Source organism: Aulonocara sp. 'chitande type north' Nkhata Bay, linkage group LG3, assembly GCF_057382095.1.
Source record: "Aulonocara sp. 'chitande type north' Nkhata Bay isolate Kocher_YH1m ecotype deep benthic linkage group LG3, A_spYH_male_GT1.1, whole genome shotgun sequence".
NCBI classification, from domain to species: Eukaryota; Metazoa; Chordata; class Actinopteri; order Cichliformes; family Cichlidae; genus Aulonocara; species Aulonocara sp. 'chitande type north' Nkhata Bay.
This window is the reverse complement of record NC_141346.1, coordinates 62,560,691-62,632,779: the sequence shown is the minus strand read 5'-3', so window position 1 is coordinate 62,632,779 and position 72,089 is coordinate 62,560,691. Positions and strand designations below refer to the sequence as shown.

The following is a 72,089-nucleotide window of genomic DNA, read 5'->3' as shown; positions in this document are numbered from 1 at the left end:
CTTCATTTAGATAACAGAGACATCTAGTGGTTCAGAGGGAGAACTGCAGGAGGTGGAGCTGTGTTTTAGCATGGAAAACTTTTTATCTTTTAGGCGCAGATACAAATATGACAAGTATCAGTGTAAGATACAAAAGGTCACATCAGTCAGCAGAGGGAACAGTGATCACACAGCAATTTAAGAATAGAAACATAACAGTGAATCTGGACATGTATACAGATGGAAGCAAACAAACAGGATGTAACACTACATTAAAGCCACAAATGGGAAGAAAACAAAGCCAAAGGAAAATATATTTGATCTCAGGAATCCAAATCAGATGCTTTAGAGCAGGGGTCGGCAACCCTGGGCACGCGTGTCACAGCTGGCAAGCGAAGGGTTAACTGATGGCACGACCATAGCTGGACTGGCCATCGGGCATACTGATGGTGATTTTTCATTTTTATGGGCCGATGATGTTTTTTTATTTTTTTGTAACGGTATAAACAATGAAAGATGGCGGATTGGCCGGATGCTGGTCGATGTGTAAAAATAAGTCAGTTGTTTGGTGGTGGCTTTGGCGGAGCTTCCACAGAGGCAGCAGGTGGATGAGGGAAAGGGGAGGCAGGAGGAGCAGAGACCCGAGGCGGCCGCCGGTCCGAGTGTCAGGTGAACTGAACTTCAGGTAAGAAGTTATGACCTGCAGTCTATCTGGGTCAGATATAAACCAAGTTTAGGTGTGGAGTTTATTTTCCTTGTGCTGACTTTTTACAGTCAGTTACAATAACTCGTACTGCTACTAGCTAGCATGACGGAGTTTCTATACAGCTGGGTGGTGCTATGATGTTACTGATAGTGAACTTTACAAACTTGCAAAAGTATTCGGCCCCTTGAACTTTCCCACATTTTGTCACATTTCAGCCACAAACATGATTCAATGTTATTGGAATTCCACGTGAAAGACCAACACAAAGTGGTGAACACGTGAGAAGTGGAACGAAAATCATACATGATTCCAAACATTTTTTACAAATAAATAACTGCAAAGTGGGGTGTGCGTAATTATTCTGTCATGGAAAACACACTGCCATCAACTTCTGCTTTGTTTTGTCAAAATCACTGTAATATAATCACTGTACCTTTATATACATGTGACTTATATTAATGCTGCTGCCCTCTTGTGGCTAAAGTGTAATTATGTTATTGTTATTAGGGAAAACATTTGAGAGTAACATGAAAAATGAGTCAGCACTTTGGCTTTAGCTTAAGAAATCCTCATTTTTATGTCATCAGTTATAGTTGCATGTATTCATTATCATAATTTAACCTTTAATATTGATGTCTTAAATTTATTTCGAGTAAATTAGCAATTTTATGGTATTTTATGGTTGTATTAAATAAAGACATCACTAATGAATTAATTATTTCAGTAATTAATTAAAAAATGTACATAATCAATTAAAGAAATATAATAATAATGAAAAATGAGCTTCCTCCGAAGGGTGGCTGGCCTCTCCCTTAGAGATAGGGTGAGAAGTTCGGCCATCCGGGAGGGGCTCAGAGTAGAGCAGCTACTGCTCCACATCGAAAGGAGCCAGCTGAGGTGGTTCGGGCATCTGACAAGGATGCCCCCTGGGCGCCTCCTGGGTGAGGTGTTCCAGGCATGTCCCACCGGGAGGAGGCCCCGGGGCAGACCCAGGACACGCTGGAGAGATTATATCTCTCGGCTGGCCTGGGAACGCCTTGGTGTTCCCCCGGATAAGCTGGAGGAGGTGGCTGGGGAGAGGGAGGTCTGGGCCTCTTTGCTTAGGCTGCTGCCCCCGCGACCCGGCTCCAGATAAAGCGGATGAAGATGGATGGATGGATGGATAATAATAATGAATTATCCATTAATTTCATTTAAAATGTCCATTATTTGTTTATATACACTTCAAATTAGTTAATTACTTATTTAATCAATTATTGGTTTGTTTTCTATTTTAATTATTTTACTGACACATTTAATGAATTATTTAATGATGTATTTATTTAATTCACGTTGCTACTCCTGGCCCTGCATCACTGTTCATAAATACATTTTATTTGTCAGCTTCACCCATCAAAGTCAGGGGGCGGGGTTAATGCTGATCAAGTCAAAACCATTGCTTTGGTCTGGTGGGCGTTCTTTTAGTGGGCTTTTCTGTCACGGCCTGCGTGGCAGACTATGATGAGGGGAAGGACGACCCAAATGCTGGACTCTTTGATGAGGTCAGTGCGTTTATTTACAGTGATGCAAAATAATCCAAACAACAATAAATCCCCAGTGCGTTCCCAACTCTGACATGTCCTCTTGCCAGTGTTAGTGTTCTTTGTCTCCACTCCTCAGTGTCTCCACACTCCTCCTGGGGAATAACAAAGAGGCAGCCGTCAGCAACACCACAATGCAGCAGACTAACCTTAACTAACTCGCCAAGAGACTAACGTGAAGTTACGCAATGATCCAGCATCGGAGACAGCTCCACCACACTCCTAAGTAGCTCCTCTGACGAGGCTTGATCAGCTGCAGGTGTGAGTAATTCTCCTCCGCAGGTGTGGCCAGGCTCCTGGCTGACACACACACACCCACACACACACCTAGATACACAAACATGGAAACAGGAGACAGCAGCACCAAAAACACACATGTCCATAACTTCTTACAGGCCCTGGGTCACCCAGACCCCGGTCCCATGACAATTCCTCAAAACTAAGTAGGCCTACACACCAGGGTTTGGACATGTGTGGACCCAAACTATACTTAAACTTTACCCTTTTTTGTGTCACCAAATACACTTTAATATCTTCTAGACAAGAATGTAGTGGCACAATCTTTAACCTCCTAAGACCCAAACTCCTCCGTGGCATTCATTTTTAGTTTCCCTTTGATATTTGGGCTGATTGGGACCTGATGAATGTAAAAACAAAGAATTACCAGATTTTTTTTTTTTTTTTTTACCAAATTTTTGTTTCTGAGAAAAATGAGAGCCACATATGAGGATATTTGTCTAAAATTTCGATAGCACAGTGGCAGTATAACGTCCTCGTAAGTGGATATCAGGCCCTTGTAGAGCAAAATGTAGTATTTTGGTCTAAACAACCCAAAATGTGATGTCCACATATGTGGACGCCAGGTCCTAGGAGGTTAAATATCTGCTCACTTTGTCAAAATGAACCTAATCATCTCTGATTAGTTCAGTGATGTCTGCCAGCTCACCTTGCAAGTGGTCGAGCTCATACCGCCGACAACGCGGCACACAACTTGTAAACCCCTGCTGACTATCACCTCTTGAGTTATTTGTTTATGTTAGTTTCAACTGTTCCTGCAAAAAGTAAGCACGTGTTACTGATAAAAAGTCCAATAGAAGCAAAGTCTAAACTTTGAAAACAAAAAACAAAAACCTGTCTGATTCAGATCTGATCTTTGGGGGTTTTCAATAAGCAGTGTGACCCGTGTATATGCATCAGGGATGGGTTTTGATTATCGATTTATCGATTAAAATCGATTCTGGCTTGGATAACGTGATATCGATTCATTAAAATCCTGAATCGATTTTTAATATAAATTCATTTTGGCCAAAACACCAGAATCTCAGGTTAAACCTCCCAAAATTTCAACAACCACCAAACAGCTAAAACAGTAAATGAGAGCAGGAACACGGATTCTGCACAAAGACGTAAACACAAAGCGCGGAGCCGCCGACGCATCAGAATCAGTGAGATGTGACTTTCTCACCTGACTGCAGGGACACGAGCTGAAAGCCGACAGCTCGCTGATTCTGATGTTTCGGCGGCTCCGCGCTTTGTGTTTACGCCCTTTTTGCGCTGATTCTGAAGCTGCAGGTTTGATCTCTCTCCAAACAATATTGAGTAAACCAGCAGCAAAAGAAGCTCCAAACTACGCTTCACATAAACATCGTCATGAATTCCCTCTGATTGTTTTGCTGCCACCAGGATAAAATCACACTTCATACACAGCTCTCTCTCTCTCTCTCTCTCTCTGTACTTCAAGAACAGTTTTCTGTCTAAAAATCTGTTTTCTGCATTATTTGCTTGCTTGTTACGCACAAGTCTACCGTTCTTGCAGCCTGTCGGCAGCTATTTTTTCTTTTACTTACTTCTGAAAACAAAGCCTCGTTTCTGCCGTTCAATACTGAACAAATTTAAACTTTTTAAAATGATGCAAAATTGCAAAACGCTCAGCTGTGTCTGTAATCAAACCTCTGTAACTTTGCTCTGCTTCACGTCAGCAGCATCAGGTAATGTTCATATGTTCATTAATGGTTTTCTTTTGTTTTTGATGTACTGCAGAATATTTGTATAAAATCCCAGGCCAGGAAAACCTTCATGTCTTTCTGTTTGATCCTCAGCTACTTTGACACAAAGGCCTCTGCTGTGATGCTCACACCTTTGATAAAGTCTCGCAAGTGTCAGATTTCTTTTTATAGATATAAAAATATAGAAATGTACTGATGCATGACCTGAATTATAATATTTCTGACTGTCTGAGGCAAAATTTCCCCGATTCAAATTGAATCAAATTGAATGGAATATGCATGTTTTAATAAAAGAGATAATGTTGGTGTTTCAGTCATGTAGTAACTGTTAGCTTTAACTGTACAAGGCTTGTTAGACATAATGAAACACATCGTACAGATTTCTGGATGTTAGACTATAATTTTTATTATGATTATTAATCTTGAGTCTAAAAAGTCAGTCAAGTATATCCAGGATATCTTTCTGTTAACTGGATTCACTGACCCTAACACTGGGACCAGGATAAGCGGTCGCATGGAGCTGGTTACCAGCTGACAATCTTATTATTTAATTAATTTAATTAAGTTATTTAATTTTTCTACTTTTTCCTCTGCATTTCCCCTGAAATGAAGGGATTGTGTTGAACATGCTTTAGTTCCTCACATTTTTCTGCATCTCTTTGTTCAACCACCTGAATTAAAGCTGAAAGTCTGCACTTCAAACACATCTGAGTTGTTTCATTTAAAATAGATTTTAGTGTATGTACAGAACCAAAATGAGAAATTAAGTTCTCTCTGTCCAGATATTTATGGACTGTTAAGGTTCAAACATTGAGGAAGGAGAGTACAAACAACCAGGTCCAGAAGATCTTGGTCAGACAATTGATTTTAATGAAATACACGCGTGGGAAGACCAGCTCCGTTCGCAGACGGTGCTGATCTACGACTTAATCAAAGCATAAACAGATATTTTATACCATCAGGGCTTAAATTTAATGATGCCCCCTCAACGTCAGATCCATTTCATACATAGGTCAGATCAAAACCACAATGACTTTTAACACAGTTTAAAAAGAACATTGTCTTCGTCTTCATGGCAGATGTTTCCTGTCAACCTTTCTGATTAGCGCTTCTTCAAAACCGCAGACAATGTTTTTGCAGTGAGTGAGCACTTCTGCAAGCCCACAATTACAAGCAAACATGATATGTCATGACCTTAAGTGGCACTCTGTGTCACCTCTCACCTACTAACGCTCACAGTCAAACAGAGGCCACTGTCAACAATTTACTAAAACTACAGATGTAATATAAATTGAATAAATGTTTTAACCAACTGATACTACTTAAAACTCAATACAAGAATATGAACATATAAAAGATAATAAAAATGACCTGATATAAGTGTTTTGTAAGCATGTATTGCAATTCCTTCTATGTTCTAGTTTCCCTCAGCATGTATCACCTGGACCGTCACGCCAGTGAAGCTTAAGACCCTTAATGAACCGAACATCAACTCAAAATAAGCACAGATATGCAATATGTATAAAATAGTTATAACTGCATCTGGAATACAAGGTTAATATAATAACAGTATGCATAAACATCTTAAAGCCATCTTAAAGCTATCTGTTACATTGTTAAAGCAATGATCATACTGCAGATTATATTGTGCTGGTAAAATGCTTCTGTTCATCCCCACAATTCCCCCTTTCGACCTCTGGCAAACCAGAGGTCGATACATACGTTGTTGTTCATTCCTCGGCCCACTCAGCTACTTCCATATCCATCAATGGCATCATGGACATTGGGGCCACCGCCCCAGGGTCCACTGCCTTTGTAATTACCTTTTCTACTCCTACAACCTTCACTAGTTTTCCCCAAAGCATATCTTTTTGTCAACGTGTCCCACAATTTCCCTCTAAGATTTATACACAGCTTTAAAAACACCGGCATTTTATCTCCTAAACAGGATTCAGTTCACTTTAATCCTTTAACCTTAACATAAAAATAGAATCTCTGCTTCAGTTTTACCATATCATACTGCAGATTATATTGTGCTGGTAAAATACTTCTGTTCATCCCCACAGGACCTAACTGTATAATCTATACAGCACGTAAAAAATGCTGTAAATAAAGAAGTCTGTGAAAATGTGGCACTTAAGGTCAATTTAAACTGAAGTGATATAATCTTCTCCCCACAGTTTGAGTTTGTATTGTCTCAGCTGCAGACAGACTATGATATTAATATTAGTAGTTATTAATATTATTAGTTATAAAGGACACCTTCCTGCCTTTAGTCTTATTCATGATGATTATTAGTCGTCTTCTAATGTCCACAAGTCTGTATGATGTGTTTCATAGTTTCTAACAAGCCTTTTAAACTTAAGTTACTGCATTGCTGAAACACCAACATCTGCTTATTGAACAAAACAAAAACAACCAAAAGTCCACACATCTGATTTCATTTTTATTTTAATAGACTTCCAAAGATTATACCAGATAACTGGCCTCAGAATATAATTGAATAAACATGTTTAAAAACAATAACCTAATCCTGTCTTGACAGGCTGAGCTCTTCAGTATCCACCAACAGCATCGTCATGCTGAGTCAGACGTTTCTGCTCCTGCTGGAAATACTCTTCCTCTTTCCACATTGTACCAAATGTTTTTAAATGTTAGTTTCAATTTAAAATTAAAAATTAAAAAAGTGTAACACATATAAACATCAGATAATTAAGACAAGCGAATGGTTCAGTTCCACATGTGCTCCGCTGACACATTAAACTTCAGTAAAATGATGCAGTTATGAAACAACTTTAATCTAAAACAAACTGATTTGCTCAGGAGCAAAAACAGTGAAGTCAGTGACTGTAAGTGAGTGAGCTGTGCTGGTGACTGGATATCAGATTTCCAGTCATTAGAGCAGATAAGTGGCAGAACTATATTACTGATTTAATTTAAATGCAAATAGCCCAAATCCTGATTAAAGCATCAGGTTCACTTATAAAGTATTCTGTAGTTATCTTAGTGTCCATCGCCCTTCCCAACATGGGAATAAAGCAGCTGTGAGAGAATTAAACATGAATGAATCAATGGTACGGAAGTGGAGGAAGCAAGAAGAATGAGCTGAGTAAAGTTTGACTTATGCGACATTTTTGTTTCGCTTAATGCGCCTTATAATCCAGTGAGCCTGATGGTCTGTAAAATATGGTGCGTTTGCAATACCAATGTGCACAATATTGGAACTAAACTATTTTATATTGACAAACAGCGGCCCGCATTAAACTGTGACTGTCACCAGGTAATGTGGGCGTGTTTCCTGAATAAGCAGCAGGTGGTAAACAGCTGACAGGTGAACAGGATGCATGCAGGTAAACTCGAGGGCCCTTCGAGCTGATCGGTGGTGTCGTGAGGAGAATTTCAGCTCATTATTCATGTTACAGAAACACAGAGGTACGAGACCAGGCAGAAGCCTTTCTGATTATTTGTTTTTAGTTAAAACAATTCCATTGTTTTCTAGTGATGGTGTGGTAAAGCTCTGTGAATGTGTCCAATTTTTCTGGCCAGTTGCTTCACCCAAAGGCAGATCACACAAAGCCTCGTTTAACTGCTTATTATGAAGAACTGACATCTGCTGGTCATTTAATGTTCAGCAGCACTGCTGTGAGAATACCTGTAGGATACATACCAGTGGATATGTAAGCACATACACAGCTGCAGGGCTAGAAGGGCCCAAATGAATTAAATAAATAGATTCTTAAATAATTAATTATATGTGTTATTAATTGATTAATTACATTTATTTAAACATCATTAAAAAATTAATTAATTTATTGGAAATTACATGGCATTAAATCAATTATGTATATATTTAATTTATTAAGTATTTTTAACTTAATTCATTATTGACGTTTAATTAATTATTTAATGATGACTAATTGATTTATTATTGATGATTAATTAACCCTCCACATGATTTAACCTCTATAGAGATGATATTTTATCTAGATCATGTTTTTTCAAAGGTTCAGACCACAAAGTTTAACATTATTATTTTTCTCTTTATTGTCTGTTCAGATTGAGTGTCTGTAATCTCTCAGAGGGAGGCTGTGAAACTCTGTCTTCACTACTCAGCTCCCAGCCCTCTAGTTTGAGACAGCTTGACCTGAGTAACAATGACCTGAAGGACTCTGGAGTGAAAGTTTTGTCTTCTGGACTGAAACGTCCATATTGTGAACTGGAAACACTCAGGTCAGCGTTCTTGAAATGTTCAGTAGATGAGGTTTAGAGGTTTACAGTCTAAGGTTTAGATTGACTAATGGCCATTTTTAACTCCTGTTTCATTTTTGGCTGCAATTTCCTGTTTGCATTTAGCTATTTTTCTCTTCTCTAAGAGTATTTGTCATGTCTGCAGGCTGCATAAACAAATGGTAAATGGCCTGCATTTGTATAGCGCTTTACTCAGTCCCTAAGGACCCCAAAGCACTTTACACTACATTCAGTCATTCACCCATTCACACACTGGTGAAAGCAAGCTACGTTGTAGCCACAGCTGCCCTGGGGCGCACTGATAGAGGTGAGGACACTGGTGCCACCGGGCCCTCTGACCACCACCAGTAGGCAAACATGGGGTTAGTATCTTGTCCAAGGATATTTGGCAGCCAGGAGGCAGCCTGGGATCGATCCACCGACCTTCTGATTAGTGGCTGACCTGCTCTGCCACCTGAGCTACAGCCACCCAAAAAACACACTTTCTGAGAGGTTTCTCTGTGCTCTGTGCTTCTTTTGGGTGCCCCTCCTCTTGGGTCCTGGATTCTCACCAACCCTTTCGTGGTTTTGCTGTGGTTCTGGAATCTTCTCCTGTAAAGGACAGAAAAGGAAAACACCTCTCTCTGCTGCGCCTCAATAATCTAATATGTTCATCAGTTCTTCTGATGATTATTCAAAGTTGGTTCAAAGTATCACATTCGGGACTCTCTAATCAAATTATTATTTCTGTGTGTAAGCGTGTTTGCATTCACCCCTAAGCACTCTAAGTCCTTTTCCTACCATATTTCAATCCAGGCAGTCACGCTGAACGAAGCTTATGACCGTCACAAGACTGAGTGGCAACTCCTATCAGTGCAATTGCAATGTGTGTATGAAAAATGATTATAAGCGCTTATTCTAGTAAAAGAAATCAAAAAGAAAACAAACATTTTCAATCAGTTAAGCTTAAGCGTAAAAGCAGTTACTTATGCCTAAGTTTTACCGCAGCTAAATGATCAAACACACAAAAAGTCACACACTGATCATATAATCCATTGTTTCAAATTAGACCTAAAACTCCCCCTTTTGACACATCTTCATGTGTCAAACAAAAGCACAACTAGAAAATTAAAAGAAAAAGGTTCATCATATCATTTCTCAGGAAACCTCAGCGATTCTCCTCTCGAGTATATTTGCTCCGGGCCTGCAAACCTGTGTTTAAATAATAAAATCAGTTTAATTATCATGTTAGATCTTTTCAACTCCTGGCTCCACCCAGAGCCTGCATCCCCAGAACGACCTAGAAACAAAACCTGTATATTAGCATCAACTTCACATTTAAAACTCAGTTTCCCCCCCTGTCCTTCCCTCACTGTGATCCACTCTGTGCTATAAGAAACTAAACTTAAAACACAACAGTTATCAGTCATGTGCTTCATACAAAATGTGCGTATGTTTTAGTTTCACGTTGATCCTCTGAGTGTCATGGTACTTCTTTTAATTTGACTTTATCAAATCGAACCAAAATAGGTTTGCTGTCTTTACTTTGCTCGTTTTCCTCCAGCACCACCTCGTATCACATGCCCTTTCCCTTGGACCAGTGTTTGTTATTCCATAACTGGATTTGGAATGTGACAAGTCCACCAATCCCCTATATAACTCCTACATTGTGCTTTGGTTCTATTTTTCTTCTATAAAATGTCATTGACTTCTACAGTGGCCTGCTTTGGTTAATGGTAACATCAGTAATATCAAACATTTTCTCCCCTTTAGCATTTGGCATTTTCCCAACAATATAATGTGATACCATCATCTAAACCCAGTCAATAAAACAACATTTTCTTAAAGCAAACATCAGCAACCCAAAATTAGCCGCCCAAGGGTGGAGTCTGCAGCTCCACCCTCATGTGAACCTTTCGGTCTCCCTCTCTCTCTTGTGCTCCTGCTCCTGCCAAAAGCAAAGCAAAGCAAAGCATCCACCCTTTTCTTACCGGCGTCGTGAATTGTTTGTCAGCATCTACTCATCCTAACGTTGGTCCAGTCTTTGTCTCTGTCAGTCAACACTTTAGTCCACATGGTCAGTCTAGTCACAGTCCAGTCACACACATCATGCACACGCATTCACACTAGATCTTGCTGATAGTGGAGCCTCACGCGCAAAGCATCAGATTCTCCACCCTCATCAATATGAGCTCATTTATTTGTTGTTTCTTTTGTTTTTAGAAAAAGAGTTCTTTATGATCTTGGACTGGATTGACTCGCTGCAATCCTTTTAGACAGGAACTCACAGGTTCCCACAGGTGACCTTTTCCTCAGCCCATTGTAATCTGGAAAAGCTCACCTTATATTTGCTCTCACAAAAAATGTTTTACAGCGCTGTTAATTCAATCTTGCAGGCCTGCTTAGAACAAAAAGGAGAAAAAGAGAGCTGATTATTAGCTCATCAGAGCACAAAACATCATCACCAAAGGGGGCGACACCTGACAGTTTTCTCTAAGTGCACTGTTACAGAAATAATGAGCCCCTCCTCGACATGTCCATGTTTAGTGAAACTCCCTCTATTGAAATAAGAAAACAAGCCAAACCTAACTGACAGAATGAACCCATCACTAAAACAACAACCCCAAAAATCTTCATCACAGAAAAGTTTTGCTTACTAATCTAACAATATCCATCCATCCATCCATCTTCATCCGCTTTATCCGGAGCCGGGTCGCGGGGGCAGCAGCCTAAGCAAAGAGGCCCAGACCTCCCTCTCCCCAGCCACCTCCTCCAGCTTATCCGGGGGAACACCAAGGCGTTCCCAGGCCAGCCGAGAGATATAATCTCTCCAGCGTGTCCTGGGTCTGCCCCGGGGCCTCCTCCCGGTGGGACATGCCTGGAACACCTCACCCAGGAGGCGCCCAGGGGGCATCCTTGTCAGATGCCCGAACCACCTCAGCTGGCTCCTTTCGATGTGGAGCAGTAGCTGCTCTACTCTGAGCCCCTCCCGGATGGCCGAACTTCTCACCCTATCTCTAAGGGAGAGGGTGTGCTGGGAACGTCTAGCAGAGGCCCCAGTCCGCGAGATCTTCAACGCACACCTCCGGCAGAGCTTCAACAGCATTCCGAGGGAGACGGGGGACATTGAGTCCGAATGGACCATGTTCAGCGTCTCCATTGCCGAAGCTGCTGCATTGAGCTGCGGCTGCAAGGTGGTTGGTGCCTGCCGCGGTGGTAATCCCCGAACCAAATGGTGGACACCAGAGGTGAAGGGAGCCACCAGGCTGAAGAAGGAGTCCTATCGGGCTTGGTTGGCCTGTGGGACTCCGGAGGCAGCCGACAGGTATCGACAGGCCAAGCGGAATGCGGCTCGGGCAGTGGCTGAAGCAAAAACTCGGGTGTGGGAGGAGTTCGGAGAGGCCATGGAAAAAGACTTTCGGACTGCCTCGAAGAGATTCTGGCAAACCGTCAGGCGTCTCAGGAGGGGAAAGCGGTGCTCTACCTGCACTGTGTATAGTGCTGGCGGAGCGCTACTGACGTCGACTGAGAAAATTGTCAGGCGGTGGAAGGAATACTTCGAGGACCTCCTTAATCCTACTGACACGTCTTCCGAGGAGGAAGCAGAGTCTGGGGATGAGGGGAATGACCCGCCAATTTCCGGGGGCGAGGTCACTGAGGCAGTTAAACAACTCCTTGGTGGCAGAGCCCCTGGTGTTGATGAGGTCCGCCCCGAGTTCCTGAAGGCTCTGGACGTTGTAGGGCTGTCCTGGTTGACACGCCTCTGCAATGTTGCGTGGAGATCAGGGGCAGTACCTGTGGACTGGCAGACCGGGGTGGTTGTCCCCATCTTTAAGAAGGGGGACCGGAGGGTGTGTTCCAACTACAGGGGGATCACACTCCTCAGCCTCCCTGGGAAAGTCTATGCCAGGGTGCTGGAAAGGAGAGTTCGTCCGCTAGTCGAACCTCGGATACAGGAGGAACAATGCGGTTTTCGTCCTGGTCGCGGAACACTGGACCAGCTCTTTATCCTCTCCAGGATACTTGAGGGTGCATGGGAGTTTGCCCAACCAGTCTACATGTGTTTTGTGGACTTGGAGAAGGCATTCGACCGTGTCCCTCGGGGTGTCCTGTGGGAGGTGTTGCGGGAGTATTGGGTGTCTGGCCCATTGCTACGGGCCATTCGATCCCTATACAACCGTTGCAAGAGCTTGGTTCGCATTGCCGGCAATAAGTCGGACTCGTTCCCGGTGGGTGATGGGCTCCGCCAGGGCTGCCCTTTGTCTCCGGTTCTGTTCATAATTTTTATGGACAGGATTTCTAGGCGCAGCCAAGTGGCGGAGGGCTTTCGCTTTGGTGGCCTCAGAATCTCATCTCTGATTTTTGCAGATGATGTGGTTCTGTTGGCTCCATCGGGTGAGGGCCTCCAGCTCGCACTGGAACGGTTCGCAGCCGAGTGTGAAGCAGCGGGAATGAGGATCAGCACCTCCAAATCTGAGGCCATGGTTCTCAGCCGGAAAAGGGTGGAGTGCCCACTCCGGGTCAGGGATGAGTTCCTGCCCCAAGTGGAGGAGTTTAAGTATCTCGGGGTCTTGTTCGCGAGTGATGGGAGAAGGGAGCCGGAGATCGACAGACGGATTGGGGCTGCGGCTGCAGTAATGCGGACGCTGCACCGGTCCGTCGTGGTGAAGAGGGAGCTGAGTGTAAAAGCGAAGCTCTCAATTTACCGGTCGATCTACGTCCCTACCCTCACCTATGGCCACGAGCTGTGGGTAGTGACCGAAAGAACGAGATCGCGGATACAAGCGGCAGAAATGAGCTTCCTCCGAAGGGTGGCTAACAATATGTTGTGGGAATTAGAACTTTCCAGGCCATAAAGCTTTTGCCGACTCTTGGCTTAACTAATACTTACATAGTCTGAAATCAGACTTAAAATCACTCCCTCTGTTCATTTTGCCCACATCATATTTCAGTGGTTGGCCTCAGGTTCTTCAGCTTCCTGACAGTCTGAAGTCACCTGACAGAGTTTCACCTGCTAAATACACAGAAAATCTTGTTAAAGCCGCACAGTTTGCCCAACAGTAATATTCCCATTAAGCCCTTTCTAAACACTTTATAACAATGTGTCATCACTAAATTATAAACTTCTTCTCCAAATCTGCACGACAGACTTTATTTAATTGTCCTGCGGCTGCTATCATATATTTTACCAAACAATTCTTCTCACACATTGAGTCACATCTCGAGAAGTTGCCCTGACAACAGAAATGCATATTCAAAACATTGCCGCATAATTCAATTATTATTATTTTATTTTTATTTCTACAGTCGTCACTTCTTTTGCTCAATCAGCTGGAAACCACTTCTAATTCACTATTTTAAACCTGCTTTAAGCTTCTAATCACTGGTTGGTCCTCCCAGTCTCTTTTTCCTCTTCACAACAGTCACTCTATTGTCCTGCAGCTTCCTGAGTTATTCCTCAGCTTCAGCCTTTAAGTGTGTTAAATCTACACCATTTAGCATTTATGTCATGTATTCACATTCATGAGTGTAAGCATGTCTTCATTCCATGTATGTTGTGTATTCATATTAATATTGAGTGTAAGCTGGTCTTCGTTGCCTCGATGTGTTTTTATAATCAGATTTAATTCCTGCATCTTTGCGCTGAACTGTGGATTCAAACTGTCTCACTTCTGATTCTCTCCAAAAATAATTTCACATGTGACAATTTCTACATGTGTGTTTTCTATTTTTCTATTCATTTATGTATTATTAGTTTATTTATTTCTTTATCTCTCTCTCTCTCTCTTTTTTTTTTTTTTGTTTATGTGAGTTTATTATATTATAATAAATTATAATAAGTATAATTAGTATTGAGAGGGAAATAAAGGCAAACCCCACCAACATTCAAATAAAACTTCTTTTTTTTTTTTTTTTTTTGCCTGTCCCGTTTGGCTCTTTTGCCATCAGAATTATTGTCTAAAGGCAAAGAAAGATGCCCAACAGATTTACTTTACCAAATTGACCATCCCAGCCTTGCCATAATGGTCCATTTGATTCACCTTTTATTGTTTATTTTATTTTCACTTGCTGTATACGGGACAGACTTGACTGGAGAAAGACGGAGAGAAAGAAAGAGGGAAAGAGAAATAGCTGAGAAGAGGGACGGGGGAGAAGGGCAAAAAACAAAAACCAACAGAATGGGCAGGAAAAAAAAATGAAAAAAAAATGCATATATCGATCACCTGGATCACCTGTTGAGAAAGAAAAAAGAAAACAAGCCGAAGAGAACAAGAGTAATAGAATAAACAACATCACAATGATATATGGGAATATGACAGTAAATACAAAATATTAAACATTATTGTGCAGCAAATAAGATCAACAGAACACAGTGTGCTTTGAGGTAGGAGCCAAAAGGGGTGTAGTTTGTGGGTGTGGTCACCCGTGTGTACACCTGTGAGCATGGACGCGCTTGTTTTTTTAAAAGGTTCCTTCATGTAATGATCTGCTAGAGGGTGTGGGGGGGCCACAGCCCCATCCTCCAGGGCATGAAGCAGGTATGGAGGAGATCAAAACTCCAGACATCCAGAGGCCCCCCGAAACACAAGAGACCAAGGAAGACTAACAGAGGGGCAGCCGCGCCACTGTCCCAGAAAGAGCTGAGGAGAGTCCCGGATGAGGGTTCACTCAGCAGCCGCAGAGCAGAAGCCAGGGGGAGTTGCAGTGACGCGCCCGTGTGCTCCGCCGGCAGCCAGCTGTGCCTGAGTGACCGAGCCCCAGGCCGAGAGGCCGGGGGCACCCCACCTCCGAAGTGGCCCGAGCGAGCCCCAGGCTCCGGGCCCCGATAAGCGGCCGCCAAGGAGTGAGCCGGCGTGTAACTGGACGCCCATCCCCAGACACAAAGAACCACCAACGCACCGATGTCTGAGGGAGTCCGCCACTGGCAGGGGAAGTGGTGGTGGGGGGAGATAGGCCTCCAAACCTTGGAGGGCCTGAGATGTCCCCAGAGAGGTGGCGTCTGATACCCAACCTGACATATAGACACAGACATACAGGCACACACAGATACAAACATCCGTTCCCACCCTCATGCTCTCATATGCACTTACTCCACACTCAACCAACGTGGAGACAGACATAAAGAGATGCTGTACACACGATCACACTCCCCAAGCGTACTCTACGAACCGGGTCTAGGTACCCTTGCCCCTGGAGGGGGGAACTGGACCCAGACCCAGGTGGTGTTACCCTTTTCCCTGCGGTGGGGAGAGGCAGACCGCCCCGACTCCGCAGCAGCAGGGAGGCCCCATACTCCAGACCGCAGTTGGACGGCCAACTCCTCCTAGCCCCCCCGCTCCAGCAGGCCGCAGAGAACGGGGGTGAGAGAAGACTCCAAACCTCCCTCCACCCGCTCATTGTAGTGTTGATGCATGTGTGTTCTAAGGTGCATTTAAAGCCAGGAGGGCATGGAGCTACCTGCCAGAGAGCAGCAGGTAAGCGCATAGTCCCTCCTGCTAGCCCTCAATGTCTACGTGTATTTAAAATTGAGAGGTGGGCAACGACGCCAGGGGTGAGGTGTACACCCTGATGGTAACCTGGATTCCGTGTATCGTGCCCACCCCCAAGATCCTATATGTATGTGTAATGAGAGTGTGAGTAATATGAATGTCTAAGTTGTGGGATAAAATTGAGGCAGAGGCAGCCAGAAGGGGACAGAGGGGGGGGTAGCCTCCTCTGCACCCTGGTGACATACCCCTACTCCAAGGCCCTGCATGTGTGGGTGGTTGTGGTGGAGCGGGAAGAGGGAGGCAGCTGGAGATGGGGAGGGAAGGAAGGGAGGGGCAAGTGACCCCTCCCTGGGGCCAGCTCCCCCGCTGACCCCAGTAGGCACCCCCATACTCCGCGACCCGCCAGGGAAAGGGGGCCCAGGCCCATCCAGACCGGGGACCAGTGCAGCAGCGCCTCCCGGCCCCACAGAGCCCGGGACAGTCCACCCAACCCCACCACAGAGAAAACTGCACCCACCCCACCATCCACTCATCTTCCAGACTACATAAGACAATAGACGCCCAGGCTGAGATCTTCCTCCACCTCTCCTATATCTCCCCTTCCTGCAGAGAGAGTTCCTGAAGAGAGGAAAGCTCCTGCAAGATGTGACAATCTCCCCCACCAGCTGAAGAGCCCCCCAGGTGGCTCGATGCACCGGCGGCACCGCGCGCCAGGGCTCGGCCCCCATGCACCCGCCTGCCCACAACCCCGGCAACACACCAACCAGGACCCAAGCCCCCGAGGCCCGGCCAGGGCCCCAGCCCAGAGACGGAGCGCCCCCAGAACCTCACGCCCATCCCGGACCCACCCAGGGGCAGCCAGACTACCAGGTCAGTAACCCACGTCCGTCAGCACAAACCCTCCCCTAGCCCCGCTGCACGCAGCCACGAGGAAACAGTCACCTGAGAGCCAACAGAGCCCCTAACCGGACATGACCGCTACCCCGGGTTGAGCCCCCCAAGGAAGATGCCTCCGGGGAACCCCCCGACGCCCTAGGCCTGTCCCTACCCCCACACCAATCACAACAGTGAAGGCGGGACCAAACTATGACCCCCCCACCCCCACTAGGTGATGGAGCTGATCAAAGGAGCCCAGAGCAATTGATCTGATGTGGTGGCAGAGGCTGTATCAAGACTAATGTAATCTAATAGATAATTTCTATATTGGTTAGAATTAAGATTGTTTTTATTTTTCCAGTTCATGAGGACTGTTTTCTTGGCTATGCATAGGGCAGTGAAAACCATATGGGCTATATTCTTTTCTGAAGTGACATTATCTAAGCTGCCCAACAAACACACTAAGGGGGAAGTTGGAATGTTACATTTCAGACACTTTGATAAGTCTTCACATATCTCGCGCCAAAACTTCTGAACTGGTGGACAGAACCAAAGAGCGTGGATATAATTGTCCGGTGTCTCTTTTTTTTCTTTACCTTTCTGTTGCGATGCTCTGGATGCTTCTAAACCCCACAAATTCAGCCTCAATGTTCAACCCAATTTTCCTATCCTGTCACTTTAACACGTCCAGCCTTCACCTCTCACCGGTCCTCGTCCCCTCTTCTCTCAACTTCCTGTGTGGCCTCCCAAATCAAACACAGGCCCAAATCAGCTGTTTCTTCTACTCTGTTCATTCTCTCTTGTTACGGTCTGCGGGGGCAGACCGTGCGGTGGTGTGTGTGGTGGACCCAGGCGCGAACACAAGCGAAGATACAGGAGTGGATTAAACAAAAGCGAGCCTTTTATTATGGCTGATAACACAAGAGAAACAAACAAGAATAAGGGCAGCACAAAAGCGATAACTAAACAGAAACCTACACTGGGAATGAACTAAGGTAAGGCTATGACTGGAAATACGGAACACAGGGGGTGGGAACACAGACGACGCGACACAGACTGTATGAAACACAGAGACTAAATACACATGAGGGATGATCAGGGGAAGTGGATGCACACGGGGAACACAGGTGACACTGATAATCATAACAAGACACGGCAGGAGTGAACGTAACACTGATGGGAGATGGGCAAAGTAAAACAGGAAGTACACAGAGGTTCAAACAGGAGGGGAGAGAGCACGGGGAGAACGCAGACATAACGGGCTGGGGAAAACATAGAATAAAACACAAAGAGAGACGAGGGCTCATAAATACACAGAGGGGCACACAGGGGGTGAGAGTCACGAAGGGAAAACACATAAGGAACAACGTAACAGATCAACCCAGGAAGCATGGCCTAAATAAAGAACAAAATACAAAAATACATGAAAACTAAGAATACTGGGCCCACATAGCCCAGGACCATGACATCACCCCCCCCCCCCTAAAGGGCTGGCTCCTGACAGCCCAAACCCGAGAAACAAAACCAAAACGGAAAACAACCCACCCAGGGCGGGAGGCGGGGGACCAGGACGGAGGGACCAGAACGGGAAACAAAACAAACAACAGAAAACACAGGAGCACATGACCGTAGTCCAAATAAGGTTCAGGGGGCCGACCCAGAGCCCACAGGCACAAGAGTTCACGGGTCACACGGTCGGGGGGGCCGACCAGGCGGGTGGCACAGGTGGCAGAGCTGGTCCGGAGGCCGGCCATGCGGAAGGCAATGGCGGCGGCGACGAAGGAGACGACGGAGCAGTTCAGGAGGCCGGCCGCGCGGGCCCTCCAGCGGAGACGGGAGGCTGAACGGGCCCCTCAGACCCTCCAGCGGAGACGGGTGGCTGGACGGGCCCCTCGGGCCCTCCAGCGGAGACGGGAGGCTGAACGGGCCCCTCGGACCCTCCAGCGGAGACGGGAGGCTGAACGGGCCCCTCGGACCCTCCAGCGGAGACGGGTGGCTGGACGGGCCCCTCGGGCCCTCCAGCGGAGACGGGTGGCTGGACGGGCCCCTCGGGCCCTCCAGCGGAGACGGGAGGCTGAACGGGCCCCTCGGACCCTCCAGCGGAGACGGGTGGCTGGACGGGCCCCTCGGGCCCTCCAGCGGAGACGGGAGGCTGAACGGGCCCCTCGGGCCTGAACGGGTTCCTCGGGCCCCCCAGCTGACGAGGTAGATGGCGGCGTGGGAGCCGCGGAGTCCTGGATGAGCTCATCCGAGCTCCCAGCAGGAGCTGATGCAGAGCCAGAGAGATTAGGGACCCCTGGCCGAATGTTAAGCTGACCAGCGGACCGTACTGCTATCGGGGACTGGGCTACTGGAGCTACTGGGGCCTGCGCTACTGGCGGCACTGGAGCTACTGGGGCCTGCGCTACTGGCGGCACTGGAGCTACTGGGGCCTGAACTGAAAGTGGCACTGGGGACACTGGAAACTGAACTGAGGGTGGCTGCGAGGGAGCTAACTGAGCTGTGAAGGGCTGCGAGGGAGCTAACTGAGCTGTGAAGGGCTGCGAGGGAGCTGACTGAGCTGTAAAGGGCTGCGAGGGAGCTGACTGAGCTGTGAAGGGCTGCAAGGGAGCTGACTGAGCTGTGAAGGGCTGCGAGGGAGCTAACTGAGCTGTGAAGGGCTGCGAGGGAGCTGACTGAGCTGTGAAGGGCTGCGAGGGAGCTGACTGAGCTGTGAAGGGCTGCGAGGGAGCTGACTGAGCTGTGAAGGGCTGCGAGGGAGCTGACTGAGCTGTGAAGGGCTGCGAGGGAGCTAACTGAGCTGTGAAGGGCTGCGAGGGAGCTAACTGAGCTGTGAAGGGCTGCGAGGGAGCTAACTGAGCTGTGAAGGGCTGCGAGGGAGCTAACTGAGCTGTGAAGGGCTGCGAGGGAGCTAACTGAGCTGTGAAGGGCTGCGAGGGAGCTAACTGAGTTGTGAGGGGCTGCGAGGGAGCTGACTGAGCTGGCCTGGGAGGAGAAACACGAGCAGGAAAAGGAGCAGGCTCAGAAAAAACAGTCCGAGAAATGGCAGGCTCAGGGTCGACAAAAATAGCTCTATCAAAAATGAACCCGCCGTCCACTTCATGTTTTGTAGTTTTAGCATTGTCCGGTTTATGGCGGCGGGCGCGCCGCCTCCTTCGAGCAGAGGAAGCTGGCGCGATGGGCGCTGATGGCGCCAACACAGAGGGTGACGTAGTGGTGAGTTCCCCGTCGTCCGCCCACATCCTTGCCAGAAAAGAGGCAGGCAAAGCAAAGTCTGAGCAGTGCGGGGAGGGCGAGCGGCTGGTCTGAGGCGGTGCAACCGGTGCGAGGTCCTCCTCCGAAGTGAGCCAGGGCTTCCACCGGAGCTCGTCCTCCCGATAAGCCCGTAGCACCTGCTGCCGCTCTTCCTCACCAAAGTCTATGGCTTCCGTCGTCTCCGTGCGCCACGCCGTGCGGCCAGACCGCGGTGAAGACGCAGAAGCCGATGGGGCGCGGGCGGATGGTGTGTCGGTGGCGAGCCTCACCGTTCCAACCGCAACTGCTTCTGGCTCGCGAAGCAGCGGGGAAACGGGACAACAGCAGGGCTCTGGCGGCACGGCCCGCTCACTAGGCAGCCGTGGCTGCGGACGGAGTTGGAGAGCGGTGATGAGAAGGTCAGCGATCAGCAGGTGTAGTGCCTCCCATAGCCAGGGAAACACAGACACGCACACTCCCACTTGGCGGGCTAACTCCTCCCGTTCCTCCTCTCCAGAGCACCGCAGCCAGTTGCCACAAAGCGACTCCACCGTCTGGAGGATCTCCCTCTCGTGTCGCTGGGTCCGACATGGTCGCGTCGTACTGTTACGGTCTGCGGGGGCAGACCGTGCGGTGGTGTGTGTGGTGGACCCAGGCGCGAACACAAGCGAAGATACAGGAGTGGATTAAACAAAAGCGAGCCTTTTATTATGGCTGATAACACAAGAGAAACAAACAAGAATAAGGGCAGCACACATGGCCCAGGACCATGACACTCTTCCTCTTTTCAGTCTTTTCTTGGCGCTTAACTCCCAGCATTGCAAATATGAGACTCAGACAGTCCCATCCAGTGGTTTCACACAGTCATGTCACTGGTACACTTTCCAGCTTGTAATTCAGAGCGCATGTTTCCATCAACATACTGCTGGACCCTTCAGTGTTTTAGGTCAGTTGCACTGTCTTTTTGCCTGCTGTTAATTCTTCAAGTCCACGGTGTTGTTCTGCCTGTCTTCTCTCTTCATCAGGAGATTAACTGGCCTTTAAGCTTCTTCTGAGGATAAGGACAGGATGAGAGGTGAAGCTGTGAAATTTTAAACCAAAGCCTGTTTTCATCCCAATTCTGTTAATCTATCATTTTTCTGCTGTATTCTTCCAGGAGGTTGAGCAAGTCCATGGGCACCTGTATTAACACACTAAGACATTTATTTAATATCATTTTCATTACTATTACTTAGCACTTTCATTGTCTAATTCCTCTGTTTTCAATTTGAAACGTCTCTCACAAGCTCACAAGCTATATTCAGACTTCCTGCTTCACTTCCTGCCAGACACACACACACACACACACATTCTTCACTTTACTGGATTTTCATCCGTTTCTGCAGCCTAATCGAGCTCTTATTTTATGTTCACACTCTATATACCCTCTGTAACTCTACTAATTTTAATATAAAAAGAATGCACCCTCAGCACACACACACACATGTACTAAGCTCTTTCCATTTGCAAACATTAACCAAACAACATCCATCAAAATCCTCAGCGTGGTTAGCAGAATTCTTGCACACTTGTACAATACACAATAATCAGACAACCCAAGTTCATACAGACACAAACACCATGATCCCTACGGGGGTTTTCTGGCGCCCAACGCCTGGGTCCAACCCTTATGCCCCCTTCGACTGATACCAGACCTTTCTTACATAATTTCGACAAATTTAAAAGCCTCTAAGCCCAGGTCCAACCTTGCTGGTCAATCAACCCGCTTCGGGAACGCCGTCACCGATAACGGTCAAATTTCTAGGCCCTATATTAATTTAAAAGTGCTCCCCGCAGCTTGACCGGAAACTCCACTTAACCAGCGTCTCAGTATTTAACTGGTGTCTGAAGCTTTACTTAAAGCTTTACCTGTCACCCGCATTGAAATGCTCACGCCTGAGCCAAGCTCTTCACTCAAACAGCGCAGAAAAGAAGTGTTCCTCGACCACTTGGTTATTAACGGGAGTTCGAATCCCCGCGGGAACCACCCGGGCTAACTGGATGTTGCCAGGCCTGACTGTGCGTCCACGATCAGGAGTCGTTGCCACACGCTGAACACTGCGCTCCTAGGAGTCCAACCCCAGTCCTAGATCAATTTAAATACATTTAGAAGCACCACTGTGGACTGTAATCGCCAGTTTATTTATCTGCTGCTCGGGTACAACCCTATAATCAATTTGGGAATTAAATCCCTTAACCGAATGTCCTAATCTAATCTCTTTTCTTGGCTGATGTAACACAATTGACACACATAACACATCAACTTTAAGCACACGTCACATCAACTTTAAAATTCACCCCAGCATTAACAACAATAAGCTTTCATCAAATATTCCCCAGACTTTACTTTTTATTTATCACAAATTACCCAAAATCACCATGGACATGTCACCCGAAATCTACTTAACAGATTTTATAATTTACTTTAATTTCACCACTACTGAGCCAATTTAATGGTGAAGATCATCAGCTCGGCGAACAGATAATTTAGAATTCATCCAATGTGCACAATTGGCTTTTTTCTTTGAACAGGCTGTGCCTACCTTTAAATCTTTTTAGACCAGTCTCCTGTTCACCTCATATCAGATCCCACCATAAGACGAATTTGTCCTCTCAGCCACAAAAGAATCCAGGTCACGGCACCAATTATTAAATTCTGTTCTTTTGAATTCTTTTGGCGACAGAGAAAGACTTCTGACTCAGAGTGGTCAAAGCTCAAAAAATGATTTTATTTTTACATTTCCGGAAACGGAGAACTGCAGCCACGAGCACGTACCCCAGTACTAAAAGCATTGCCAGGCAAATTACGCATACATAGTTCTGCTATAGGTCACACACAGACACACACAGTTTCCATCAAAACAACTCCTTCTGCTCTGACTAATGTGTGTGTGTGTTACTTAGTTCTGCTTTTTCTGTCTGGTTTCCTGTATTTTATTAATATGCCTCTGCAGCTCTGCACTAAACATCCTGTTTTTTAACCTCCCCTTACTAAAGCCTCTGTTGCTAGGCGACCTGTCACCCTCTGACCTAGTTTTTTCTCACATCTGGGCTTGGTTTATAAAGGCCTATCTTATTAAAATACATAAAACAATCTAATCAGAAAATAAGCACTAAGAATATATATTTATCTTGTAACATTGTTTAAGTTAATGAACAATTGTGTTGAAAACTGAGATTACAATATCAATCAAGATAATTATAATTATGGTTTTTGCTGTAATTAAACAGTCATGCGGAAATGTGGCAACCACAGAACTTTAGAGGCCTTTTGTTCAGTTATGTGTGGACTGTTTCTTTAGTCTCATACACAAATTGTTCTCAGTGTCTATGAGACTGATGAAATATCCATGTGTGCTGAAAGAGACTGTGCTGGTCTGACCCCCTCAACCGAGGTATTGTGGGTAATGAAAGAGCAGATAGGTTGGCTAAAGCAGCTGGTAAAAAAGTAGACATAGATGTGCAGATACCATTGTTGAAATCTGAGGGAAAAGAATAGTTTGGACACAAAGTAAGAATTTCTGGAGAATGGCATGGGATAATGGAACAAAAGGGAGACATGGGGTACAAAACACAATAGAAGTTAAGAGGAGTAGTGGGTTAAATAGGCAGCAGGAGAATACAAACAGGTCATTGCTTTTGTCATGTAATTAATATATTCTTAGTGTTTATTTTCTGATCATATTTTTTTATGTACTTTAATAATGAAGGTTTGCAAAGCAAGGCCACTTTTGACTCACAAACTAAGTGCTCACCCAGACTGAAAAACAGGAAGTTAGTGTAGAGCTATACAAGCATATTAATAAATACAGGAAGCCAGACAGAAAAGAGGAACTTGTACCATATAAGGAGTTGTCGAAACTGTGTGATGTGTAAAGTACCAAAATAACACCTATATGAGACACATTTTTAGATTCTAATGTTAGAGATCCTGCAACTGCCGTTGGGCTGTGCAGGGCTCTCTCTTCCAGAGGATGATTGAATAAAAATAATTATAAATGTTTTGACCACTATGAGTCAGGTTTTCTCTGTTCTATCATGGGGATCAAAGAATCGGGTTTTAATATTTGGTGTTTCCCGCCCGGTTCCCTTTGCAACAGAGAGAACAAATGTGGCCGAAGGTTGGATCTGATATGAGGCGAACAGGAGAGCGGTCTAAAAAGATTTAAAAGTAGGCACAAACCTGTTCAAAGAAAAAGCAAATTTGTGCATATTGGATGAATTCTAAATTATCTGTTCGCTGAGTAGACGATCTTAACTATTAAATTGGCTCAGTAGTGGTAGAACTAAATTCTTTAGAATAAAGTAAAGCTTTGAAGTAATGATAATGAAACTTTGAGAATGACAGTACTGAGTTAAAGGTAATATGGTATTTCATGGTAAAAGAGAAAAAGAAACAATGTGTGTTTAAGAGAATATAGGACAATAGGGAATTGGTCATTGGTTTGTCCCTATTGAGTATAAAGCCGGGCTTGGACATCAATAAAATTGCTTGTGTGGTTTTGTGTGGTGTTTTCAAAGAGATTAAATTGTTTAGAACGGGGGCGGGGATCCCAAAGAAGTGCATTTGCTCAGAAGGTTACGCTTCAACTCTGTGCCCGGACGCGAGTCAGAGTCCTCCGGGGGAGGGTTAGTTCGGTTAGCCACCGCGAAAACTGGGGGCATTCGTTAATAGCCAGTGGTCAAAGGACCATTTCTTGTCGTCCGGGATGATTTAATGCACTTGTTTGACTGAGAGAAACCGGGTTTCGGGCGTGGAACCTCGACTTATACCTATGGGTAAAGTTTGGGTTGGTTGACGCTTTTAAGGCTGGAAGGATGCTGGGAGTGTGTGTTGAAATGAAAGTGTGCATGTTGTGAAATCCTTTTAATCATTGGTGATTCTATAAATATATTGTTGTGAACATCGCTGAATTTGTGGGTTTTTAGATGCTGGCTTATGTATATTAGAACATAATAAATAAAGTTTGGGTTTCTTTTAGTGAATTTTGATGAACTGATTTATTTTTTGGTCTATAGTGGATGAATTGTGCATACTGCAGATATTGTGTCGGGCCTAAACCCTGAGGCATTAAAGACAAATATCTCTGTTTAAATAGCAAGTTTAACTAGGCAAGAATTTCAGTAATAAAAGCTGGTGTGATTTATTTTTGATTTTGGTGTGTAATGTGAGAATTGATTAGAGGTTTTAATTGTTTTTCTTTCAGTTTGAGGTCGTATACACACTTAACAGAGTGTGGTCTACTTCCTCTTTCTGAGTCTAAACAGTATGTTTGATGAAAATAGTTTATCACAAGTGTGTGATTCTAAGTGTGTGAACGTTGTGGGTACTGCATCTGAGTGATTCTGTGTGATTTGTACAAAATAACAAATAAGTAATAATAACACTACTGGGGTGAAGATCGTGGGTTCATAGCAGAGTGCGTGGAAAGAGGAAGTCTGAGAAGAGAGTGTGTGTGTGTCTGGCAGGAAATGAACAACTTTGCATGCCCATAAAAGGAACTGGCTGATGTGTGGGAAAATGATATTAAATAAGTGTTTTAGTGTGTTAATACAGGTGCCCATGGACTTACTCAACCTCAAAACATGAGTACAGCAGAAAAATGATAGATTAACAGATTAGGGACGACAAACAATTTGACAGCTTGACCTCTTATTCTGTCCTTATCCTGAGAAGAAGCTTAAAGGACAGTCAATCTCCTGATGAAGACAGAAGACAGAACACCGTGGACTTGAAGAGTTAATAGCAGGCAAAAGACAGTGCAACTGACCTAAAACACTGAAGGGTCAGGCAGCAGCATGTATGAACACCACTGATGGAACATTAGCTTTGAATTACAAGCTGGGGACTTAACCAGTGACATGACTGTGTGAAGGCACTGGACGTGATATTTACCATGCTGGGAGTTAACCGACAAGAAAAGACTGAAAAGATCAAGAGAGAAGAAACAGAGAAGAGGAAACAGCTGAGTTGGGCCTGTGTTTGCTGGAGATTTGAAGGCCACACAGGAAACTGTGAGAAAAGGGACAAGGACCAGTGAGAGGTCAAGCAGGACGAGTTCGAGTGAGAGCGTGTGGGGAATTGGATTGAAAATGGAGGCTGAACTGGTGGAGGTTTAGAAATGTCCAGAGCATCATAACAGAAAGGTAATTCTTTTTTTTTCTTTTTTTTAAAAAAGGGGAGAGAGAGAAAGAAATGCATAAACTAATAATTACATGAATGAATAGAAAGCACACATACAAAAATTTTTACATGTGAAATTATTTTTGGAGAGAATCAGAAGTGAGACCGTTTGAATCCACAGCTCAGTGCAAAGATGCAGGAATTTAATCTGATTATAAAAACACATCAAGGCAATGAAGACCAGCTTACACTCAATATTAATATGAATACACAACATACCAACAAAGACACGCTTACACTCATGAATGTGAATACATGACATAAATTGGTGTTTCTGGCCAGAGAGAGAGAAGTGTGTTGTTTAACAGTGATGATAATAATGAAAATGTCTTAGTTTTGTCACTTTGAGGTGAAAAGCAGACCTGGATCAATTTCCCACATGCAGCAGTCGGAAGCAAGTTATAGTTTAACATCACTGGAAACGTTCAGGCCAAGTTTCTGGCTGAATTGTTTACAGCGTCATGTGTCACTAAACCTGACAAGCGAGCTCTCACTCCTAACTGAAGACGAGGAATGCAGCTCCAAAGAGCAATAACACGGCAGTTAAAGAGAGACAGTGGAGAATGCAGGACAAAGCTGAAAGAGAACTTCCTGTTATTGGACTGTTGAAGTGGGAGAGGACAAAGGAGTGAGAGCAGTAGGTGAGAACACAGAGGGACGCTGTTATTTAATGTGGGAAATCTAAATTTGGGTTAGCAAACCTGGGGAAAAAAAACTGACTGCTTAAGTGGGAAAATTGTGAAGGAGTCTGAAACACTGCAAAAAGAAACATACACAAAATCACACACACAAGCAGAAAATGTATTAACCTTACTAACACTTACAAAGACAAGAGAGCTCATGAAGATTAGACAGCATCTTCAGCATGTGAGTCTGTTTATCATCTTGTCCAAGTCACTTAGTGTGATGAAAAAGTGATACAAAGACCATTGGACTCATAGCAAAGTAGTTAAAAATGATCCAGTTATAGCAGAGAAATGTGTAGGAAAGGCAGCTTTGAGAACATGTCCTGGTGGATCTGCAGCTCCACTGCACAGACATCGATTAAACCTGACTAATAACACACATGCAATGAAAATCAGCTTGTTATCTTTCATCAGTGTTAAAATAGTGTGAATGTAACACACTTAAACCCTGAAGTTGAGGAATAACTCAGGGACGTTCCATGACAATAGAGTGATTCTTGTGAAAAGGAAAAAGTGATTAAAGCTTAAAGTAGTTTTTAGAATAGTGAATTAGAAGTGCTCCTGTACAGATTGATCAAAACAAGTGATTACTGTAGAAAGAAAATAAAATAATTCAATAATGTGGTGATGTTTAAATATGCATTTGTCTTGTCACGGCAACTTCTTGAGATATGACTCAGTATGCAAATGAGTTGAATGACTGGGGACAGGAACAGAAAAAGGAGAACTTGTGTTTCCTGTCTGACTGGATGAGTGAAGCTTGTACTGAAACACACACTGTGACTGTGTGAGAAGAAAGGCTTGGTAACAGACTGGATAATTAAATAAAGTGGTCAGGTGTGTGACTAAGTCGTCCAGATTTGGAAAAGAAATTTAGAATTTAGTGATGATAGATTGTTATAACGTCTTTAGAAAGGGCTTAATGAGAATATCAATGGTCTGCAAAACTGTGCAGCTTTTAACAAGATTTTCTGTGTATTGAGCAGGTGAGACTATGTCAGTTGACCTCTGACTGTCAGGACGCTGAAGAACTTGAGGCAAAACTTTTCTGTGATTAAGATTTTTGGGGTTGTTGTTTTAGTGATGGGTTGATTCTGTCGGTTAGGTTTGGGTCGTTTTCTTATTTTAATAGAGGGAGTTTTGCTAAACATGGACATGGTTAGAACTGGGCCCTTTAAAGTTGTAACAGTGCACTTAGAGAAAACCTGTCAGGTGATGATGTTTTGTGCTCTGATGAGCTAATAATCAGCTCTCTTTTTCTCATTTTTGTTCTAAGCAGGCCTGCAAGATTGAATTAACAGCGCTGTAAAAATTTTCGGGAGAACAAATTTAAGGTGAGCTTTTCCAGATTACAACTGGCTGAGGAAAAGCTGACCTGTGGGGACCTGATCAGGTTGTAAGTCCCTGTCTAAAATGATTGCAGCGAGTCAATCCAGTCCAAGAGCATAAAGAACTCTTTTCCTAAAAAACAAAAAACAAAACAAAATAAAACAAATGAATGAGCTCACGTTGCTGAGGGTGGAGAATCTGATTATTTGCGCAGGAGTCTCCACTATCAGCAATATCTGGTGTGAATGTGTGTGACTGGACTGTGACTGGACACTGAGATAAAGACTGGACCAAGAGTAGGATGAATAAATGCTGACAAACAATTCACCACGCTGGCAAGAGAAAGGGGATGCTTTGCTTTGCTTTGCTTTGCTTTTGCCATGAGCAGGAGGAGCGCAAGACTTAATTCTGGGGCTGCTGATTTTGGGTTTCTGATGTTTGCTTTGAGAAAATTCTGTTTTATTGACTGGGTGTAGATTATGGTAGTACATTATATAGTGGGGAAAATACCAAATGCTAAAGGGGAGAAAATGCTGGATGTTACTCATGTTACTATTAACAAAAGCAGGCCACTGTAGAAGTCAATTAAATTTGATAGAGGAAAATAATTACAAAGACTTGTCCAAGTGACCAAGGTTTTTTCCCTTTAAAACAGTAAATTATTAAAAGAGCTGGTACTGGAGGGAGACAGGAGCAAAGTAGCTAAGATAAGACAAGACAAGACAAGACAAGACAAGACAAGACAAGACTTTATTAATCCCTCGGGTGGGTTCCTCTGGGAAATTCGGTTTCCAAAAGCACAGCACCGACAGAAGTTACAGTTACAGAATGTTATATATATATATACACACACACACACACACACACATATAAATAAAATATACGAAGGGGAATGGAATAAATAGGAATAAAAATAAAAATACAAGTGAATTGCACATTTCAAGTATTGAGGTCTATTGCACCATTGACTATTTACAAAAGTATTGCACAAAGGTATTGCACAGTGAGGTGAAGAGGCACTACAGCTTAGTTGTTCCCCCCTCCTTTGTCCTCCTGTCTCCCTGTCTCACGTTGCTGAGGGTGGAGAGTCTGATTATTTGCACAGGAGTCTCCACTATCAGCAATATCTGGTGTGAATGTGTGTGACTGGACTGTGACTGGACTGACTGTCACGGCTGGCGGAGTGAGCCGTGTGGAGTGGAGGAAAAGGAGGACCCAAAATGCAGCAAACTGATGATACGAGTGACGTTTATTTACAGGGTGGTCGTGGCAAAAACAGGCAATGAAGCATGAGTAATTACAAACGGAAACCTAAACTGGGAGAAACTAAGTGACAAACCTGAGACAATACAAAAGGGGTGCGGGGCAGAGAGATGCAGAGACACACGGAAGAATGCAGATGAACGCAGACTTACACGGCGTAACACAGGGTAACAGACTGACACGGCGTAACACAGACGAACCGGCAACAGGCAGGAGAACACACAGGGCTTAAATACACACACCAGTAATCAGGGGATGAGAGACAGGAGGGCAACACAGCTGGGAGGAATCTGAGCTGACGGGACAGGGGAAACGTAAACTGAGCACACTCACATACGACACAGGCCTTCACAATAAAACAGGAAACTCAGACACCTGGAACCAGACAAGACATTGAACTAAACAGACAGATTCACAAACAGATGGGGTGACACCATAGACAGACAGATACAGACTGAATATAACAGATAGAACTTAAACAACCATCATCAAGAAAATGATAACGAACTAAAAGCGCTGGGACCCAGGACCATGACACTGACGATGTGGACTAAAGGTTGGACTGACTGGACACTGAGATAAAGACTGGACCAAGAGTAGGATGAATAAATGCTGTCAAACAATTCACCACGCTGGCAAGAGAAAGGGGATGCTTTGCTTTGCTTTGCTTTGCTTTGCTTTGCTTTTGCCATGAGCAGGAGGAGCGGAAGACTTAATTCTGGGGCTGCTGATTTTGGGTTGCTGATGTTTGCTTTGAAAAATTCTGTTTTATTGACTGGATGTAGATTATGGTAGTACATTATATAGTGGGGGAAATACCAAATGCTAAAGGGGAGAAAATGTTGGATGTTACTCATGTTACTATTAACAAAAGCAGGCCACTGTAGAAGTCAATTAAATTTGATAGACGGAAATAATTACAAAGACTTGTCCAAGTGACCAAGGTATTTTCCCTTTTAAACAGTAAATTTTTAAAAGAGCTGCTACTGGAGGGAGACAGGAGCAAAGTAACAAAAGCATATATATTTTGGGTAAGTCTGATAAAGTAAAATAAAATGTACCATTACATTAAGAGGAGCAGGAAACAAACGGGAGACCAGTCCTGACGGTGGATTACACTAGGACTGAGGACCTGATTGAGCGTGTCACCGGCTTCAGTGACAGTAACCTCTGGCTGGACTGGGTGGCTCAAAGTGCTAAAGAACAACATGTATCTGATTGTGTTGCCTGTGCTTCAGCTAGACCACGTTTGTTCACAGAGCCCGCACCACTGTATCCAGAAGACAAGTGGGGCTATGACTGCATGTTGCGGTTGACTGGAGAAGCGGTGAGCACTGGCAACTGGACTATCTTGTCCAGCTCATTTCCCCTAATTCACAAGCAAACACAAGTAGGACCATTCATGCCCAAAGGAAACAACTACACATGCTTTAAATTCTCAATGGATACGATAAAGTACAAGTTGGGAGAGATTGACCCAAGTTGGTGCTCTGTCACAGTCACGGGGAGAACCACAAACAAAGTAAGCCAAACGAACACTTTAATTGGACCATGGGCAAGAAGTGGGCTCTATTATTATTGTGGACGTAACACCCTTTTGGTTCGTGCCCATATGGGAAGTGAAGGGACGTGCGCAATGGTGCGACTCGGAGCTCCACTCATGCTAATCGGGAACAAAGTAAAAGCCATACCACAACGCAACACACACACATTGGCGGCCAGACGTAAGAGACACATTTTGGCAAAGAGAGGGACACAGGGGATACATGCTTATGACCCTAGAATGAACTCGCCTACCTGGATTGACTCAATAGGAGTGCCCAGGGGAGTTCCAGATGAATATAAAGTAGTGGACCAACTAGCTTCAGGATTTGAAAGTATGTTCATATGGATAACTCCAAATAAGAATGTTGATCGCATAAACTACGTCCATTATAATGTGCTGAGACTCTCTAACCTGACCAGAGATGCCATGGAGGGGTTCACAGAACAGTTGGGTCCGACCTCGCTGATGGGAGTGCAAAATCGAATGGCCCTAGACATGTTGTTGGCGTGAAAGAAAGGGGGCGTGTGGTGCCATGTTTGGAGCAGTGTGTTGTACCTTTATCCCCAACAACACTGCTCCAGATGGCTCAGTAACCCGAGCTCTGGAGGGGCTGAAAACTCTGTCTAAAACCATGCATGAGCACTCGGGAATTGACAATCCGCTGGACAGCTGGATGACCTCAGTGTTTGGGAAATGGAAGGGGTTTTTCATGTCTGCAATGTTTTCTACTGCCACTTTTTAGCGATACTGGTCACCTGCGGTTGTTGTCTCATTCCTTGTCCCACAGGACTGCTGGAAAAGGTAATAACGAGGGCAGTGGACCCTGGAACAGTCGTTCCAGTGGCCATGATGCCATTGATGGACTTAGAAGCGGCCGAATGGGCCGAGGAGTGACACAACACGAAGTGTGGTGACCTTTCTTTTTGAAAGGTCAAGAGAGGGAATGTGGGAATAAAGAAAATACTTTACTGCTACAATATAGCCTTCATCATTAACACTGCATTAAAATGTTTATTAAAGCTACTGGCATTAGACTAAAACTTTTATTAAAGGTGCAGCTATAATCATTGTATACACACATTGCATATTGTGCTCATGACAGAGTTGATGCTCAGTCTATTCAAGGTCTTAAGCTTCGTTGGGCGCAATGTCCCGATGATCTATTGTGTAAGTGACTTGGAGCAGCAGAAGATTAAACCGCATACACGCTTACAAACACAAATGATTTAAACATAGGCCAGGCCGAGGGCCTGGAATTCATTCAGCTTCTAACTGCATTTGAGCTGCCTGGTAACAAGTGACAGAAGAAGAGTCAAGAAATTGTAAGTCCTCAGGAATCATCTGGAAGGTGAAACAAACTGCCATGTATGGAAGAATGTGACAGAAAGAGGAACGTCTCTGTCTGTTTTTATGCTGATATGGTGATGGTGTATATCTGACCCTGGGTGTGTTTAATAAAATTAAAAGTGTTGCTCACACACATAAAGAACATTGAGATCAAGTAAATTAAGATTAAGTAAAGATTAAGTAAAGTTAATATAAAGGATAGAAGGATTTTTAGAATAGGATCCTTTACAGGAGAAGATTTCAGGACCACAGCGACCACATTGGTGGCGAGAATCCTGGAAGCCCCAGACCGAACGGAACCAACCAGAGAAAGGGGAACCAAAAGAAGCACAGAGAACCATAGTTCCAGAAAATGTGTTGTTTAGGAAATTAAAAGCTCGTTAGACACAGGTTAAATGTGAGCATAAAAGTAATGAAGAGTAATGAGAGGGACTTTAGGAATAGTTGTAGGATTTCTATGTTATGTAAATTGCCCAAACGCAGTATTCAGGACGGATATGCTCAACCTGTTAAAGCAGGTGAAGAAACCAGGACTAAGTTTTAAAGATGAAACTCTATAGAGGATGTTTCCAAAGATTGACAAAATAATCTAGGGCCTTTTACCAGAAAAGCTAATTGTATGTGTTTGGAGTTTACAGTGAGCACTGAGGGAAGTCAGAAGTGGGTTTAAACTGGGATTCTGGGTAAAAAAAGGGGGTGTAGGAAGTAGATTTAGGACATTTCACAGGTGCTGTCTTAGAGCTTGATTTATTTGTTGTGGATAGAAGTAATTATGACGGAATAATAAGGAAACATTGAAAACATACAACCCGTTGAGGGGACAGATAGGGTTGGGCAATTGAAAGGTTTCATTTTGTTTAGCATAATCTCTTTTGTTATATTTTAGCCTTTTAACATGCAGGTAAACTTAATGGGATGAATTAGGAATTATGTTGTGTTTCTTAGGAAACACGAAAAGGGGGAGAACTGCCATGTAATTAATATATCCTTAGTGCTTATTTTCTGATTATATAGTTTTATGTACTTTAATAATGAAGGTTTGTAAAGCAAGGCCACTTTTGACTCACAAACTAAGTGCTCAGCCAGACTGAAAAAGAGGAAGTTAGTGTAGAAATATACAAGCATATTAATAAATACAGGAAGCCAGAAAGAAAAGAGGAACTTGTACCATATAAGGAGTTGTTGAAACTGTGTGATGTGTAAAGTACCAAAATAAAACCTATGTGAGACACATTTTTAGATTCTAATGTTAGAGATCATGCAACTGGCGAGACCTCTTCCCTCTGACCCCTCCCCAAACCCTCAAACCCTCCTACCCACCTCGACATACAAACTCTGTGTGGCTTCACGTGTTCTGTTGATGTTTACATGATCGAAATAACTTGAACACAAACACAAACAAACAAAAAGGAAGACCGCACCGGAAGGAAACAACTACAAGTCCCAGCATCCTCTGTGTTTAGGGAGCAGCAGTGAAAGTGAAAGTATTGAGCCTCCGTTCAGAGCAGCAGGAGGAGGAAGGTGGAGCTGAGGCAGGTGAGTGTTCACATGAATATGTTTCTTCTTATGACATAAAATAATTCCATGCTGTTCGTGTCTGTGGGTGAAATGTGAGGCCGGTCGGCTCCTCTGAGCGCTGGTTTCCTGTAAGTAGAGAGGAAGTGAGTTTAGCTGAGCCTCCGTTTAGTGTGAGAGAGCAGGAGGAGAGTGAGAGCTGTGCTGGGGCAGGGTGAGTGTTAACACCGCTCTGACATTACTGTGTCTCTGTGGCGGGAACAACAGGCTCCGTCAGTGGAGGCAAAAATAATCAGACTTTGGTTTTTCAAAGGAAACAACTTTAAGTTCCCGCACGCTCATTGGATAACGATGTGTCAATCTCGAGCTATTAGCCAATGAGCGTGCGGATTCACAGAAAGCCCCGCCTTTATCACGGGACTTTAAAAACTACAATGGCGACAGAAACTCCGTGAGTGGAGTTCAGGGTGACGTTATGAAACTGTGACGTTTGAGCCACTTCCTGTTCTCAGTCCCAGCGTCCTGATCACCGAGGTTTCTGTTGCTCTGATATCTGATATTGATTATATTGGTAAACAGGCTGTAGCATAAACATCAGGTCTGTTCTGAAAACTGGCTTTATTTTTTCAAAGTAAGGGAATATCTGTGGTGTGATACCGCGGGCTCATGGGCTAAGGACTTGGATTGACAAGTCAAGCGCAGATGATTGTGTTGTTTCTTATAAAGGCTTGTGTGTGTGCGCCTTCCTGTGTGTGTCCTTGTGTCAGTGGAACTGAATCAGTGTGTTAGAGAAAGTGCTCCTCTGCTGTGCCGTCATCGTGTGGATGCTTCTTTTAAAGTTGGAACTCGTGTTTTTATGATCTGCTTCATTTCATTGAACCTTTATTTCTAACCATGAAGTCCCTTTGAGGTTACAGCCTCCTGGTTAGGTTTAGGCTGTTATTGTGCTTCAGGCTGAAATATGAGGAGTAAGGAGTGGGGCTGGTTAGCCCTCATGACCCTCACCATAACACATACGTCACAGGACACTGTTTACCACAGAAACTCCATGAAATGATCAATGAGAACTTTAGAAACCCGTCAGTGTGATGCTTCCAGTACAACAGCACCTCTGAGTGTGTGTGTTTGCCTCTCAGACTAACTCCACCCTGACATCAAGAAGATGGAGGAAAAGGATGGAGCAGGATCTGCAGCATCCAGCTGTGTGTCTGTGAGGAGTGACTGGTCCAAAGGAGAACCTCCATCGTTCAGGAATGAACCTGCAGCAACAATGTAAGAGAGCTGCTGACTCATTTATTCAGTGTAAATAATGATTTTTGATGCAATGGGAGAAGAAAAATGACAAAAACAGTTTTAAAAATAAGGATTAAAATATTAAAAACTAAATTTTTGAGTTTCCTGATATAGTACAAAAATATATGAACATAACTGTATATAGGACAGATATTTCACGGTTCTTTTCGGCAGCACCAAAAAACAAAAAGACTATTTTAAGCTGTCTGAGGTAGTGAGTCAACATGTCACACTGGGTCAAAGGTCAGGGAGTAAAAGTGTGTTTTAAAGGAGGTTTGAAAGCAGCGAGTGAAGGAGCCTGTCGAGGTAAATCGTTCCATAACTGATCAAATTGAGTTGGTGATGTAGGCTGATCCTGTTTCTGTGTCATTGATTTTGTTCAATCAGGTTCTGTGAGAGAAACATAAAGAACTGTTTTCCTGTTAAATTAACTCCATCTATGATAATGTTACAGACTATCAGGACAACCATAACGTTTGTTGCCTCGCTGTTTTATTAGCCATAGCAGCTAACAGCTACCTTAATTCTAGCTTAGCAGACTGCTAATGTGGCTATGGGCTAAAGGTCCTTTGGGAGGCTCCCTTATTTCCACAGGGGTTGCAGCAGTAGATGGATCCACACATGTTTGATGCTTCCTGATGCAACCCTTCTAGTTATCTGGGTTTGGGTTTGCTTTTTTACATTTAAAAAGATTTAATTTGCTTTGGCAGTTGAAAGTTTACACAGCGCTGTGGTCATCTGTGTGAAATCAAGCATCTGGTTCACAGAGAGGATAACCCTCACATGGGCTGTACAACATTATATAGGGAGACAAAAACAGAGATTATCGTAGCCATCGCTCTCTCGCATGGACGTGGCAGTCTTGCTGTCTGCTGCGAATCCTCCCCGTACCTCCGTGACCTCGTCTGGTATCTGCTCCCTCCTCTGTAAGAGACAGTAAAGGAAAACACGTCTCTGCCTAGTCTTGAAAATCTAATCTTATCATCCATTGTTCTTCTAGGGCCTCTTCTTCTTGTGGCCTCAGCTAACTGCTAATATTTAAATGGCTAACATTAACATGTGTGCCAGCCAGGTTCACATTTATGATGAACTATGATTAATTAAGTGATGTTGAAACTGGAGCTTTACTGACCTCTGAAATTCCTCCTAAAGTGTTATTCAGTGTTGTGACAGTCAGCTGCTTCAGCTGCTGCTGGGATGGGCTGTGGCAAAGAGAACAGAGAAAATCAAAATCAGAGTTTTTCTCTGAATTAAAAGCAAGGAAACAACAATATATTCTACATGGTGAAACTGATGGTTTCTGGTGTTTGGGTCTGTTTTTCTGTATTTATGCAGATAAAGTGTAAACTCAGATGAATTATACCATCAAATGTTAAAGGAAAATATCAGGATGAGTGTCTGTGAGCTGAGAAGGACGTGAAGCGAGCAGTTTTTCCCAGAGCTGAAGCTGCTCTGTGTGCAGAGATGAGCTCAGATTCCTGCTGTGATTGATCAACAGTCACAGAAATGTAGACTTGTACTTATTACTGCAGTATGGTCACAGCAGATACTGATAAACATGTATTATGAGGATGGATGATCAAGTTTCTCACTCTCTCCTTTAAATCTCAGTTTTTTTCTTCTTCACAGTTTATCTGTTAATTTATTAATGAATAACACTGAAAGAGTTTCTGTTATATTTCCCCTTGAACATCAGCTTATTAGGGCGGCATTAGGAAATAGCCCCCCTCCAAAGAATGAATAAATGAATGATGATAATAATAAAATGATTAAAAAGCAGAGCTCAGAGTGGTAGAATGGTCAAACATGGATCCACGGGTGGTTCAACTGCATTTGGTGACGTGACCAAAGCAAATCTTTCAAATAATCCCACCATCAACGGGATGTTGTCTCCTTTACTACGGTTACTTTACTTGGTCACCGTGTGAATTTCTTTGAAATGAACCAAATTCTTTTATTTGTTGGTTGTTGCATATTTAACCTCTACAGTCAGGAAAGGAGGAGATGAGGCCTCAACAATGTTGGGTTGTAGCTGTGCTTCAGGTTAGAGTGAGTGTCCATGGAATAAATGTAAGTCAGTGAACTGGAAACATGACTGTGTTCAAACTTTGTTTTCCTTTTTATAATGAGTCTAATCAAAGGTGGACAGAAGTATCTCCACTGTGACTTTTCTGTGTCACCATCAGAGCTTCTGCACAGTGTGGAGAAAGATCCAGAAGCAGAGCTGGACTGCAGACAGCCAGTCAGAGCAGCTGTGTACAAAGTAAGACTGAACATCTGTCTGCTGATGGACTCATTTCTGAAAACTGGACTTCTTGTGTTGTTCAGACATTGAAGAGTTTTCTTTCTCTTTAGTCTCGTTGTTTTTCTTTCTTTCAGCAGATGTTGGTCTGCAGGAGGTTTTAGATGAACATAAGATCAGTCTGAGGAGGAGATGTGAACGTGTGACTGAAGGAAGTGATGAAACAGGAAGTAGAACCCTCCTCAACACCATCTACACTGAGCTCTACATCACAGAGGGAAAGAGTGAAGAGGTTCATACCCAACATGAGGTGAGGCAGCTGGAGACAGCTTCCAAGATGGACGCCCTCCATGACGCTCCAATCAGGTGCCAGGACATCTTTAAAGCCTTACCTGACCAACAGAGACCCATCAGAGTGGTTCTGACCAACGGCGTGGCTGGTGTTGGAAAAACCTTCTCAGTGCAGAAGTTCACTCTGGACTGGGCAGAGGGCTTGGAGAACCAACATGTCAGTGTGGTGGTTCTGCTTTCATTCAGGGAGCTGAACCTGATCAGAGATGAGCAGTACAGTCTTCTGGAGCTGCTCCATGTTTTCCATCCAACATTACAGAAGGTCACAGCAGAGAAGCTGGCTGTCTCTCAGCTTTTGTTCATCTTTGACGGCCTGGATGAAAGCAGACTTTCATTGGATTTCACCAACAGGAAGCTGCTGTCTGATGTCACACAGAAGTCATCAGTCAGCCAGCTGCTGACAAACCTCATCCAGGGGAATCTGCTTCCCTCGGCTCTCGTCTGGATAACTTCCCGACCCGCAGCAGCCAATCAGATCCCTCCTACATGTGTTGACAGGCTAACAGAAGTACGAGGCTTCACTGACGCCCAGAAGGAGGAGTACTTCAGGAGGAGATTCAGTGATGAAGAGCTGTCCAGCAGAATCATCTCCCACATGAAGACATCCAGGAGCCTCCACATCATGTGTAGTATCCCAGTCTTCTGCTGGATCACTGCTACAGTTCTGGAGCACATGTTGACTACAGAGCAGAGAGGAGAGCTGCCCAAGACCCTGACTGACATGTACTCACACTTCCTGCTGGTTCAGACAAAGAGGAAGAAGAACAAGTACCATGAGGGACGTGAGACAAGTCCACAGGAGCTGACGGAGGCTGACAGGGAAGTTCTTCTGAAGCTGGGGAGGCTGGCGTTTGAACATCTGGAGAAAGGAAACATCATGTTCTACCAAGAAGACCTGGAGCAGTGTGGTCTGGATGTGACAGAGGCCTCGGTGTACTCAGGAGTTTGTACAGAGATCTTCAAAAGAGAGTGTGTGATCTTCCAGAAACCAGTCTACTGCTTTGTTCATCAGAGCATTCAGGAGTTTCTGGCTGCAGTCTACATGTTCCACTGTCACACCAACAGGAAGACAGAGGTGCTGAAGAACTTTTTGCGAAAAAAATACTACGAGTCCTCTCTGGATGATTTCCTGAACAGAGGCATGTATAAATCCCTCCAGAGTAAAAATGGCCACCTGGACCTGTTTGTTCGCTTCCTTCATGGCCTCTGTCTGGAGTCCAACCAGAGACTCTTAGTAGGTCTGCTGGGTCAGACAGAGAACGGTCCAGGAACCATCCAGAGAGTCATCAACAACCTGAAGAAGATGAACAGTGATAAAATCTTTCCTGACAAAAGCATCAACATCTTCCACTGTCTGATGGAGATGAACCACCTCTCATTATTTCAGGAGATCCAAGAGTTCCTGAAGTCAGAGAACAGATCAGAGAAGGAACTCTCTGAGATCCAGTGCTCAGCTCTGGCCTTCATGCTGCAGATGTCAGAGGAGGTTCTGGATGAGTTGGACCTGCTGAAGTACAAAACATCAGTGCAGGGACGACTGAGACTGATTCCAGCTGTGAGGAACTGCAGAAAGGCTGGGTGAGTCCAGATGTGATCATTAACATCATTGATCAGTGTAGGTTAGTAGTTTAATGTTGAAAATAAAATCAGATTGTAACCACAAAGTGTTTGTGTCCGTACGCTGCAACCTTCCACACCATTCCTTTATTGTACAGACTCAGCAGCAGCTCCATGGATCCCAAATCCAAGAGTGGAGAACAGATTTGAAGTGTGTCACATCCATGCAGTCACAGCTGTTTCCAGCATGTTTCCACTGATATTAATCCTGTTCAATGACACGTTTCATATCAGTGAATATGTTCTTTACGACGTCCACTGACATGTTTAAGTGTCCTGCTGGAAATCACTCAAATCATCCATGAAATCCATGAAAAATCCTTTTAGTGTTTCTAACTTCAGCCTCTGTCCTCTCTCTCTCTCCATCCTCCTCACTGCTTCTTTCACTGATAATCACACAAACATCGTATTCAGCTACAAAATAACACAATAATATCATCTGATGATCATTATTATAAGAGCAGGATCCATATTTGATATCAGAGTAACACACTGCTTGGTTATGTGCAGTCATCATCAGTGACTGTGGGTCAAACAGAAGCTCTCTGATTGGTTGCTGACCTTGGTCACCTGTCCACTCTCACCTGTTTGTGTTTGCTCTCTCTTTGCTGTCTCCATCCTCTCTCTCCTTTCTCTCCCTCTCTGTCTTTGTACGTCACTCAGGTCCAATGGAAACAGTGACATTTACAAACCAATCAAAGACAAACTGATCCATGTCAGGTTATAACAATATTCAAAGTGAATACAGGCTGCTGCTGGACACAGACAGGTAACATCATTTTGACTTGCTGTCACCTGGATCTGGACTCATAAACACTGAAGCCCTGAACAGGAATACAAATCATTTTCTGCCAACTAGCGACACAGCAGCAGATAATGGCTCAGAAAGCTCAAATGAGCCAATCATTTCTGTGTTTAGTTCCCCTGAAATCAGATCTGATATCAGCAGCTCTGAGTTCATTCATCATTATTGTCCAGTGATGAGATTTCTGCTCCGTTTGGTAACAGTCAGCAGGTTTTTCCTGCGTGTGGACGTGAACAGTCGTACCTGACAGCAGGTAGCAAACAGAGATCATCTTTCCAGCTGGAACTCTTCACTGAGCTGAACTCATTCAAAATGTTCTGGAGTCAAAACAGGAAACAGTCCAAATGTGTGTCTTCACTCTGACTCTGGATCAGATCTCAGTGACAGACTGTGGACATTATGGAAGCCTAAATGTGACACCATCTTCCTCCTTCATCTGCAGATTAAAGCCAAACAAAGATTCTCATTAAAAGTCTGCAGGTCTGAGAGAGACTCAATCGTTGTGTCATGTCAAACACAGTAAGAGGAGCTGAAGCACAGATGTGAAGAGCAGATTCATCAGATTATGACCTCACTCTGTTTTGTCTTCATATACATTCAGTCTGTGTTTATAATGCAGATTTTCTGCTTTTATAATAATACATTTTATATTTTCTATCATCACAGACTGACTCGGTGTGGACTCTCAGAGTCTCACTGTGAAGTTGTGGCCTCAGCTCTGAAGTCCAATCCCTCCCATCTCACAGAGCTGGACATGAGTTGGAACAAGCTGCAGGATTCAGGTGTGAAGCTTCTGTGTGCTGGACTGGAGAGTCCAAACTGTCGACTGGAGACTCTGAGGTGAGTTCACTGACTGCGGCTGTTGTTGTTTTTCTATATTTCAGGTCTTTGATGTTTGAAACTTTCTTTAGTTCCTAAATGTTCAGGATGTGTCTGAAGACAAATGTGAAGAAGTTTGAGTGCTTTCAGAAATGTTGTCTTTCCAAACGACTGAACAGCAGTTTTTCCTTTTGGCTCCAAACAGAAGTGACAGACTTGAGCAGGGTTCATTTAAAGGCTGACAGAAGTGGAGTGGTGACGGGGAGATGTTTGACAGGACAGTGTTTCAGTCTCCACAGGTTCATGTTGTGCTCCATCAGTCAGTGAAGATGAAGTCAGTGCTGATGAGGCTGTAGAGTGTGTGAGGGATGTGAATGAGGATGATGAAGATCTGATGATAGCAGATAAAAACAGGCTGCAGAGACGTTGAGCCATACAGGGCACACAGTGTGTGTACAGAACAGCTGAAATCATTATGGAGGCCTCACTGGGATATGGAAGCATCACAGTACAGCTTCAGTGAAGCATTAAAGTCTCTGATATGAGATGAGAAATGAAGCAGCCAGAGCTTTTTCATGAGTGGAAATCCACTGTGACTGTGAGCTGCTGCTACAGCCTCCAGATTAGCCAGCAGCTCATCCTGCTCAACATTTTCTCACCAACTTTAATGGAAGTGTGATGTTTTCAGCTGGAGTGATGGTCAGGGTGGCCTTCCTCTCCTCTTCTTCTCCTCTTCCTCTTTCATTTGTAAAGCCACTTCTGCTGCTTTCATTCATTTGGAAGTCCTGTAGCTGAGTTTGGGAGAGACTAACAGCCTCGGCAGCAGAGGGGAGAAAGGCTGTAACACCACCACTTTACTCTGTTCTACCTGTCACATCATTTTATCAGGAAACAAATATGCTCATGTTTTTACTATGTTTGTCTTGAAGATGTAAGAAGATCACATGGTGCTTTTTATTATTGTGTTGGTTTGTTTCCTGTCTCTTGGATGGAGCCCAGCTGTGCGTGGCCCCTGGGCCTGTGGTCAGAGTGTGTGCTGGATAATCCGGCCCAGGATGAGGCCAAACTGACATGGGATGAAATGTCTGTCACATAATTGAGCTTAGTGTAGTTTCATTTCTGCACAATTTAAAAACAACCAGAACTTTGTTCTGTCTTTTCTATGTTATACTGTAGACTTTCTTTGATACTGTGTCCAAAAGGAGCAGCTTTTACTTTGAAGGGGAGCCGTCTCTGTTTCCTCTTCAGGTTGGATGATGGAAGCAAATGAGTGTGTGATGTTCTTTCAGTGTTGCACTTTGTAGACGCTCCCTGAGCACTGGTCTCACAGCCAGCTGCACATAGAGACCAGTGTTGTTAGTCCAGGTCAGAAGATGACTTGTTGGAATGAAAATGAGCTTGTAGTTTGTCTGCTTTAATAATGTGACTGGAAAAAGGTGTTGGACTTCAAATATGTCCATTTCTTTCACACTTCACCTTTAAAAGTGAAGCCTTGTGGTTCCTGGAAGGAAAAACACGACTTTTTCAAGTCTTTGTCCTGTTTTTATGAGAAATGTACAACTTTAATGTGAAACATTCAGAGTTTTTTCTCTTGTTGTGTTTGTTTGAAGCTGCTTCCTGTTGGCTTCAGCTGTTTGGAGTTTCCATTTTCTAAACTTCTACATTCTGAACCTTCTTCAGCTCTGAACAGATGATGAAACACTGAATGATTTCAAGCTCACACTTTGTCTAATAAACTTACATCTTTCATTCTTTATACAGATTGATGAGCTGTGGTTTGTCAGAGATCAGCTGTGATTATCTGGCAGCAGCACTGAAGTCCAACCCCTCCCATCTGAGAGAGCTGGACCTGTACGACAACATGCTGCAGGATTCAGGAGTGAAGCATCTGTGTGGTTTCCTGGAGAGTCCAGGATGTGGACTTGAAACTCTGAGGTCAGTCAGCATGTTTTAGTTGTGCTGAGATGAATATGATGTGAAAGTTGTGCTGACACTAAACTGCAGACATCAGGCTGATATTATACTGATCCACACTGAGGATCTTCATGGTAAAGTCTGTTTTCTTCTTCTCTGGTTTAGTCCATTGACTGCAGCAGAACAATGTTCACATTTCAAACCTTCAAAGAAGAAGAAAAATCCTCCACTGGATAATTCACTGTGAAACTCTCAAACTCTTCATTCCACCTTAAAGTCTGTCTGACACTGAAATCCAAAGCAAAATGTGCGTTTGCTTTACAGACAGCAGTCCAACACAAACATACACACATCATCCAAAACACAGTCCAACATCCAAATCTCCTCCACTGCCAGCATGAATGATGGGAAAGAGAAGGAGGAACACTCTGACATTCACGGTTAGAATGAGTTTCATGAAGCAGACTGTGAAGATCAAAGCTGCATTAGAAAGCTTACATGAATGAATGAGTGGACAGAAGTGGACAGAGATCATCTGAAGCACTTCAAAGGCTTTAAATCAGCACATTTCTCTTTATTCTTTATCAACTCTGTTAGTTTCTCTCAGTTTTCTGTGGAATGAAGCTAACAGCAGGCTAATAAGATGCTGACCAATAGGTTTCTATTAAAGGTTGTAATTTGTATATGAAAAAGTGCTTTGGCTCAGCAGGGATCAGCTTACAGGTAGAATACAGCTGCTGGATGGGATTAGCATGTCATAGCTATCTACCAAACTGCTAACTGGGGAATTTCAGGCCATCTATTGATCATTTTTGCTACCTGTTTATTCAGCTTAAAGGGCTGGAGCCTGTGCCCTAGCTGTCATAGGGCAAGAGGCGTGGTCCACCTGCACAGGTGAGCAGTCCATCACAGGGCCAAGAGAGAGAGGCAGAGAAGCACTCTCTCACATCCACACCTACAGCCAATGTAGAAGCACCAATGAACCTAAGCAGCATTTCATTGGACTGTGGGAGAACATCCAACCTCCACAGAAAGGCCAACAAGCTTCAACCTACAACCTTCTTGCTTTCAGGCACTAGTGCTAACCACTTTTCCCCATTTCAGCCCAAATCCTGCATCTTCCTGTTTCTGACTCCAGGCCAGCTCCACTAACACTTTCTCATCAGACACTGCCACCTAGTGGAGGAAGTCTTAGTTCCATTTGAAGCTTCAGATTACAGTTAGTTCCATTACAAAGAGGTGAAGGTGGTGGGGCCACAGCACCATCATCACTGAGTGCTAGGGATGGGTATCGTTTAGGTTTTATCCGATACCGGTGCCAACCCGGTAGACTTGTAGTCAAGCCCGCCTAATCCAAGACTAAGACAAGACCAAGACCAGAGGGTATCGAGACCAAGACAAGACCAAGACCAAGACCAAGTTGAGACGAGACCAAGACCGAGACCGAGTCGAGACGAGACCAAGACTGAGACCGAGACAAAAAAAGTCTTTAAACTGCAGCCAGATGCTATTCTATATACATATGCAGGACACCTTAAACTAGTTTTTTAATTAAGCAGCAAGGCAGAACAAAGTCGGGCCTGTATCAAGACACAGGGACTAAACCCCAATTCAACCAGACCCAGAACTGATCCGGAATTAAAAAAGGACTACAACAGTAACCAAGACAGAACCAGAATCAGAACTAGATGATAGTAGCACTAAAAATCATCATAGACCTGCACTACACTTATTTTTTAATTCTACCAAAGTACAATATTTAGATTGAGAAAAGTTTATATAATTATGTAGCCTTGTTGTGCAAACAAGCCTGCATAACTTAATAAATATGGAATGAAAGATGGCGCCGGTGAGGTCGGCTGCCGTCATGACTGCTCCGACCACTTTTTCTTTGTCTTTGTTTTTTAAGTTAGTTTTCAGCGTTTCTAAATCGGCAAAATCATCACCATTGGGTACATTAGGTATGACAGTGACACTCTTGTTTCTATTGGTATACAATGTACTCACAATTCGAAGTTTTTAACTCCGGATCCGAGCTGGCCGAGTGAGATCTTGAGGGAGAACAAAGGGAAGCGGCGGCGGCCTAGAGGCAAGCGAGCCGGCATCAGGAACAGGCTGAGAGCTCGTGCACACCGCACACCTCTGCCTAGCATCCTGCTCGCCAACGTCCAGTCACTGGAGAACAAGCTTGACGACCTCAGGGCCAGGGTAAAGTTCCAGAGAGACATTCGGGACTGCAATCTCCTCTGCTTCACCGAGACATGGCTGAACCCAGCGGTGCCGGACCACGCCATCCAGCCGGCCGAGTTCTTCTCGGTTCACCGCATGGACAGGACACGGGACTCGGGGAAGTCAAGGGGAGGCGGCGTGTGTTTAATGGTGAACAACAACTGGTGCAACAATGCGAACGTTGTTCCTCTCACACGCTCCTGCACACCAAATCTGGAACTACTGTCCATCATGTGTCGTCCTTTTTATCTACCTCGGGAATTTACATCGGTCATTGTAAGTGCCGTTTATATTCCACCACAAGCGGACACGGTCACCGCCTTATGCGAGCTGCATGAGGCACTCACACAGCACCAGACACAACACCGGGACGCTGCGCTTATTGTGACGGGGGACTTTAATAGCGCCAACCTCAAACGCGCAGCGCCGAACTTTTATCAACACATCACCTGCCCCACCAGAGGTGAAAGGACTTAGACCACTGCTACACTACGGTCAAGGACTGCTACAAGGCACAATCCCGCCCTCCTTTTGGCAAATCTGATCACGCCGCCATCTTCCTCATCCCAAAATACAAACAAAGGCTGAAACAGGAAGTTCCGGTTCAGAGGAAGGTCGCGCGCTGGACGGATCAATCGGTGGCCGCGTTACAGGACGCACTCGATGACGCAGACTGGGGCATGTTCAGAAACAGCTCCGATGATGATGTCAACGTGTTTACGGAAGCGGTTGTGGGATTCATCGGGAAACTAGTGGATGATACCGTGGAGACAAAGACTATCACAACGTTTCCCAACCAGAAGCCGTGGGTGGATAAAACCATCCGCGACGCTCTGAGATCCCGCACCGCTGCCTACAACACGGGACTCACGACGGGGGACATGGACCCGTACAAAGCCGCGTCATATAACGTGCGGAGGGCGGTGAAAGAGGCGAAGCAGCGCTACGGGAGGAAACTAGAGTCACAACTCCAACAGAGTGACTCTAGGAGCCTGTGGCGGGGACTAAGGACAATAACGGACTATAAAGCACCAACGACCGGTATGACGAACGCAGCCGTGACTCTGGCAGACGAGCTGAACACTTTCTATGCTCGCTTCGAGGCTGCAGCTAAGGACTCCAACGATGCTAGTGCTAGCGGCGCTAACGGCTGCAGACAGGAAGGTACTGCCAGCACCGGAAACATGCTCGTCATCTCCGAGCATGAAGTAAGGAGAGCCTTCAAAAGAGTGAACACCAGGAAAGCAGCAGGACCAGACGGCATCCCAGGTGGTATCCTAAGAGACTGCGCATACCAGCTAGCTCCTGTGTTCACTGAGATATTCAACATCTCTTTATCTCAGTCGGTGATCTCCACATGCTTCAAAGAGTCCATCATTGTTCCTGTCCCGAAGAAACCCCACCCTGCTTCTCTCAATGACTATCGCCCTGTAGCCCTCACCTCAGTAGTGATGAAGTGCTTTGAATGCCTGGTCAGAGACTTCATCATTTCTTCACTACCAGACACACTGGACCCACTACAGTTCGCTTACCGTCCAAATCGTTCCACAGACGATGCCATCTCTCATCTCCTCCACACATCACTCACTCACTTGGACATTAGAAGGGGGAATTATGTTAAAATGCTCTTCATAGACTACAGCTCTGCATTTAACACCATAATTCCCTCCACACTCACCACCAAGCTGGAGCATCTGGGACTCAGCTCATCTATGTGTCAGTGGATCTCCAACTTCCTAACTGGCAGACCACAGGCAGTAAGGATGGGCGGACATGTCTCAGCCTCCACCACTCTCAGCACTGGAGCCCCCCAGGGGTGTGTTCTGAGCCCCCTGCTGTACTCTTTGTACACATATGACTGTGTGGCCACTACCAGCTCCACCACCATCATCAAGTTTGCTGACGACACCGTTGTGGTGGGCCTGATCTCTGATAACAACGAGACGGCCTACCTGAAGGAGATTAGGAATCTGGAGAACTGGTGCCAGAGGAACAACCTCCTTCTAAACGTCAGTAAGACAAAGGAGCTGATAGTGGACTTCAGCACTAAGCAGGAGAGGAACTACCAGACCCCCGTCATCAACGAGTGCCCAGTGGAGAGAGTGGACAGCTTCAAATACCTCGGAGTTCACATCACGCAGGACCTGTCATGGTCCTGTCACATCAACACCATGGTGAAAAAGGCCCGTCAGCGTCTCTACCACCTCAGACGCTTGAGAGACTTCCAACTGCCCTCCAAGGTGCTCAGGAACTTTTACTCGTGCACCATAGAGAGCATCCTGACGGGAAACATCTTAACCTGGTTCGGGAACAGCACCATGCAGGACAGACGAGCTCTACAGAGGGTTGTGCGGTCAGCTGAGCGCACCATCCGCTCCGAGCTCCCTGACCTGCACTCAATCTACAGCAGGCGGTGCTGGACCAAGGCCAGGAAGATCGTGAAGGACCTCAGCCATCCCAACAACGGACTGTTCTCTCTGTTGAGGTCAGGAAAGCGATTCCGCTCCCTGAAGACCAACACAGAGAGACTGAGGAGGAGCTTCTTCCCGCAGGCGATACGGTCTCTCAATCACACCACCACACAGTACTGACCCACACATACAGCTCTTACACACACTGGACATTGTGGACATTGTTTTCACTTCATCACTTAAATCACGCTGCTGTTATTGTGTATATGCTGCTGTTATTGTGTATATATTTATTTATATTTCTCATACATTCTTATATAGTTCTATATTGTGTATTTTGTTGTACAGTTATTTTATTTTCAACTTTAATTTATATATTTTATCTTATTCTCCCAGTTAAATTTACCCTTCATTCTAATTTGTGTTGTACAGTTATTTCATTTTTAACCTTAATTTATATTTTATTCCTTCCTAGTTAAATTTACCCTTTTTAATTTTTCATATTTATTTCCTATCTTATTCATAGCCTTTTCCTTTTTTGTTTTCTTTAGGTCACAAGCAGTTGTCCAAGCATTTCACTACATATCGTACTGTGTATGACTGTGTACGTGACAAATAAAATTTGAATTTGAATTTGAAATATAGAATTTGAAAAGTAACAAATGGTATCTAAAAAGAAACACTAGGTACTAGGTACTTGTTCTGATGAGTTTTGGCAAACAACCATTTGACTAACATGTGTGTCTCACCTGCTCTTGTTCCATCTCTGTTCTGTCGTCATTCTCTCTCTCTCTCTCTCTGTTCCTCTCTCTCCCTCTTTGTGCTGACAATCAAGCCAAACACCAACATCATCAAATATACAGTTGAAACCAGATATTTATGTACTCTTCAGATAAAAACACAAACACTTTTTTAATTGTTACATCAAATCAGACTAAATGTTTATTTTTTTAGATTGATAAATATAAAAAACATATTTGTTAACTTTAAGAGTAAAGAGAGAAACTATCTGTATTTCTTAATTGCAAATGGCACCAAATTGTATTCAAAATTGAGCCACACTTATGGAGCTCCACAATTCTTTTCCAGGTGTTTTGGTTGACATCTCTTGATTTTCCCATTTCAAAGAAACAGGCTCTGTGTTTTGCCTTATATGCATCCACAGGTGTGCCACCAGTTTACTCACATGGACTCTAATAACCTATCAGAAGCTTCTTCAGCTCAGAATGGAATCGTCTGGAGTTTTCTTATTAATTAACAATAAACTTAGTGTATATGTACTCCTAAATTTGATGAAGAGTGATTAAAATAGACAGCTCCCTCTTTTTATTCTGACATTTAACTAATTCAAAAGATATTTCAACATTTATTTATCAAAAACAAAAGTTTACTCTAAATTGATGTTTAACAGTAAAAAAAAAGTTTATGTTTTCTCCATAAAGTGTATGTAAATATCTGGTTTCAACTGTGAATATACTGCTGTGTATTGAAATTCCTCTTGTTTTGCATAGATATACTGAACAACATCCAAAGCATAATATATAAAATAACATCTACCTGAATTTTTTCTTTGAAAGAAGCTCCTTATGTCCATTGTTGTGTTCATCAGTACACAACTGAAACCGATTTAGAGAGTTTGTTTAGCCATGGAGGGTAACAACTGAAAATATGAAATGTAAGCTAAGACTCTCTAAAAAAATCAGCATTGCTGTTCGGCTTTTTATTTATCCATTTGTTGATTCACTCGAAGAGCAAGTAACGCAATCAAGTGATCAGTTTGATATCAATCTTTTGTGATACGCCGTCATATTTACATTATTATGATTTGCTTTGGTACCTGGTCAAACTTAAGCTCTCCTCTGTCTGCAGCAAACTCGCAGGCAGCAGCTTCTCCCCCCTCGCTCACATGGGTGCTGTGCTCAGTCGCCCAGTGCCTGAGCTCGGATCATACCAAAATTAGGGGGAATTTACGACGGTGCGCTCTGTGCTTCGTGTGTTGTTTTTGTTTTATACAGTTGTCAGTCAGGCATCTAACTAACAAATTACACTCCAAAAGACCCCATGCTTCTGAAAAAATGACCCGGGCTTAAGCCCAGTAAGCCACCCCCCCGCTCCGCTGATGGTTGACTCCAAATCTCCCGAACACTATGTCGATTTGAGAACGCAAGACCGAAACAGCGAGACCAAGACCGAGACCAAGACAAAAGTCCGTCGAGACCAAGACCGAGACCAAGACAAAAGTCCGTCGAGACCAAGACGAGACCAAGACCACGTAAAAGTGGTCTCGAGACCAAGACCGGTCTCGAGACATCCAACTCTACAACCCGGTACTTTTGAAACGGTGCCGGTGCTTAAAGAATGGAAAAAACACAAACTTTGTCCAAAAACCTCTCATGTTTAACTGTTTTCCACTTTTTCTTTGGTCATTTTAGCCTTTTTGGCCAGGGTGAAGGGAGTATCTGCCATCAAACAAGAAGACCGCCGCATGTAACTACGACGCTGTTTGCTAGTTCACCTTACATGCATTATTTAATAACGTGGTTAGCCTACTCAACGTAAATTACACATAAACAACATTAAGCTACTCACGCAGAGAAGAACGGCTGCTGCTGCCATCATCATCCGTCATCATTTCTGCTCCACTGGCAGGGCTAGGGGCCAGGACTCTCCTCTTTGGGTTCTTGGGGGATGTTGCTAACTCCGAGTCTGATAACAGGCACCACACCTGCAGTAGATGCGCTCGGTCTTGCAGCAAGCTATCAAATACGGTGCATTTCTCGGCTTTTAAAAAAACCCTATGCGTCACCAGGTGTTTCATCAGATTTGAGGTGTTACCTCCTTTGCACAGTATTACCTTAAAGCACTTGATGCAGGCTGCTGAGTTTGCATCTTTTGCTGTGAAGTACAGCCCGAATTTGACTGCTTTGTCTTTGGCATTTTTAATCTGTAGCTCTGCTCTTAAAGAACGTACGTACCTGGGCCCTACTATAAAAATACTTCCTGTTTTCAAAGTAATCCCCATTTTTCCCAGAAAGAAATGTAAGTAGAAATCAATGATCTAAGTGAGAACATGAACCTTTAAAAAGTCCCAGTGGGTGCAGTCAAAGCAGTCCCTCAGTCCCAGTATAGAGTCTTTGGTCCAGACTGGAAGAACTGTGTGCCCAGTTTGAGCTCTCTTCAGTCCTGTGACCTGACAGACCCAGAGGGGCCATCACATCACATTTAGAAGCTCCCCTAATGGAGCCACAACACATGTCCAACACTTAGTCTGTCTTGTTGGACCAACTGGAAGAAATGATTCAAGGACTTAGTCACAGAACAGAGATTCAAATCTCCAAAATCCAACTGGCTGCATCAGGACATATAGTCTGAAACTCTGCACAGTTTCCTGTTTGAAGCTGCTTCCTGTTGGCTTCAGCTGTTTGGAGTTTCCATTTTCTAAACTTCTACATTCTGAACCTTCTTCAGCTCTGAACAGATGATGAAACACTGAATGATTTCAAGCTCACACTTTGTCTAATAAACTTACATCTTTCATTCTTTATACAGATTAAGTTTCTGTGGTTTGTCAAAGATCAGCTGTGATTATCTGGCAGCAGCGCTGAAGTCCAACCCCTCCCATCTGAGAGAGCTGGACCTGAGAGGAAACAACCTGAAGTATCCAGATGTGAAGCAGCTGTCTGATCTTAAGAAGAGTCCAGACTACAGACTGGAGACTCTGAGGTCAGTAGAGTGATGGAGTGAGTGGGTGGTGCTGTCAGCAGTATTGTACTAAACACAGTCAGTATGAAACAAAGATCCAGTGTTTCCTGTAAAGCTGCAGCTTCTCAGTGAAGCTGTGAGAGGAGAATGGTGACAGGCTTCAGGATTGGACACAAACACTTCCTGTTTCTGACCTTTATGGTCACCATGGTAACGGCTGACACGCTCTGATCAAACACTGTCAACAGCCAATCAGCTCTCTGAACAAAGCAGCACGCAGACCAATGACTGCATTCATTTCCAAGTTTAAAGCAGTGAAGAACACAGTCTGTAGGTGAGGAAGAATTTAGTGAGAGCAGATGTTTGGATGGAATTCCTCCAGTTAACAGCTGGAACCGTCCATCTGGATTGTTGGGCTTGTTGTTGGGGTTCCTACAGAGCTCAGAGTGGACACACCAAGGTTCTTCTAATGAATGAAAGTCCAAACTCAAACTAGGAGGGAAAAACATTTTCATCAACTTCAATAAAAATCCAAAGATTAGAAAAAGTGAAGCAACAATGAGTCCTAGTACAGTCCCAGCACTGAAGTCCCTGCTGCTCTTTATACTGGATGTGCTGCATCACTGACTGACAGCTGATGAAGAGTCTCTGGAAACACTCGTTTATCTCCTCTGCTCTTCCTTCTTCTCTCTGCAGGTGGAGGATATGATGGTAAACAGGACGGTGTGTGTGCTGAGAGAGGAGGAGCTGTGTCCTGATGATCCAGAGAGGTTGAAGCAGCAGCAGCTTGTGTGTAGAGATGCTCTGACTGGGCCATGTTACTGGGAGGTGGAGAGGAGAGCTTCTTCCCCCCCCCCCCTTCCTCTTCACCCTCTACACCACAGACTTCAGCCACTGCACAGAGACCTGCCATCTTCAGAAGTTTTCTGATGACTCTGCGGTGGTTGGATGCATCAGCAGGGATGATGAGACAGAGTACCGGGCTGTGGTCGACTCCTTTGTCACGTGGTGTGAGCAGAATCATCTGCAGCTCAACGTGGCAAAGACCAAGGAACTGATCGTGGACTTCAGGAAGACCAGGAAACACTTGACCCCTGTTTCAATCCAGGGGGTCAGTGTTGACATTGTGGATGACTATAAATACCTTGGAGTACACATTGACAATAAACTGGACTGGGCTAAAAACACCACAGCACTTTACAGGAAGGGCCAGAGTCGTCTCTATTTTTTGAGGCGACTGAGGTCCTTCAACATCTGCCAGAAAATGCTGAGGATTTTCTATGAGTCTGTTGTGGCCAGTGCGATCCTCTATGCTGTTGCATGCTGGGGGAGCAGGCTGAGGGTCGCAGATGCCAACAGACTCGATAAACTGATCCGTAAGGCCAGCAATGTTGTGGGGATGGAGCTGGACTCCCTCAAGGTGGTGTCGGAGAGGCGGATGCTGTCCAAGATAAAGACAATGTTGGATAACACCTCCCACCCACTCCATGACATGCTGGTCAGTCACAGGAGCTCGTTCAGTGAGAGACTGAGATTACCGAAAAGCACCACTGAACGACACAGGAAATCATTCCTGCCTGTGGCCATCTCCCTGTACAACGCATCCACTTAACACACTGTTTGCTGCTACAGCTACACATGTTTCTTTTCCAACTATTTATTTATGAGTGACTTATGTATGTATGTATATATATGTATATATTGTACTATTCTTAGTTAGTGTATTGTCTGTCTTGTCTTAATGTTGGTTTAAAATGGAGCACTGTAACAAAAAATAATTTCCCCCAGGGATCAATAAAGTATTCTGATTCTGATTCTGATTCTGATTCTGATTCATCCAGCAGTGACTGACAGAGGAATGAGAAGAAGTGCAGATGACTGTCAGTGCTGCAGAGTGAACTGCTCTGAGAACAGCTCCACTGTCAGACACAATGTAGAGTCCAGCATCATCCCTGTGTGTCCCTCTGGATCTGACAGAGGATCATCAGTGTATCTGGACTGCTCTGCTGCTGCTCTGTCCTTCTACAGTCTCTGCACAGTCTCTGTCTGACTCTGGCTTCAGACCCTCCTGGATCAAACTCACCTGGAAAGACTTTCAAACATCACTCAATAGATTTGAATACGGAATATATTTGATATATACTGTAGATGTACTGTAGAGTTGCAGTTTGTCACTTGTAAATACAGTCTGTGAGCAGCTATGAGCTGAAAGATCTTTCTAGAAACAGGAAATGTTTTCACTCTTCTGTTGCTTTTTCATATATTTCCACAACATTAATATTGATCCCACCTGTCTCACCTGTTTCATGCTTTTATACATAATAACAGGACACGTGTGATCTGAGCGCTGCTGTGGTTGCTGTGCTGCACGTCTTCATTTAGATAACAGAGACATCTAGTGGTTCAGAGGGAGAACTGCAGGAGGTGGAGCTGTGTTTTAGCATGGAAAACTTTTTATCTTTTAGGCGCAGATACAAATATGACAAGTATCAGTGTGAGATACAAAAGGTCACATCAGTCAGCAGAGGGAACAGTGATCACACAGCAATGTAAGAATAGAAACATAACAGTGAATCTGGACATGTATACAGAGGGAAGCAAACAAACAGGATGTAACACTACATTAAAGCCACAAATGGGAAGAAAACAAAGCCAAAGGAAAATATATTTGATCTCAGGAATCCAAATCAGATGCTTTAGAGCAGGGGTCGGCAACCCTGGGCACACGTGTCACAGCTGCCACGTGAAGGGTTAACTGATGGCACGACCATAGCTGGGCTGGCTATCCGGCATACCGATGCAGCAGCAGCAGCTTGTGTGTAGAGACGCTCTGACTGGGCCATGTTACTGGGAGGTGGAGAGAAGAGCTTCATCCAGCAGTGACTGACAGAGGAATGAGAAGAAGTGCAGATGACTGTCAGTGCTGCAGAGTGAACTGCTCTGAGAACAGCTCCACTGTCAAACACAATGTAGAGTCCAGCATCATCCCTGTGTGTCCCTCTGGATCTGACAGAGGATCATCAGTGTATCTGGACTGCTCTGCTGCTGCTCTGTCCTTCTACAGTCTCTGCACAGTCTCTGTCTGACTCTGGCTTCAGACCCTCCTGGATCAAACTCACCTGGAAAGACTTTCAAACATCACTCAATAGATTTGAATACAGAATATATTTGATATACAGTGGGGCAAAAAAGTATTTAGTCAGCCACCGATTGTGCAAGTTCCCCCACCTAAAATGATGACACAGGTCAGTAATTTGCACCAGAGGTACACTTCAACTGTGAGAGACAGAATGTGTAATATTAATTACTATTTTGTAATATTAATTAATATTTAATATTAATTAGTCATTGTCAATTGTTGATTTGTCCTGTTCTCATTGTGTTACGAATTATGATGGCTGTTTGGTAGCCGTCTGCATACAATGTATACTCTCTCTCTCTCTTCGTGTGTGTGTGTGTTTCTCTGGTGAATTTCGACAACAGTTTTATGTTAACGCACAATCCTTAATATGTTTTATGTGTGTGTGTGTGTGTGTGGGGGGGGGGGGGGGGGGGGGGTAGAGAGAGTGTTCGCCCGGGGCACCAAACAGGCTAGGACCGCCACTGACCGTCACGTTAATCTAGCTAAGTGTAAACAGCAGTAAATACTAAATATTGAATGTTGTTGTGTAGCAAGCAGGGCTGACAGCGCACAATGTGCTTGGAAATAGCACTGTTAAGAGATATATTCTAAAACACTTCTTCAGCAGAGAATCAGAGAGGAGAAACACACAGAGGGCAGCCTCCAGAGCTCACACACCAAGAGTGAGGCTCCAAGATTCACAAATGAGAGACTGCCCCGGTCTTTATTTATACTTCAGTGGGTGCTTGTTCCTTACATTGGAATGTGGAGGTGTACGTGTGTGTGTGTGTGTGTGTGTGTGGGGTCAGAGTGTGGCCCCATAAACGACTTCCCTTAACCTGCTGGTCTGGAAAATCCAACACTTCATCTACATGTAAAAAAGGCACTTAGACTAAAACTGACATAGCTACGTTAATCCTACCGTACAACAATAACACAAGGTACAACCTTTCCCATGCTCCTAGGATGTGGGGGTGAACGCCAGAACACCCTGGAATGTTACAGACCTCCTAGGATGAGACATTCTTTCAATATGCCACCAACTGTATACTTCTAAACACAAATGATTACATGCAGCATTCTACCATATGCAAACTTATATCATTAAATATAACTACTAAGTACAATTTTCCATTGACATGGTCTTAAACCTTTGATCAGCTGTAAAACAGCCGTTTTCAGTTTAAGCGTTGTTTTCAATAAATTGCATGCTCAACAAAATGTTTTGTCTCACTCTCATTTCTTCTTGTTGCATGTTAAAGCTCTACGTGGAACCTTATTGAGATCCAACCATTTTTTGCCATTTTTCAAGTGGTTTAAAGTTTTATCGGGACTGTAGTGATGGAAAAAAATCAAATGTGGTTTGTTTGTTTTTTCAATTACAAACACAAATTAATCTAAAACATCTTAACGCTGTCATGGTGATGACCCAGCTGGAATTAAGTTGTACTTACACAGGTTTAAGATTAAATATATAACAGGATTTTCTTTAGTACCAAAAAAGAGAGAAACAGAGCAGTTACTGACTCTGCTCTGAATATTTCTCCAGCTTTTCGTATTAATAGTTCCTCAGAACTTGCAAAAGGTTCTTGCAGTTTTTTATCAATAAGATAAACTGGCTTCGACCGGCTTGATACTGTTGGCCAAAGCATCTTGATCTCGCGATTGGAGCATTAGATTGGTTCAGGTCATACCTGCTTGACAGGACTTTCTCTGTGAGCTTCTGAGATTTTATGTTTCCCTTTAGCTCCCCTTACTTGTGGTGCTCCTCAGGGATCTATGCTGGGGCCAATTTTATTCTCTATTTATATGCTGCCTCTAGGTCTAATTTTTAGGAAATATAACATTTGTTTCCATTCATACACCGATTACACTCAGATCTACTGTCAAGTGAAGCGAGGCTGTCCTGCTCCACTAGAACCCTTACTTCAATGTCTCCGTGAAGTTAACGCCTGGATGTCTTGATGCGTTCTCAATCATCCAGGTAAGTAAATCACCAAAAGTTGATTCTGTTCATCTGGACGTTTTCAGTGGGAGAAACGTTTCCCCAAATCTCTGTCAATGGTACTCATGGCCATTGATCAGGGGTCTTTGATCAGTGGTTGTTGATCAATGGTCATGAGAATTTGCATAATTATGATGAAGGTGACCTCCCAGCACTATTGTTCCTTCAGTGGGCTGGTTTCAGTCATTATGCAAATGTCCTGTTTATAAGACTTGGGGAAACCTGCAGACAGCTGAGACTGAAGAAGTCACCTGGATGATGAGGAAACGTTTCTGAAAACGTCCAGATGAACAGAATAAACTTTTGGAGACTAACATCTGGATTTCCTCTAACTTCCTCAACTTTAATGAGAACAAAACTGAAATGTTTGGACCAAGTGGCAGCACTTATCATTTTAACCTGCACAGTCTTGAACCTTTTATGAAGTCGAACGTTAAATATTTTGGGGTTATAGTTGACAAAAATTGAAAAACAGATTAGCTCAGTTGTACAGCGGGCTTTTTTTTTTTTTCAAACTGAGGCTTATATCTAAGGCGAGTTCATTTTTGTCTTTTAAAGTCTTTGAACAGGCAATCCAAGCTTTTATTACATCCCAGCTGAACTATTATAACTCCTTATATGTTGGAGTTAGTCGGACCTGCCTCGCAAGACTGCAATTGGTCGAAAATGCTGCAGCTCGTCTTCTGACACGAACTAAAAGACGTGAACATATTTCCCCGATGCTCGCCGTTCACTTCAGAATTGATTTTAAAATACTATTGTTGACTTACAAAGCACTGAATGGACACGCTCCTGGGTGTCTGACCTCTTGCAGCCTTATGCGCCCTCTAGATCTCTTAGATCAAATGATTTGTTGCTTTTAGCCGCACCAAGGTCGAGGCTGGTTCACAGAGGCCATCAAGGGTTCGTAGCCCCTAAATGTACCCCTACACATCAGACAGGCTCCTACTGTCAGTCTTTACAAATCTCAACTAAAAACACATTTGTATTCACTGGCTTTTCATACAGTACGAGCTGTTTGATACTATTTTGTATTTCTGTACAGGACTTTGGTCAGCGTTGCTGTTGTATTTAAATGTGTAAATAAGAACGATAATGATACAAAAGCAATCAATTATGATCAAATTAACACCTGCTGTCTGTCGTGTTTTGTTTTATTCTTAAGCTGCTGTGTATAATGTTTCTGCAACATCAGTTTGTCAGGAGTGTGTGAAGCTACACAGGGTGGCAGACCCACTGCACCCTGTGCATTTAAGGCCTTCATAATGACACATATTGTGTTCCATATAAGAATGAAATATGAATAAAAATTCTTATTTGCCAGGTTCTAACACTGATTCTGAAGCAAACTGAGAAAACAGAGCAGCATGAACATGCATACAGTCATACATGAGGGGCATGCATTGCAAGCAGTTAGTGCAATTTTATACAGTGAAAAAAAAAACACGTTTTGAAGGATGTGACCAGGGACGTGTTGTTTCACAGAGACGCAACAGAAACACAGAAGACAAAAATAGTTTATTTAAGACAAAAAAGAAGTTGGTGTTTGTAAAAAATAAAAAGGAAACACAGCAGTCTCTGCATGCAGACCCACGTTGGTCCCTGTGTTTGTAAGCAGAGAATAGATCTGGTCCATGAACTGTCTGGTAGAGCTGGAAAATAAAACAGCTGTAGCTGTTATCTTCTTTAGAGTTTAATAATTTTACAGTTTCCGTTCATAACTGTCTTCATTACAAATCAATAAACATTACCAGCTGGAGCGTGTTCAGCAGTGCATGTGACTCGTCAGAGTAGCAGAGCCATAAAACAACAACACATCATATAAAAATCTGCACATAGAGCCTTAAACCACAAACTCTGAATAAGAATAACTTTTTATTTTTCATGCTTTGCATTCACATAATTAGTTTTAAGGTTGAACTGGTGCAACATCCACAGAGTGCAACAAGAAAATGAACCCAAATCACTTTATATTAACATGTTTTCTAACATGCTTTGGTTGAACAGTAGAAAAAATCCATGCTCTTGTGAAGTGCAATAAAAATAATATAAATATAGTTAACAGGACGCTTCAGTTAGGTCTAGTTTAAAACATTTTCTAAATGCTTTTTAATTTTACAAATATCTCGAGGAGTTATTTTATTTTTCTCAAATGGAAATGTTGATAAAAATATCAGTCAATTAGTATTTTGGTGTAACTTTGTTAAAACACATAAAAGCAGTCATGTGTGGCCATCCCTGTCAGACAGCCGTGTGCAGCGGGGTTCCTGCAGTGTGTGTCGGGGAGTGGTCCGAGGAGGACGACAGGGAGTGGGATGAAGCCTCTCTTTGCAGCTCCTCCACCCTTCTCTGGAGCTCTGCTCTCAGGATCAGCAGATCCTTCAGAGTCTGGTGCACTGGTACCTGAAACACAATCACAGCGTGAGGAGCTACAGTCTTTCTCCAGCAGTCCTCAGTAGACTCAGCTCGGCACAGCTGAGACTCTTACTGTGAGCTCTGTCTGAGTGTCTGCTGTTTGTGAGTGAACTCCAACACCATCAGGAGATAAGCAGCCAGAACTGAATAGAAAAGAAGATGTTTTCTTCTCTGTATTATAAAAAATAAGCTCCTTCGTCTGGGATTATTTGATCAAAATTTTATCTTCCCTTCTCTCATCAGGTCCCGTGTCCTGTGTCCCAGCATGACCAGGTGACTGAGAGCAGCTGTGTGGCTCAGCTTCCCCTGAACCCACTGCTCCACCCTCCCCTGCAGCTGAGCCACAAAAATAATATCCACAACTGCACCAAAGAGTAAAACAGTGAAATATAGAACTTAGACATTAGTTCTCCATCATATCCATCTCCACTCTCCAGAGATTCTTACTCAGAGAACCAAGGTCACAATGTAACCATACGGTCTCTGTTGCTCGGTTCCTGTTAGTACATGAATCAATAATTGATCAGCCCGCAACCCTGACAAGGAGAAGCAGAAGCGGGTGGATGGATGACTAAATCCATCATGAGAGCTTTCTTGTAGATCTTGTTTCTGTTACCTGTTGTTTTCTGGTAACATTTATCTGTGGTGAACATCTCAGCCCTAACCAGACTCCTTCACCAGCTACCACCAGCGTACCTGTGGCCTCATGCGTGGGTTCCAGCGGGCATAGTAACTGGTCCAAAGCTCCAGGTGTCTGGGCGAAACCATCGGGTAGAGAACATGGTTCTCATAGTCCACGTAGAAGGGGTTGGTGAAGTCCTCGGGCTGGCTGTCAGGTAACAGCATCAACCAGTCAAAACCTTTCAGTAATCTTGTCCACTCACGCTTAACATAACCAGCGAGGTCATTAACGTACCTGTTGATGTACGACCAGAGAGACACAGTCTTGGCTGGAACCTCCTGCACAAAACAAAGTTAGACTTTCAGCTGAAACAGCTTCTATGACCCTGTTGCATCAGGACACGAACATACCTGGTTGGCCCGCTCCTGTTCACTGCTGTAGAGGAATGTACCAAACAGACAGCTGTACAGATGGTCCAGCACGGTGATCAGGAAGAGCTCATTGAACTCAAAGGCTGCTGGGAACTGCGTTCAGAACGAGTCAGAGAAATGATGTAAATACGTACACACAAAGACATACTGGAATCAAGAAACGAACACGATGTGCTGTTGAAGCCGGAGTCCAGGACCAACCTGTCGAGTCATCTGCCAGACGCAGTCGATAAACTGGACGAACAGAGGCGAGCGCTCTGAGTTAGCATGGTTCTCATCACCGTGGCCCACGCGCTTTAACACAGGGGGGAAAAGTAGTTATAAGCATTTGTTCAGCCTGCCTGACGTCGTTTCAAATCTTCATATTTCTTACATCTGATATGTTTAATATGAAACTAGACTCCTGCATCATTTCTGAGCCTTTACACAAAAATATACAACCAGTCAAAAGTATGGATGTTGTTCCTTTATTTTCACGAGTGTTTACACTGTAGATTCTCACTGAAGGCATCAGAACTATGAATGAACACATGAAATTCTGTAACAACAAAAAAGTGTGAAATAACTCAGAACATGTTTGATATTTCAGATTCTTCCAAACAGCCTTTGCTTTGAGTCCTGCTTTGCTCACTCTTGGCGTTCTCGCCATGAGCTTCATGAGGTCGTCTCCTGAAACGGTTTCCAACAGTCTTGAAGGAGTTCCCAGAGATGCTGAGCACTTGTTGGTCCTTTTGCCTTCATTTCTGCATCGCACAAAGACACGGCAGGTGGAACCAAAGATCTCAGATTTGGACCCATCAGACCAAAGCACAGATGTCCTCTGGTCTAATGTCCACTCCTTGTGTTTCTCAGCAGCTGTTTGACCATAAAGGCCTGATTCACACAGTCTCCTCTGAACATGTAGAGATGTGTCTGCTACTGGAGCTCTGTGTGGCATCTATCTGGGCTCTGATCTGAGCTGCTGTTAACTTGTGATTTCTGAGGCTGGTGACTCGGATGAATCCTCAGCAGCAGAGGGGACTCCTGCTCTTCCTTTCCTGGGGCGTCCTCATGTCAGACAGTCTCATCGTGGTCTTGATGCTTTTTGTGACAGCACTTGGGGACACATTCAAAGTTTTAGCAGTTTTACAGCCTGACTGACCTTCAGTTCTTAAAGTAATGATGGGCTGTTGTTTCTCTCAGCTGATTGGTTCTTGCCATAATATGAATTCTAACAGTTGTCAAATATGGCTGCCAGCTGTGCACCAACCTGACTGCTGCACAACACACCTGATGGTCCCAACCTCATTAAGAAGGCAAGAAATTCAGCAAATGAGCCCTGACAGGCTCACCTGTGAGGGGAAACACGTCAGGTGACCCCATCATGAAGCTCACTGAGAGAAGGCCGAGGGTTTGCAGCGCTGCCAACAAAGCAAAGGCTGGAATCTAAAATATAAAACATATCAATTTTTCCTTTGCTCTGCATTTGCCGTTCAGTTTCCTGCCCTATTTTCAAATTATTAATTAGTATTATTAATTAATTTTGCAAACTATCTGGCAGACTTCTAACTGTGGAGCTGGCGAGGTAAAGAATGCCTGATGTTGAGTCGTATCATTTGCTTTCACATATACAACTAAAAGCTTCTTCTGGCTGCTTCCTTAATAACAAGGCATGCATATTTAATATGGTGCAGATTTTTATGACAGATCTTCTCGTAAGTATTTCTCCTCCTGGACTCGGAATCTCTGCATGTGAAGCAAATGCATCACTGCATTACAGCACCTCTAACTTGTTTACATATGCAGCGACACTGGAGCGTCTACATGAAAAGCAAAGGCCCGTGAATGTACTTCATTCCAGGTAACTATGTAAATGACTGCATGTTGATGCCAGATTGTTATGTTGTTATGTAAAAAATAGGGATATAAAGCAAACCAACAAATATTATATGTAGCAGACTCTTACAGCAGCAAACTTGTGTCCAAAACTAATCCACTCCTTCTCCACTAAAACCTGCAAACACAAGCATATATATGTTTAGTACGTTACTACATGCAAAGATGAGGTCTGGAGTGTGTACTTGGTGTGTGTAACCTGGAAGCCTCTCAGTGTGCGATAGTAACTGTCCAGCATCAGCATGGCCAGAGAGGTAAGCTGGGCTGTCCTGTCCCAGCCGTCGCTGCAGTGAACCACCACCGATGTCTTCCCAGACTCCAGCTTATCAGCTACCTTTGCTGCTCCTGCTAATAACAGCTAAACACAGCAGGGCCGTGTGGTTAAGATCTATTCTTTGCATAAGGAAACAGCTTGTTCCTTCTTTTATGTGGCTGGCGTGCGTTTGTGTAGTTTACCCGTATGTACTCCAGCCAGTGCGTCTGGTCGATAAAGGAGTGCCAGTGGGCTTCGTCTATGGTAGGATAAACGACATCCTTCATCTTCCTGAGAGACTCCCTCATCACATGAATGTTTGGAATTTCCAGGAAGTTTAGCTCTACATTGGGGTAGAAACTCTCGCTTTCATACCCTCCATCCTTTCCCTGCATGTGATGGAGGCAGCGGAGGAGTCCAAAAGAAAAAGAGAGATTTCCGTGTTAATAAGTGATGTAAGGGTGAGCAGTGATGAAGAAGCATGTCTCTATAGCAGCGTGGTTAAAACGCTCTGTGTTGCACCTTGTTGGTGATGGCCACGCTGCTCTGTCGGGCATCAAAGATGGTGAGCTTGTGGGACTGAGCGTTGGCGTCCATGATGATTTGGAGAAAGCGTTCGTCTTCTTTACAGCGACGGTCTGACGGCCCAACTAGCGGCTGGCTACAGCGTACAATGGTGGCCTGAGACTCCGGGTGGATCCAGGACAAGACCTGCAAGCCGGAAGAGCAAGACCAGTTCAAGCGAGCCAAACACAATGAGCACAGCATGAGGAAACAGCTCGGACAGAATCTAAACTAACATTCATTATGTGTGTTCCCATAAATACTAAAGTTACAAAGCAAGATGTATGGCTAACTGACAAGTCATCAGCCAGTGAACCTGCGAACATCGCGGGAAGCTTGCAGCAGCCTATTGCAGCGTAACATTAGGGAGGTTTAGGGTCAGCTAATCCAGCCCTAACTATATCTTTAATCTTAAAAGTAGAGACGCTGTCTGTCCCTCGAATCCAAACTGGGAGCTGCTCCCGTTCTACTCTGAGATAAAGAGCAAAGCCTCAGATCTGTGCTCAGACTGACCGGTATACGGTGCTTGGCTCTGAACACAGCCACTCGTTTGATGTCTTCATCTGTGATGTTGGTGGGGATGACCAGGACGGAAGGATACGTGTCACATAGCTCGTAGGTGCTGTTTATCTTACTGATGGTCCAGCTCTCATTAGGAAGCCCCTGACAAAAGACATGCAAGCAGAGAAAAGAAACAAAGTCTGGATAATGTAGAAAACAAATCTGATACACACGTAACTTGTTCACACATAAAATGTTCAGGATGCTGGAAAAGTAAGTGCTATTAAAAAAGAAACAGAGAAACATTTTGCAACAAATGAGGTCAACTGGCAACATGTCAGTCGTAGAGTAACGGCACCCGTGGAGTTACCTGACGTCTGTATTCTGCTGCTGGGTCATACACCTTCCAGCCGTCCACAGGAAACTGCTCTTTGTACAGGAAGGCAAACAAGGGCTGCCCGAGGAAGTCACAGTTACAGAATTAGTCATGCAGATGTGACAAACAGTAGTTTTTACTATAACCGCCCTCACTCACGACCAGTTTGCCTTATGGGACTAACCAAAAGCCTTCTACAGCTAACTGTCAAACTCCTCACTATCCTCCAACCTTTGCTCCTCTTTATCATTTTGTATGTTGGTGCTTGCGTCTGCTATCTGTCACTGTATGTTGTGAGGCAGATCTGAGTGACACGTCAGTTAAAAGCAGTAAATACAGGACAAGAGAATTAAACTGACCAGACTGTGGGACAGAGGAAAGGCATGTTTGGTCAGCACCTCCACCACGTCCGGCTGGCTCTCCTCCATCTTATAGGCAAACCTGGGACTCCTCATGTCCTGAAGCATGAAGCAGGAAACTGCTCAATCAGCAGACTCGCCAAAATAAGACATTTGCACATTTTCTGGGTTTTTCTTTTATTGCTGTTAACTAAAAATGCCTATAAGATGTTAGATGACGTGCTTTAACACATATAATCATGCATTTGTGTGACTGCTTGTGTATTAAAGCGGTACCTTGCAGACCAGCTCCAGTCCCTTGTTGTTCTCTCCTTGGTTGGGAACACTGATGGATTCGATCCTGCTGATGACTCCCAGGTTCACATCCAGAATGAAGGGAGAGTCCTGAATGGACACACTAACATGAACACACTGGTACAGATGGAGCGCGCTACAGCACTTCTAATAATCTAGCAGACCTTTTCCACACTGATGAAGTACAGCTTGTAGTCTGTGATGGTCAAAGTCCCAGTAACCAGACCGCTGAATGGACAAATGTACATCACATCCTTGACTGTAGGAAAAGAAAAGCGCTGATTACACAGGTGTATTTGTATGACTGGACAATACACATAGAGACTAGGAAGAATGAAGGTACCTGTAGTTTGGATGGTCTCTCCAGGGAGCAGAGGAACCTGGTTCTGGAACATTTTGACCTGTGCTCCGTATCTCAGACCTGGGAGGGTCTGCAAAGATCACAGATCACTCAGTGGGACCACTACACACCTGTTTTATGCTAGCTAGTACTTGCAGACACATCGTTATCAAGCCTGTAATGGAGAGGTATTTTGCTACTGTTGCAAAATAAACTCATCAGTGTTAGAACAATAATCCTTTTTGCTAAAGCATATAGTTAGAGCTGGATCCTCCCTTAGTTATGCTGCAATAGGTGTAGGCTGACGGGGGATTCCCATGATGCACTGGGTGTTCCTTCTTCACTCACTAAAGCTGTGTCCCAAAGTGCTCCAACGTTTTCGGAGACATCTGTTACCCACCAGCTCGATAGCTAGCCGGGGTTCAATGGTCACTCGAGCCAGCGAGAACTGCAAAATCCCCGCACGCTGTTTTCAGACTCCTGCCGTGTTTCGCTACTGAGGTTAAACATGATATATCAGTCACTTAGATAACTTAAAAATGTTAATGTTTGGCTTTTTTCAGTATTTTATTTGTTCGTGAGTAAATCGGTTTGGCTGAGATTAAAGTTATAGTTTTTATACAGCTGAATAAACGTCAAAAGAGACCGTCGAGAGTTTGCTCCAGCGTCCTGTTATATTTTAGATGGCAAGGAGCAGACGGCCGAGTTTATTAAACTCCACCGAGACAGCTAGTGTTGCAAAACTGAAGGCTGGATCGTCCAATTTCAAAGCTCTGCACTTCCGGCCTCCTCGGTCTACTTGGGCCGAGAAGGCCTCCAAAGGAGGCCGGGTCCTCCTTACTGCAAAGGATGCATCCTAGGTTTTGGGACACAGCTTATGTATTAACAGACCTCTCTGCACTGAATCATACTTGTTATTAATCTCTGTCTCTCTTCCACAGCATGTCTTTATCCTGTCTTCCTTCTCTCAACCCAACCGGTCGCAGCAGATGGCCCCGCCCCTCCCTGAGCCTGGTTCTGCCGGAGGTTTTTCCTTCCCACTGTCACCAAAGCGCGTCATATGATTGTTCAACAATACTGGTTTTAATGTTTTGTCTGATTCTTAATCAGGACCTGGCTACCACACACATTCTACATTTCCAAGAATACGAATCAGTAACATCTTTTATAAGACCCTCCCTGACTGTTGTACATATCATTTTGCCAGGATAGCGCAGCAGCACTAAGGGAAAGAAGAGTGAACGGAAAGGATGAAGCAGGCAGACCAACAGAGCGAGGAGCAAGAAAACTGAAGAAAAGTAAGAGACAGACTTGCCAAAGCATTGGAAGGATGCTCAGAGTCAATGTCTCCATGGTAACAAAGCCCTTCATCCTGTGAATCCTGCTGCAGGGAAAAGCCAGCATGAAGACAGTGAGACAAAGAGACAGAGAGAGATTATATAGTAAAAGGACACGCTTATAGACTGAAAGATGTTATGTGTTTGAAGATGTGACGACACAAGTGCATCACTCCCTTTGAGAGGGCAGTACAAAACAAAGTCTAGCTCGTGTGAAACAGATGAGCACAGAATTATTGGGCCGTCTATGAAAAATGTTTAAAGTAGGTTTGTCAAGTTTCCCAAGTGTTGTTAAACAGCAGGGAGTTTTTAACAGGGTTCCCAAACATCTGAGGTTTATATGATGGATGTGCACACTATGTCCCCTTTCACACAGAAACAAATTAATTTCACAAAACCTACCAGAGTCAAAAATATTAGCTCCCCTGATGCTAATATGGACTCGTTCGTTAGTGCTTTTCTAGTCTACGTGAGCACTCAAAGCATCCCTCGTTCACCAATCACGTTTTACCTCTGACAGATGCAATAAAGAGCAAGTTGGGGTTTAATAACATCGATCATGTTAAGCCGGCCGCCTGGAATCATTTTGCTGTTTCAGCTGTAAAAGTGTCATAAAATCATCTGAGAGTTTTTGTCCCCTTTGTCAGGACGACTATTTCTTTCAACATCTGGTAGTTGTGTTGCTCTACTGTAAACTATAAGAGTGTTATCAGGGATAATAAGAGAAAAACACAAATATTTGACAATTTATATTGAATGAGGCACTCAGAATGTACATGAATAAAAGATTTAGAACAGCCAAAAAGTATGAACTGTTAAACACTGAAAAACAACAAGTATGTGACCTTTGACCCTGTGGTGTGTATTTGGGCATCTCTTTTTTTCTAAATAATTCCAGGCATTTTGGGCCCTGGTAGAGCTCCAGGAAGCACTTCCTGTCAAGCTTGAACCCCAGGCCTAACGACCCCACTCTGCTCCGCCTGTGTGGTGGATGTACTTGGATGCACTTCCACCAGAACTTCCTGACCACAAACCACTTTTAAATCACACCTCAAAACTCATCTATTCAGAATTGCATACACCTGCTCTGTCTTAGTCCATTTTTACTTGCTCAGCTTCTATACTTGCATGCTTGTGTTTTTCTTATTTACCTTATGTCTAAATGTTATTTTGCCATGTTTTTTATATTGTATTGTTGCGATTGTTCTTGTGCTATTGTAAGGTGACCTTGAGCCTCTTAAAGGCACCTATAGATAAAATGTATTATTATTGTTATTATAACAATCCAGACCTAGGTTTGCTCAGAAGCTTCACAGATCCATTCAGGATTCCTTCCACCCACTGGCATGATTCCCAGTTCCAGAAACACTGAATTATTCCCACAGCTTGATGCTCCCACCACTGTGATGGCCTTCACATGCAAACACTGTTTGGTAACTTTAATGTCCCCAATGGGAAATTGATTTGCAGCCAGTCCACTCATCAAACAACATCGAGTTACAAAAAACCCCACTTTAATTAGATTTTCTTATTGAGGCGCTACAGTTTGTCTGGTTGGTTTCTTTCTCTGTTGCAGTGGAGTCAGTTTCATACTTAATTAAGAATGAAAAAAGAAAGATGAAGAAAAGCAGAGAGGGATAAAACAGGAAGTACAGTGAGCAGAGAGGAGCAGCAGCTCTGGTCCGTCTGCAGCAGGAGGCTGATTTGGTTACACACTGTCACACAGTAACAAACTGCTCAAATTTGCATCACATGCAATATTTATTCAGAGCACGTCCTAAAGCCGTTACAGGTATTCGTCTAATTTGAACATTTGCTGTATCACAAGAATCACAGTCAAGAGGCAGCTGTTGCTTTATCCCAGGCTACAAAACTCCTGTGTGTGTGCAGTACACTTGTGTTGTAAATGTGTTGAAAGGACAACAACTCTTACCCTGCGATTCAGCCTCTTGGACACCTGGAGGTTAAACACACCACATGGACATGAAATGGAAAGCACTAAGGTGACACTCTGGTTCAACCCAAAGGTTATCTTTAATGTGTGGCACATCAGTCTGTGTTTATAACAGAAGGATGCAAATAGACAAGCGCGCAGAAGCAACCTCCAAACAATGAGCCTCAAAATTCAAGCAAAGACAACAAGTGACAAACAGCCGATACAAGTTCAGACAAGCTGCAGGAAAGCTGCGCTTCTAACTTTGTTCTAATGAAGTGAGCCTTAAATCGGAGGGTTTGATCTGACACAGTGGAGGTGAAATCACTACACACATTTCATTAGATGTGCACAGAGTGGTGTCTTTTTACATTCAGGAGCTATTTGTCATTTCACAGACAGTGTACATACCACAGTGGTGACAGTGAAGTCTGTGCTACTCTGGTTACATTTCTCAAGACTGTGATAAGTTCCTGGAAATGCAACTTTTCAAAGAAATAACACAACTAACACTGTTCAGCTCACAGTTCTCAGCAGCTATAAGCACAGAGTTTGGTTCCGATCTGGATTTCGGGAAGGAAAACTCCAGTTCTCTGAATATTGGTCAGCCTTATTGCTCAGGTGCAACGTAATAGCTGTAGAAGATGTAGTGAGGTGTTATCATATTTTATTGTCAGCGTTTGCAAAGATCTAATGTTATACAACCAGGGGCCACAGTTTGGTCTCTCTCTGCAGGTCTAGTGTGATGTGTTAGACTTGCAAACAATACAGCTAAACCCTGCTAAATAACAGATCTATATGAGCAGCATCGTCTAGTTAATAAAGCACATTGCATATAATGTGCAATACATAGAACATTACACCTCTACCTGATCTGAGGTCTAACAGACAAAATTCAATATGAATGAGCCAAAATGCGCCTCGCTACAGAGCGGTGGTTGCAGAGAGCAGGCCGCTGACAGACAGAAGCAGTCGATAACTTGCTCAGTAGTGTCCCTAAACAATGACAGCAGACTTTATCATTCATATGGACTTAACAGACAAAACTAGGCGCCCACACTCAAAGCAGCTCACATGGAGACGTCTCCGAGACTTACCATGAAGTCTGGTCTTCTCCCAGCCTATTAGTTACAGAATACACACGGATGAGAATCACTGCCAGCAGTGTGTGTGTCTGTGTGTGCTGTGTGTTATCTACCTTGATGTCCCTGCTCCCAATGTCTGGTTGGACTGATCCTGAGATCTGACTGGAGATTGTGGCTGCTATTAGCTGTTTACACCATTCTACGTGAGAACCTGTTGGACTGAACACAGAGTGAAACAGTGAACTGACGTATATTCGGCTATATTCACGTTTAACATCATCACTGTAAGATGCATGTGTTAAACAGATAAACATCCTCTGTCAGTGAGGACGATGTTCAGCTGACCACATGTTACAGATGAGAACGTTCCCCCAGCTCAAAGAGCAGAATCCCTGTGTAGTAACAATGTTATTAATGCATAACTAATATTATTTCAACTGCAAACGATGATTGCTAAGAAAACCAACACTGCCACTAAAAGCTGCCAGAAATGTTGCTGGACTGAGTCTGCCATCAGACTGACACCAGCCTGCAACTACACGGGGTGAAGTTGCCAATTATATGCAATCTGTCTCTGATATAAACTGCATTGTGACTTCAGTCAGTCCAAGTCAGACTTTTGTAGTATTCACAGAGTATTTTCATTTATTTAATAAAATGTTGATTTTTGGATGCAAAATTTGATGATACTTTGCTGTATGGATTTTTCTCCCACTCCTGAGCCAGACAGTACAACATCCTGTCCCTGAGCTTTGACAGCGGTTGTCTGAGTGATGGAGACATACGGTCGGTCTCCATGACAGTCCTGAATATCAAGCCGAGAACAATATATCAGCTCATATGAAGCTTGTCGGTGACAGAAGATAAGCCAGTGCCTCTGACAGACTCAGTCTGGATTGGAGCAGCTTTGTGGTGTGAATGTCTTGGAATGTTGAGGGGGAGGAGTTACGACTGTGTGACGCTTCCTCCAGTTTTAGTACTATAATGGGGGGATGATAAGCAGGCATCAGCATAAAGACTACATAAAGAACATGGTTCCTACCCAGCACAACACAACCCCACGTTTCAGTGTCGGCATTGTTTTAACAGGAGCAACATTGTAACGTTTCTGTCACCACGTCATCTCTCCCTCAGGTGGCTGCGCTGCACGTCGCTTCCTCTGAGCGGCAGATACGGATGCGTAACTCGGCGTCTGCAGGCTGGGTGGCCATATTCCGCCTCATTCCTGTGCATTTCCTATATGCTGTGTTAATCACGTGACCGTATTATTTTGTCAGCTACTGTGTTGTATGTTGTGGTTCCAAATAACACTGAGATGAAATGCTAACAAGCTAAATGAGTGTTTTGTCACGTTGGAAAGTTTGACCCAAGCACTGGTCTGTGGATCGATGCCGAGATGAAGGTGTGAAGAAATACTACTAATACTTCATGTTGCTGGTGTTCAGTGGGAAAGCGAGACGAGCATAAGTAACAAGCTGGGCATCGACGTCACGTTTTCTCGTTAGCGAGCCTGCTTACCTGTCCAGGGTATCACCGGCTGCCGCGCCGCAAGTCGGCGAGCCCCACGGCTTTCTGTTCGCCCCTGCACCGTCCCCAGCGCCGGCACCTCCGGCCTGTTTCTCCATCTGTCACACGACTGCTTCGTTTCTGGGTCACCGGGGGGCGCAGATGATGGTTTCCTCTGATACAGACAAGGGATGCGGATGAAACTAAAGCTCGGTGTAATTCCAGTGTCCGCTCCCAGCGGCTGTAATGGATCTTTAAGGACTCCGAACGGTGTAAAGAAACTAATCAGAGGCTCGACAGCGGATCTCACATGCAGTGGTTTCCTCTGCTTTGGTTGTTTGCACTTCCTCTTAGTCGCATCTATACCCGCAGCATTGTTGTTCGCAAACAGTGACGTCGCCACGGCTTCTACCAGTGCTAAGGATGCTGTTGCAGGGTCTGACCGACAGGCGTCGCCATTTAGACAAAACTGCCACATCAGCGCAAGAAGAAGAAGAAGTCAACACGGAACGAAGAAAAATGCCACGAGAGGATGTGGGTGTCAAACATGTTCATCAAATAATAACACAATACAAAAAACACACGAATAAATAAATAACCACATATTCTATCTTAAATTAACCTGTCTGAATTCACCACATTTAGGACTGCTGGTAGAAACGGGGGTAACTGCTTAAAGGATGTTTCATATAATCTTTAAATGCAGAAAAGTTGGAGCAACTGCAAAAAATCTACATCATTAATTAAAATATTACAACAAAATTCTGTCACAGGTATTCTTCAAGACCAATAATAAACATAGGATGCACTGATATAGCATGTATACAGCATATATATATATATAAAGAAAATATCTTCTTGAGTTAATTTTTTTTTTTTTAACAAAAACTCCAAGCTTTCCTAACATCAACCTGAAAAATTCATCACCCTGATAATTATCAGTAAATGTCTTAAATTAACTACTTTCTTTATGGGTAATAAATTAAATGACAATAATTGGTTTTCACTTTTTCTCCACACTTGAAAAATCTATGAAATTATATTTTTTCCTTTTTTACAGGAAGAGGAAAACATGCTTTTGTAACTGGTAAACTCGCAATTTTTATTATTATTATTTTTTTAAACACCTGTGCAGAGGAACAGGAACATCATTCAATCATAAATCAAAATCAATCATCAGCCTGCAGCCTGGGCTGTCCTGGTGCCACGTGCACTTATGGACACCTCTATGTTCAAACATGGTGTTTGTTGCGTTTTACACAGAAGTCTGCTCAACAGAACACTGCTCCGGTTCACATCTGGCAGGCTGTTCACATCACTTCCCTCCAGGGCCCTGTTTCAGGAAGCCGGTTTAGAAAACTCAGAGTGAAAAACGATACGCAGGGTTGAGTAACCCCGAACTGTCCAACTCGGAATATTCGGTTTCAGAAAGGCTGATAACAATTAGTTCAATCAACGCGGAGTTGCTTTAACCCCAAGTTAAGCACGCGCACGAGGATACATAAAGCCCTGATAAGCGGAGCACAGATTAAGCGAGTCACCATGGAGACGGAGGGAAAGAAGGCGCGGTCAATGTATTTTACAGCGCTTGAGGCCGAAATTCTGATGGCAGCATATGCCGATAACATGCAAATTCCGCGGAAAAAAGTAACACAGCCTCAGCTGCGAAAGAAAGGAAGCAT

The 72,089-nt window shown here is 44.1% G+C and overlaps 2 protein-coding genes across 10 annotated transcripts; one reads left to right on the top strand and one right to left on the bottom strand.

Moving 5' to 3' along the window:
- The first annotated feature begins 33,978 nt into the window (after window positions 1–33,978).
- Window positions 33,979–43,088, top strand: LOC147336501 (protein NLRC3-like). Its single transcript, XM_086285449.1, has 6 exons — window positions 33,979–34,028; window positions 35,144–35,279; window positions 37,487–37,563; window positions 37,680–39,471; window positions 40,982–41,155; window positions 42,896–43,088. The coding sequence occupies exons 2-6, from the start codon at window positions 35,170–35,172 to the stop codon at window positions 43,086–43,088; spliced, it is 2,346 nt and encodes a 781-aa protein (XP_086141575.1). The 5' UTR covers window positions 33,979–34,028; window positions 35,144–35,169.
- Window positions 43,089–58,015: 14,927 nt separating this feature from the next.
- On the bottom strand, window positions 58,016–70,837 carry mtmr1a (myotubularin related protein 1a). 9 transcript variants are annotated; one of them, XM_086285425.1, is made up of 20 exons: window positions 70,420–70,837; window positions 69,015–69,120; window positions 68,914–68,937; window positions 67,817–67,840; window positions 65,862–65,930; window positions 64,550–64,637; window positions 64,371–64,465; window positions 64,189–64,296; window positions 63,913–64,011; window positions 63,548–63,631; window positions 63,190–63,339; window positions 62,635–62,823; window positions 62,316–62,501; window positions 62,059–62,217; window positions 61,930–61,977; window positions 60,186–60,278; window positions 59,964–60,077; window positions 59,848–59,891; window positions 59,628–59,760; window positions 58,016–58,919 (listed from the first exon to the last, which is right to left on the bottom strand). In XM_086285425.1, exons 1-20 carry the CDS (start codon window positions 70,524–70,526, stop codon window positions 58,758–58,760), a joined length of 2,082 nt encoding a protein of 693 aa, XP_086141551.1. In that variant the 5' UTR covers window positions 70,527–70,837; the 3' UTR covers window positions 58,016–58,757. The 9 variants fall into 9 exon arrangements, with proteins under 9 accessions (XP_086141551.1, XP_086141552.1, XP_086141553.1 ...); XM_086285426.1 differs by having other exon boundaries at window positions 65,862–65,927; XM_086285427.1 differs by lacking the exon at window positions 67,817–67,840.
- Window positions 70,838–72,089: the final 1,252 nt, after the last annotated feature.

Coding starts and splice junctions, on each gene's coding strand:
- LOC147336501 (XM_086285449.1), top strand. CDS start 35,170: ATGGAGGAAAAGGATGGAGCAGGATCTGCAGCATCCAGCTGTGTGTCT. Junction 37,564..37,679: donor TCAGAGCAGCTGTGTACAAA/GTAAGACTGAAC, acceptor TCTTTCTTTCAG/CAGATGTTGGTCTGCAGGAG. Junction 41,156..42,895: donor TGTCGACTGGAGACTCTGAG/GTGAGTTCACTG, acceptor TTCTTTATACAG/ATTGATGAGCTGTGGTTTGT.
- mtmr1a (XM_086285425.1), bottom strand. CDS start 70,526: ATGGAGAAACAGGCCGGAGGTGCCGGCGCTGGGGACGGTGCAGGGGCG. Junction 60,078..60,185: donor TCTGGCAGATGACTCGACAG/GTTGGTCCTGGA, acceptor TTCTGAACGCAG/TTCCCAGCAGCCTTTGAGTT. Junction 59,892..59,963: donor AACAGGAGCGGGCCAACCAG/GTATGTTCGTGT, acceptor TGTTTTGTGCAG/GAGGTTCCAGCCAAGACTGT.